The following is a 72,089-nucleotide window of genomic DNA, read 5'->3' on the forward strand; positions in this document are numbered from 1 at the left end:
AGAGTAAGGGTATATTAAATATCTACTGCTACATAACAATGAATCCAAAACCTAGCAGCTTAAAAGAACAAGCATTTCTTATTTCATGGACTTTGGGAGTGGCTTAGCTGGGCAGTTTTGGCTTAATGTGTCTCATGTAGTTGAAGTCAAGCTGTTGGCCAGGACTGTAGTCTCATCTGAAGTCTTGACTAAGGTAAAGTCTGCTTCTGATCTCATTCGCATGGTGCTGGCAGGCCTCAGTTCCTCACAGGCTGCTGCACAGAGAGTATCATTTTCTCTCTGGCTAGTGGCCAGAGGCCTCCTCAGTTCCCTGTCATATTAGCCTCTCTATGGGGCAACTCACAACATAGAAGCTGGCTTTCCCTAGAGTAAGTGACTCAAGAGAGAGAGGGCCCAAGGCAGAAGCCACAGGGTTTTATAACCTAACCTTGCAGATGACACACCACCACTTCTGCTATATCCTGTTGCTCATACATACCAACTCTGATAAGAAGTGGGAGGAGATGTTACAGTAAGCAGGAGACTGGAATCCTTGGGAGCCATTTTGGAGACTGGCTACCACTGAGAGGAAATGGTTCTCCTTACTTGCTGACAGAGAGAGTTGCTTACCTTGTCTGAGGATTCTGGGCCTATATCCCCTGCCTTAGATGATGATTTCTGTGAGACTAGCCTGTAAATTCAATAAGTCCTTACCTTAATGATTACTTGGTAAAAAGACAAAGCTTCTGGTCTAAGCAGACATTTGCTTATTTTTTTCCCATGGCTTCCTCCACAGCATTTAGCCTGTTTGGTCAGTTCTTCAGGGTTCTGAATCTCTCTCTATAAAGCAGATTGGAAGGAGGCCTCACTGAGGATATTTATATAAGGTGGTAGAATTCCTTTTATGCCATCTCACCCCTAGAGTCCATGTTTCCACAGTTATTCATCTGCATGCAAGACTGGATTGAAAACAGTTCTTTCACAGTTTAGGACTTCTTACCTCTCTTTTTGTGAACAAAAAAGGAATTGGTAAAACTGGGGTCCTTTCCAACAGACTGTTTAAGGAAGATCACAGTTGGGTTATCTCTGTGACCAGTTGACATGTATAATAAGATTTGAAGAGTCGATGAAAATAGTAAGTTTAACATGTCAATCGGTGGCTTATCAAAGTGATCATCCTTGACTAGTTGGAGGAATTTTGTTTCATTTAAATTGCATCTATTTTTCACTCAGAACAGATGAATGAAAGAGTATTTAGGCTTTACTCCTGATCCGACGGATTTTTTTTTTTTTAAATCCAGGCTCCAGTACTTACTGTATAATTGATTCTGGGCATCTGATGGATGGCAGGGAAGCCACACCCCCAAGGTCTCTTTCTAGAAACTGCCTTATTTTCTCTTTCCATATGTTTTTAGCCTGCATTTTGGAGTTGAACTTAAGTGCTTATGCAAATATATCAAGGGAGTGATGATTGCTATATGTATTGTCTTAAGCTGTGGATGGCTGGAGAAGAGTAGCAGGCAAGAGCGTAGCCTGACTCTGAAGAGTGGAGCCACTCTTTCAGCTTAATTAACCACATGGGGTGGATTTTATTATTGTTCCCAAACATATGCTCTGTCCCTAAGAGGTATACATCCATTCCTTTTGCCATGTGACTGTCAACGCCTTCCACTAGGCAAAATACACTTCCCATATCACTGTTAAGCTTGACCATGTGACTTTATTTGCACAAGAGCAGAAATAATTCTTCATCAGCCTGGATCCCAGAATAAGATATATAGAACAATGTTGAGCAGAGTTGTATTAACTCTTAGACCTTGAGTGAGAAATGGATGTTTATTGTTGCAAACTCCTTAGACTTTAGAATCATTTGTTTCCATAACCAAAGCTGATTAGTACACTATATAGACTGTGAAATGGTCATATACTGTGATGGACCCTGTGGACAATATTCCATGACTGCCAACCATAGCGCAGGCTGTCCCCTTGCACTCATTAAGAAAGGACTGATGGTATCCATTGTTTTACACATTTGAAAGTAATGAGGAACAGAACTTTCATCTGTGAAGAATATCCATAAGTATGTATGTTTTCTATCACTATATAATGGATGATCAATAGGCTAGATGGCAGTGAGCAGCTTAAGTTCAAAAAGAGAAATGTGGTACATATTAGTCTGTTATAAGTGTTTGACATTAGAAGTTTCTCAGGAAAGTGACTGTTTAGAAGAACTATGGTATCTTCATTCTTTATTCATCCATCAATTATTCCCATGAGGACTAGGAGGATATTATCAAGGAAGAGATAGATTCTTGGATTAGAACAAGAATGTATGAAGGGTGGTGGAAATCCTGAGGGAAGAGTATAGATTTCTCGTTTCAGGAGGTTGTGCGAAGTCACGTTTATGGAGGAAGTGACATTTGAATTGACCGGGAAGGAAGGATTTACCTTAACGAGGTTTGATGGAGGAAAAGACATTCCAGAAGGTCAGATTCATGAGCAAAATGTCAGAGATGGAAAAGCATGGATGGTTATGAGAAACAATAAGTATTTTAATTTTAATGGAACATGAGGCACATGGAGGAAAATAGGCTCAGGTGAGAGTGTGAAAAGACTTGAATATTAGACACTGGAGTTCAGGCTTTGATTTCTAGGAAATGGGGAAGCACCAGAGATTTTCAAGTGGGGGATTATATGACTATTGTTATTTCTCAGAAAGATATATATATATATATATATATATATATATGAGAAATAAGTAGTATATTTGATTCTTCCTATCTATTGTTCTTCTATCTTTTCCCTTTTCTAAAAAACATAATATGAAAATAAATAGTCACTTAAGAACCTTATCAAATTGAGTGCTTCTTAGAGAATTCTGATCTCTGGCAAATAAATCTTATCAAATTTTGCTTTCAGCACTCACCTATCTGTTTAGAAACTTTAAGTCTTTCCTTACTTCCTGTTCATCAATTCTAAATCTACTGCCTAGTTGCCAGCTTTTCTGTAATATGATCCCAAGATTTGTGGTAGGACTTCCAGTGTGAAGACATGGAAGCCTACAATGAATAGACGAATAGGAGATGACAGGAAGGACATAAGGGAGAATCTGAAATCCTAGCGGCCATAAAAGATAATCTTGCTCTCTTTTAAGGAGGCGGCCCAGCCATTTTATATCTGAAGCTACTTGCCTGTAGGTCATATACATAAGTGATAAAATTGATGTTTAACCTCAGGTATGATTTATTATAAAGTCATTTAAAACCTTTACTATTACTCAATGTTGGAGGGAACAAGAATTTACCAGACTTCGCAGAACATACCAACTATCACAGAAAGACCAAGATATTGATCTAACTTGTTCTAACATCTAGGGCACTCTTAGTTTTGTAGGCTGATTCCAAAGGCAAATATTCAGCATCTTGCTTACTTTGATCATTTAAGATAAACCTGAGAATGGATAGTATATTCGAGTACTCTGTGAAAAATTTGATAAATACTTAAATTTCTCCATTCTTGGTTATCATCACTACTTCTCGTGGTCTGTAGTTAACTCTAGTCAAAATGGGAAAAAAAAAAGTATCTCAGTCTATTTCAGACTTAGAGAAGGCAAAGTTGAGGAGTCTATATGCTGCTTTCCAGAACAATCTGGGGTCAAGAGTAGTGGTGGTGCTTATCAGGAGAATAAAGTCTAAGGGCAAATACCACGAATTCGTAAGGTAAGAGTAGGAGTTTTCTGGGAATTGAACTGAGAAGAGGGGATGAGATGATCACAGAGTTTGGAGAAAGGCTTCCAGGTTTGTTTACTTTCCCCCTTCAAGTTTTATTGAAGTATAGTTTACATATAATAAAATGCACTTACAGTACGATGAGTTTTAACAAATGTGTAACTCACATACACCACCAAAATCAAGACATAGAACACTTCATCACTCCTCCCAAAGTAACCGTATATCCCTTTCAGTTGATTCCTCTTATCCCTGGCTCCAGGCAACCAATGACTGAGTAAAGTAGCTTTAATGTATTCAATCTTTTGTGCTTATCTTTTGTTCCGCATAATATTTTTGAAATGCTTCTATGCTGTTTCTACATCCATAGCTCTTTACCACTGAACTACTAGGGAAGTCCCACATTATATTTATGTTTGAATGTTTGATCAACCTTACATTCTTGGATGAATTATCCTTTGTTATGGTTTATTTTAACATTACTGGATTTGATTTGCTCATTTTCTTCAGGATTTTTCCTGAAGAAATTTTAAATTAAAATTTAAAATTTAAAACTGTTCCTATAAATGTCAAAAGCATACTGAATTTTATTATTTTTTGAGTCAGCTTTGGTAATTTGTCTTTCAAATAATTTTCTCATTTATGTTGTCAAATTTATAGGGATATGGTTGTTCACAATATTCCCTTATAATTTTCTCTTAACATCAGTAACTTCTGCAGTGATATTTCTTCTTTAACTTACAAAATATTGGTAATTTAGATCCTTTCTCTATTTTATTTTTTAATTGGCCTAGCTAGACCTATTTAATTGATCTTTTCAAAGATCTGCATTTGCTTTCATTGATTTTCTCTATTGTTGGTCCATTTTCTATATTACTGATTTTGACTCAGCTTTATTTTTTCTCCTTTCTACCTCTTTGTGTTTAATTTTCTTTACTAGCTTCTTATCACAGGAGCTTGGATCATAGATATTAGATCTTTCTTATTTCCTTGTATAAGAATGTAAAGCTATAGATTTCCCTCAAAGTACTGCTTTAACTGCAACTAAGGTTTTGATAAGTTATGTTTTCATATTTGTTAGTTCAAAATATTTTCTAAATTCCCTGTGACCTCTCTGACCTGTGGCTATTTAGAAGTGTTTTGTTTAATTTCCCTATACTGGGGGATTCTCTGGATTTTTTTTGTTGTTGTTGTTATTGATGCCTTGTTTAAATCCTTTATAGTCAGGGAACATATTTTGATTTATTTTAATAATTTTAAAATTTGAATAATGTGGATGTACTTAATGACACTGAATTGTACACTAAAAATTGTTAAAGTGGTAACTTTTATGCTATGTGTATTTACCACAATAACAATTGTTAGCTATCATTTCTGAGTATAATAATTTTGAAACTGTCTATTAAGACAATTTTTGAGACTTGATTTATGTCTCAGGTCTATTTGGTCTGTGGTAACTTTTCCAGTGCCAGTGTTGTTGGCTAGAGTGTTTGATAACTATCAATTAGGTCAGTTCTTTGAGAATGTTGTTCAAGTCTTCTGTAGCCTCACTGATCTTCTGTCTGGTTGTTCTATGAATTAACAGAAAGGAATTTTGAAATTTCTAACTATAATTGCAGATTTTTCTTTTCAGTTATATTAATTTTTGTTTAGTGCATTCTTAGAGCTCTGTTCTTGAGTGCATGTCTACTTAGTGTTATGTCTTGTTCATGATTGACCAACTGTATCACGAGGAAAGGTCCATTTTTTTTCCCTAATGATATTCCTTGCTCTGAAGTCTACTTTGTATATAACTACCCAACTCTCCTGTATTTAGTAATTGCATAATACACATTTTTTCCCATCCTTTTATTTGAACCCTATCTGAAATTTTACATTTCAAGTGTGATTCTTACTGTCGTTTTCTTTTATTGTTGTTTTAGTCCAACATGCTCACTTAACTTTATTATAACTATCAATGTGATTGGGTTAAATCTATGACCTTACTCTACATTTTCTATTTGTTTCAGGGTTTTTTCTTTTTCTTTTCTTTTTTTTTTTCCTTTGGTTGTTGTTTTCTTCTTCTTTTCCTGTTATGTTTTTTGTTGAGTATTTTTGACTATCATTTTATCTCCACTCAAATTAATATCTATACCTCAATTCTCAATTTTTTTAGTGATTATTCTGTGTTGAAGGTTTACATATGCATACTTAAGTTATCACAGTTTACTTTCAAATAATATATCTCTTCTCTACTTTATGACAGTATACTGCCATTCCTCCCTCCTGTTTTTTGTGCTATTTGTATCATACATTTACAAACCCTACCATACATTTATAAATCCCAGCATATGGTTTTTATTTAAATAGTCTATTTTTTGTGTGTGTGTAGTACAGTGTACTATATTCTTTTTTTAAAGGTTTCTTTTTTTATTGAATGAAAGATTCTTTAAATTCTATAGTGTTTTACAATTTTCAAAAGTTTCACACATATAATTTCCCATAATAACCCTTTTTCCCCCTTACCCCTCTATTGCTCCTCCCCCCGTTCCTTCTTCCCACTGATAACCACTAGTTTGTTCTCTATGTCTGTGAGTCTACTTTTTGTTTATTCAATAGTTTGTTGTATTTTTTAGATTCCACATATAAGTGATATCATACATTATTTGTCTTTCTCTGTCTGATTTATTTCACTTAGCATAATGACCTCCAAGTCCATCTACATTGCTGCAAAGGCAAAATTTCATTCTTTTTTATGGCTGAGTAACATTCCATTTTTATATATATATATATTTTTTTTCTTTCTTTTTGGATGTTTCTGCATGTGAAACATATCATACACTTTTAGAGGTGGAAAACACCTTTCTATTTCATACCAAATTATAAGATTCTCTAGAAATAAGACAGTATGCTCAAATATCTAAAATGGAATTAAGAATAGAATATAATTTTCAGACAAGTGCAAACTACTCTGGTATGCAGGTCAAAATCATTAATGTAATGGCTATGACTACCTACTTCAGAGAAAACATGAAAAAGGAATGGGCATTTTCAAGAAGAAAAACATGAACAGAGGAAAGAACTGGAAAAAATTCCATCAAAGTCCCATAGGCTCTAACCATGTCTAATGCTCTTCCCTAAACCAATCTCTGTGGCCACAGAACGCAGTACCATGGTTGGCTTAGTCTGAGCCAGCATTGGAACCCCTTTCAAAAGAGACAAAAATTTGGGAGTCTTCAGCATGAAGACGACATGTAAAGCCACTGAAATGAATAAGATCACCCAGGAAGAAAATTTAGAGAAGAGCCCCAGGAGGGCTCAAGAGGAAATAACTTTCAAGAGGAAAAACATGAACTATATATATATATGTATGTGTATATATATATATATATATATATATATATATATATATATATCACATCTTCTTTATCCATTTATCTGTTGGTGGACATTTAGGTTGCTTTCATACCTTCACAAGTGTAAATAATGCTGCTATGAACATTGGGATGTATGTATCTTTTCAAATTAGTGTTTTGGGGTTTTTGTTTTTGGGGTTTTTTTTTTGGATATATACCAAGGAGTGGAATTGCTGGGTAATATGGTGGTTCTACTACTTTTAGTTTTTTGAGAAAATTCCATACTGTTTTTGACAGTGGCTGCACCAATTTACATTCCCACCAGCAGTGCATGAGGGTTCCCCTTTCTCCATATCCTTGTCAACATTTGTTATTTTTGTTCTTTTTGATGATAGTCATTCTGATGGGTGTGAAGTGGTAACTCACTGTGGCTTTGATTTTCATTTCCCTGTTGATTAGAGATGTGGAGCATCTTTTCATGTGCCTGTGGGCCAATTATCTTTTAAGTATATTAAAAATGAGGACAATTTTCTTTTCTTTTTTTTTTTTGACAATTTTCTTTTATATTTACTTATATTTACTGTTTCTGGTGTTCTTAATTCCTTTGCATAGATTCAAATCTCAATTTGATACACTTTTCCTGTGCCCCTCAAATTTCCTTTAACATTCCTTTCAGTGCAGATTTGCTGGTGGAAAATTTTTGCAGCACATGTTTATCTGGATTCTTTACTTCACTTTTTGAAGGGTATTTATGCTGTGCTCTCAGGGTTTTAACCAGCGGAAGGCGATGTGCCTCTGCACAGTTGGAGATGGGGAGGCACACCTACACCTCCAGGCTCTCAATGAAGCTGGAGTCCTTCCTGGTCGTGGCACTGAATTTGTAGATGAGGTTGTTTCAATTCAAGGCTTGACAAGAAAAGAGAATAGTTGCTCTCAACAGTCTGCTAGAACAATAAAAATATTACTAGGAAATGGTAATAGTTTACTTGTAATAGATCAATAGTAATTTGTAGTGTCATTCAAATATTGAATTTTTTTTTTTTTCCTAGCAAGAAGTTTACTAGTGTGAATTTTAGATTGATTTTCATTCCTGGAGAAGAATTGGTCTAGGTTTGCTTTCGATGTATGTCTGTTTGTTCTCTCCAAGGCAGTGCTTGTTTGTTTTTCCTCTTGAAAATGCCCATTCCTTTTTCATGTTGTCTCTGAAGTAGGTAATCATAGCCATTACATTAATGATTTTGACCTGAGTACCGGAGTAGTGTGCCTCTTGTCTGAAAATTCTATTCTATTCTTAATTCCATTTTAGATATTTGTACATAATGTTTCTAGAGGATCTTATAATTTGGTACAAAATAGAAAGGGGTTTTCCACCTCTAAAAACCCATGATTTGTTTCACATGCAGAAGTGTCCAAACTTTGTAAGGACAGATTGATGGCCAGAGCTTATATTATATAGCAATACAATTAGTGAGTTACCTCTTGCCAATATATTTTTTCATTATATATTGGAACTCATGAATTATGATGCCACTTTTCTTCATTCTGTGATAGAACTTTTGCCTATCATATTCTGAAGCTAATCACCATCAGAGTGGCAGTTGTATATATCTTGATAGACCCAGCTCTGTTATATACTGGTGTGTGACTTTTGGCAAGATATTGAACCTCTAATCCTCAGTTCCCATTTCTGACATTTGTTTAGCTCACAGGATTATTGTGAGTTTAACGAGATAATGCACGTAAACCACTCAGTTACAGTGTCTGCCATACTGATGAAATCAATGTCAAGCATTATTTTAATTAGCTTTTATGTTCAGTGAAATACATGAAATTAAATAAAATTGAATCCTCTCCATTATGGATACTTCAGGAAGCATGGAGAGGACACAAGAGAGATAAACAGTTGAATGGATAAATGTTAATGTTTTTATAATTTAATGGAATGTCTTAGTAACTATGATATAAAGAGAATGCAAATGGTTTCTTGAGAAGCTTTTTGTTGTAAAGCAGAACTAATGGTACAACACAATAGGAAGGTCACTGGGCTTTGTATCAGCAGACTTTGCTTTATCATGGCTCTATCACTTCCTATTACCTAATTTTTGCAAATATAGCTTTTATCCTTTCTGGCCTTACATAGGAGATAAACTGCTTCTGGAGCCCCTTGACAAAAGTGAGAAAGGTTCTGATGCTCTGTCTGGAAGGACCATTGGTAGCCATGAATAGATGAGCTATACTCCTGAAGTAAGTAACTGAATGCCACTTGTTATGGGCTAAATTGTGTCTCCCTCTCCCCCCCCCCACCCCGAATTTATGTGTTGAAGTCTTAGCTCCTAGTACCACAAAATAGGACTGTATTTGGAGATATGGCCTTTAAGAAAATAATTAAGGTTGAATGATGTCATTGGAGTGAACCCTAATCCAATATGACTGATGTCCTTATAAGAAGAGGAGATTAGGACACAGACATACACAGAGGGAAGACCCTGTGAAGACACAGGGAGAAGACAGCCACCTACAAGGCCTTCAGAAGAAACTAACCCTGCTGACACCTTGATCTTGGACTTCTAGCCTCTAGAGCCATGAGTAAATAAATTCCTGTTGTTTGAGCCACCTGGTCTATGGTACTTTGTTATAGCATCCCTAGCAACTAATACACCACCTGTCACCTTTGCCCAGAGTCTCCTTGTTAAACTGGCTTCTTCAAGGGCTTGGGGACTTCACTATGTGGGTAATATCATAAACTTATGAGGAGCCCTCTTCATGCTTCCCTTAAATAAAAAGAATTAAATTAAATGTGTGCAAAGTGAAAAATGACTGAACCCACATTTGAAAGACTCTGTTTTCCTTTAAATGCTGGGGTTTGACAATATGTCATAGATTAAAGCCCATCAAGATATGGCAATGTGGCTAGCTGTGGCTCTTCTCTGAACCCATGAACTAAGTTCGCTTTACACAGAAAGATTCCTCTGAAGGAGGAGAGCAAAGAAAAAAGGTAGGCACATCCTTCTAGTTTCCAGAGATTGATATATGAATATTAGATGCTGCTATCTAGCCTAAAAGGAAAGTGAGTGTGCCCTCAAGACAAATGTACTGAAGGAGTGACTGCCTTTAGGAAGCCAAAGGGATAGTTCAGATAATCTGACCATTACAAAAGCTCACTAGGGAAGACCTCATGTTCTGAACGTTAAATTTTCAAGTGGTTCTTTTGTCATCAAAAGTAGCAGGTTCATTGCAAAATGTGGGTGACTTGCAACAGCATTTTAAGTTAACAGCTAGTATTTGTTTGTTGTTGCTGCCATAACAAATTACCTCAAATTCGGCAGCTTAAAACAACACCCATTCCTTATCTTATCGTCTGTGAGGTCAGAATCTGGGCATAACATGGCTCAGCTAGGTTCTCTCAGCTCAGCACCTTCTAAAGGCTGAAATCAAGGTGCCAGACAGCCTGGGCTCTTACCTGGAGGCTCTGGGGAAGAGTCTGCTTCCAAGCTCACTGGTGGTTTTTAGAATCCAGTTGTAGGACTGAGGTCCCCATTTCCTTAACCCCCTTCTTTTTCAAGCCAACGGTAGCAGGTCAAATCCTTCTCCTGCTTTGACTGACTTTCTCTTCTGTGACCAGCTGGAGAAAGATCTCTGATTTTAAGGGCTCATGTGATTAGATTAGGTCTACCTGGATAATCTCCCTATTTTAAAGTCAGCTGATTAGTGATCTTAATTACACCTTCCAAGTTCCTTTTGCTATATAATCTAATATATTCCTGGGAGTAATGAACAAATATTACAGGAGCCAGAATTCTGCCAACCACACATCTTTAAGTGATATTCTCTTAGCTTACCTAAATGAATTTTTATTTCATTTTGGAATAGTTATGAACATGTAGGTAGCATTTAAGTAATGGCATTTTGACTTCCATGGATGCACATGTCTTTGCTTTCTTTCTTTTTTTTTTTTTCGCAGTAAGTGGGCCTCTCACTGTTGTGGCCTCTCCCGTTGTGGAGCACAGGCTCCAGACGCGCAGGCTCAGTGGCCATGGCTCACGGGCCCAGCCGCTCCGCGGCATGTGGGATCTTCCCGGACCGGGGCACGAAACCTTGTCCCCTGCATCGGCAGGCGGACTCTCAACCACTGCACCACCAGGGAAGCCGGATAATTTGCATTTTTAATGAGTTCTTAGTAATGATATTACTACTAGTCCAGCATCCACGCTTTGGAAACCACTGCTTTAGTTTGTTTTATTTTTATTTTTTTCTATTTATGAAAAAGCACACATTTGCTGCTTCATGTCTCTGGAGATACCTGTAATATACATGTTACTATAAATATTTTATACTTATCCCATCAAATAATGTGCATAGAGTAGAAACCTGAGAAAAAAAGTGGCATGGAAAGAAAGGAGCCTGGTCATCAATGATACTTAGGACATTTCCTTATATGTACCATGCAATGATGAGTTTGTTTTTAATCTCTTATTTATTTTCTTGCTTTATCTAAATATGACCCTATAAATATTAGACATAAGACAGTAAGAGGGTCTGGTGACAATGGAGAGCCAAAGAAGAAATGAATTGTTAACATTCAAATGTTTCCATTGGAAGTGAAATGTTCAGGGGAAATTTTTTTAATCCTGATTTAAATCTCATGCTTCATCTACTGAACCAAATACCCATGCTTCATCTACTGAATGAAATAGGAAATATCTGCTAAAACTTTATCCCAAAATGTAGTAAAGTACTTTTGTCAGTGGTATAATTGTCCACGCTGAATAAGGCTATGTCTATTCAAAAATGTTTGTTATCTCCTTTTCATGGGGAAGGAGAAATATATTTCATTGTGAAGGTGGGAAATCTTTCAGCAAAGTAGGATATTGTTTCTTACAGATGACAGTTATTTCTTTCACGTTATGTAATTCCTATTGATGGTAATTATCACTAATTCTAATGAAGATGATATTGATGAATTGGTTATCATAATAGTGGTTACTATTTATTAATACCGAGTATATAATACCAGATATTACTATATAAGCGAAAGGTCAAAACTCGAATCTGTAAATGGAGACATTGAAAAAAAACATTCTCTGTTCAATTTATTGAACGTGGCAAGGTTACATGTAAGATACAGTAGACATGGGCTTTGGAAGCATAGAAGCAAGTGGAAGTTTCAGAGGAGATGAAAAGAATTCTGATCAAAGAAGAGGGAAAAAGATGATAATGAAAAGCGTTACTTTCCCTTTTCTCCATGATGTCACAGTGGATTTCTAATTCTCTTTTCTGACTTGTTTTCTTCAATACAGCTCTAGCCAGTCTGCTAGTTTCTTAGAACCTCATTGGGAAAAGCAGGAAAATATATTCCTCAAAACCTCCAATATTCTACATGGAATCTTTTGAAGTCCAGGGAATCTGACTCTGAAATAAGTTCCCCCAAGCACCCCTGCTTAGAAGGAAAGAGCACCAAAGGCCATGGGAGAGAGCAAATGGGTTTTACACCTTGACATTGTTAAGAAATTTCTAATTTCTTAAATTTCTTGCAATTTTGATACTTAAATTTTTAATATTCGTGCTTTGAATTTTAATAAACTGAAAATGATTTATACTATGAGTTTGTGACAAGAATAGACTTAGGAGCAATGCCAAAAGTTAATATGTAGCCCAGCACTGGGCTGAGGCTCTAGTTGCCGGGGGCAGTTCATGACCAAATAGGCAGTTAGGTATGTATCCTGTGTAGGGTGGGCCATTTTTACATAATGGTGACAATGAATTGGAAGCAAATGAACAAAACTGCCAGTTGGTAAACCTTGGGTTTACCTCAGATCGTTGATGATTCATGAAATCTGGAATAACAACCCCAAGAATTCTCCCTTATATCAGCAAGTTTGTTGCTGTTCAAAGATGCTTCCCTGGGAGCTTAGAAGCTTGAAGCAACTACAAAAGTTCCAGAGGGTTTTGTCACATAAGAAGCCAGAGATAAATATCTGCTAGGTGCCACTGTATATTTTTCTTTCTTCAAGTTACAAATTGCCACTATGAATCCTAGAACCAGATAGCACTCACGTAACGTACTTTGAGATTAAGTGGTTGATCCATCAATGGGAGTGAATTTACATGTGTAGAAATGTCTTTCAAACCAAAATGTAGCGGCATGTGGGTCTAGAAGGGTCAATAATAGGTATTAAAATCCTGCCAGATAGGTTTGGGGTCCATGTGTCTGTTGTGTATATGATGTGGCAGAGGTCCTGCTTACAAGAGCGGCCTATTTCTGTTTGAAGGTTGTTATATTTGGGGAGAAGGGAGGGTTTTTCTTACTCTGACTTAGCTTCTAAGAGACATGGTAAGAGAAAGGGAAAAGTTAATGGAGAAAACAAAATACGCTGTGGCCTTGGGGAATATTCTGCAGAGAAGAAGTATAGCAATGTTCTTTTTCACCAGCTTCATGAAGTGTAATGACTGGTACTAAAGAGACAGAAATACTAGTTTAAAGTGCATGTGATGTGCCAGGCAGTAGGCTAGATGTTTACATTTGATTCCAATTATCAACCAATTTGGGGAAACTGAGGCTCAGAGTAGCAGAAGGAATATGGATGGATTGTAAGTCCGGGTGTATCTGGCTCCCAAGCCCACCCCACATCCTGAAGTGCTGACAAAATCTGACTGGAACAGCCACCGTGACCTGCATGACTTCTGCAAAAGTCACAGTGTTCTCATATGTAAAACAGTAGATCATCTTCTAAGGTTTAATCAAAAATCTAAAAACATGACTGCATTCCCAGGAAGTTAAAAGAATTTCACAAGGGCATTGGCAAAATCTCTTCTACCACAGGCTAAGGAATTTCCCCCAACTTTGTAAAAACACTCACACCCATTTAACTTCAGTTTATTCAAAGTCCTTTGGGTGTAAATAAATGAGATGTTTTAACAAGGTAATTACTTTTAGAAAATAGATAGCATAACAAATTACAGAACAACTGGCACCAGGAATAACTTTCTTGGTTTTACTCCTTCTAGATTGGCTAATTTATTTTCATTCCCCAAGAGGAGCAAGGAACGTTGAGCATGGCCCTAATTAAAGTCCTGTCACAAGTGTCATAGAAATTTAGGCTCGCACTAAAGCCTTGACTTCAGCTGCAAATCTCTAAGTGACCTGGTCCCTGCTCACCTCTCCAGCTCGTCTCCCACCTCTCACGCGAAGCCGCATTAGCCCTCTTGCTGTTCTTTGAACACTCCAGACTCTACTACCCCAGGCCTTTCTCTTCTCATTGCCTGGAATGCTCTTCCCATAGATACTTTCTTGGTTTATTCCCTTACTGCATTCAGATTTTGACACTGAGGGCTCCGCATCACAGTGGCGTTGTTGGACCACGCCGGCCTGAAGAGTGTGTTCCATCTACCCCCATGGGCCCTCTCTATACTTTTGCTCCGCTCTGTTTTTCTTCATAGCACTTGCTCTTATATTGCACGTTTATTCTTTTATTTATTCCCAAAACCCTTCAATAAAACCCCACTCTAAGCTCCAAGAGTGCAAGGAACGTGCTTATCTTGTTTTATCAGTCTACTCTAGCTCCTAAGGCAACCCTGGTCAAGCCAATGCCAATAAATGCCATATTTGCTGAATCAAGTGGTTGTAACTTTTGTTTAAAATGTTTAAAAGTATTTCATCTGAATAAAGCTTCTCATGGAAATTAAAACCAAGCAAAAGAGCTCATCAGATTAGTTTTTTTCCTCTGTCTTTGACTTCAAAAGCAGTCTGAAAATTCCTGGGATAGGGCAAGACACAGAAGCGGGCATCAGTTTAATTAAAGAGGAGCCATTTGAAATAGCAGAGTCACTTTGACCCCGTGTTAATGAGGGGAAACTGACGTTGCAGCTGGGGCTCCTCTCCTGGCTGTGCTGCTCCTGCCTTGCACATGTGGCTGGAGTACGGTCCCCTGCACCCAGGCTGCCACTGAGACGGCAGGTGGTGCCACTTGCCTGGGCAACCAGGGCATCTCCTGTGGGAAGGTCAGCCATGCAGTGTCATTCATGTGACGACATGGAGGAGCCCTTTCCTCTACAGCAGGTGTTTGGGAGCGAAATTTATGAGGATCCTGGAGTCAGGAACTGGGATAAAACCTGCTTCCTAGGATGCCAGTATATGGAATAATTACATCTGTGAGTGATAAAGAGATTGAGAGGAGAAAGGCAAGTGGAGTGGGGGCGGGGAGCGGGCAGGATAACTTGCTTATCTGTCCGTTCATGTTCACGTACTCCAGGAGAGAGGGGCTCCCAAGATGCTTCATTGAGCCTTAGATGCATTCCTCACATACAAGTTTACTCTCTCAATTTTGAGAGTATGCTGTGAAGAAAATGTTCATTTATATTAATGACATTTTATTTCAAAATGGAACCTTTTTTTCAAAAGTGGAACCTATAACCCATGTTTTTGAAAGCCTACTATGTGACAGTCTTTGCACTAGCAACTGAGGCCACAAAGTATAACAAAACATGATTCTTCTCGACAAGGTGGGGTATGGAAACAATGTTTTAGGCACCCTGTGAGAGGTATGAACAAGATGTTATGGGCTTCCCATGGAGAATGTATCAGTAACTGGGGGAAGCAGGGAAGGTTTCAGTTAGAAGATGATGGGTGAATTTGAAAGATAGTGGGAATTTTTCAGGCAGAAATGTCAGGGAAAATTTGCACCATGCAAAGAGAGCAACAGCTATCAAAACAATGAACTGGATTTTAGTAACGGCAAGAATTTCGGTTTGGCTGGAGCGTAGGGTGTGTTTTTGTGTGTGTGCGTGTGTCCACTTGGGTGGGTATATCAATGTTTGTTCAGGAAAATTTCAGACACTTTCTAAACTTCAAGGTTGAAATGTTTAATTCAGGGAATTAGAAGCTTATATTCATTGGAAGGCCTTGGGGAGATAAAGATAACTGTAGTGCGGAATATCTATGGAATGATTCTGAAGAGCCACTCAGAAGGTGCTTCAGATCTCATAACCACCCAAGCACCTGCTTGCAATATCTGAGGAATAATGCCCTCTTTTTCTCTCTACCTTCCAAGTCTTGTATGGTGCCTCTCAATGGTTGATTCTAACTCAAAACCTCATAGGAAGGATATTCCCAGCATCCTCTTTGTTGTTGGCTTCTTCCAACCTTAGGGAGACTAGAATGCTGCTGAACTGATGGGAGACAAGTGAGTTCAGTGAGATAGGTAAGGTTGGCTGGCATCCTGTTGTAAGGCTTTCATGACCCAGTACGTGCTTATATTTTATCTTAGAATCATTGGGGAAATTGTTAAATGTCTTAACACAGGGAATGAAATGCTTAACTGAGTTTCAGAAAGATTAATCTGTTACTTTTATTACCAGAAAACTAATTCTATACATTTACAGAGGAAAAAATTAGGGAAGAAACCTATGACATTCTGGTAATTATGCAAAGTTTGGATTAAAGGAATAAAGATAGAAGACAGAGAGGCCAGTTGCTTTCCAAGCTCTTTCCTTGCCTTAACAAACAAGTTTTGGTTCTGTAAACATTAAATTAAATTAGCACCTCTAGTTGTGCTTCCAGAAAGAGAAGTGCCCAGATAGTCTCCACTTTCATACTTCCCAGTCCTTATTCAACTGACTGGAAACAAAAGTCTGTCTCTGCAGAGGTCACCCATGACTTCTGTGGCAGAGATGCTAGCTGTCTATTGGAAATCTGCATTGCCCTCATACAGCTGGAAAGTGGCTGCTTGACTATCGTTCCCAAGCCCTTTGTATCTACATGGGACCATATGACTGAATTCTGTTCCTTGGAATATGGGTAAAAGTGAAATACACCACATCTAGAACTGGTGCGTAAAAGCCTTCCGCACCATCTAATGAGCTCCCTTCCCAGCTGCAGGCCAGATGAAGCCCTGCTGGATGACCTTGGAAGCCACAAAATAAAAGAGTCTCTAGAAACTTAGGTCGGGGGACCTAAGCTTTACCCCTGCACTACACTGCCACCACCAACACCAACTGAACCTTATATAAGCAAGAAAAATACTTCTATTTCACTAAATCACTGGCATTTTGGAGCTTTTCTGTTCCATAGCTGGTAATACTTTTCTTTATGCTACTCTGTAGCAGTAAGTACCATCTCTTTAGCATGTGATGCTGGTGGGCATTTAAGAGCGAATGTCTTTTGGCTACCTGAAAATGTAGATAAGGTATTTAGGAGGGTCTGAATATATAGGATTTTGGAGTCATTGGCACATAGGTAGAAGTTGAAACCATAGGTAGGATGATTCAGGAAAAATGGATAGAATGAGAAAAGAGGGCCAAAGTAGGAATCTTGGGGACTCCAGCAGTAAAGGTGCAGGCAGAGGAACAGGTGGCAGCAAAAAGAGAATAAACTACATTCTGTCCTAGAATTCATGAGAATTCAAAGGAAGTAGGACTAAGTCAAAGGCTGAGGATAAATAATGTTTCACTAGAGTAAGAGACCAAAAGTAAAATTGCTGTGCAGTGAGGAGTGAATAAAGGTAGCGCAAGGAGAGACAGAAACTGCAGCTGATTGTAGATTGCAGCAGTATGGGAAGGAGACACATACCTTCGGGATCAGCAAAGTGAGAAGATGCATGTTTAGTGTGAAGATGAGTTACATAGGCTTGTAAGCTGAAAGAGAAGAGTCACCAAGAGAGGATATATTGAAGATGAAAAAGGAGGTGAACGTTAACAAGGGCTTGGAGGACACAGTAGAATGGAAAATCCATGAGGAGAGGGCCTTCATCTGTTTTGGTTAACACTGTATCCCCAGCTTTGAATATTCTGACACTAGAAGGCACTCGATAAGCAGTTATTGAAAGAACCCATGAAGAGAGGAAAAGGGAAGGGAGGGGAAGATGAAATCGAGAATACAGATAGAGGTGTTATCTTTGGAAGGATGGGGAACATGCAGATAATGTAGGGGGTGGAGTTTGTGACTGATGGTTGCTATTTTCTCTGTGAGGTAGGAGGCTAGGCCATCTGTTAAAAATGAGTGGGCAAGTCCAGCTAAGTGATTTCAGGAAGAATGATAAAGGTTTATAACATTACTGGCATAAATAAATATAGTTATTTACTTAAGATGAAATTACTGGACAATTCTAACAATGCACAAATTGTGAGAATAAATTCATTCATTTGAGATTGTTTAAAGAAAGATTTACAGAACACAGACTACTGGACCACAGGATATATTTAATCTTTGGTAAGATTAAGGTTTAAGCTTAAACCCTGAATATAAATTTGTTTTCAGATTATTTAGAGCAAAGTTGGCTGCATGTTTTATATATTATACAATTTCAGACACTACAGCAGTCTTTCTCCATGAACTGTTTTTTTTCTTCCAGTTTTATTGAGATATAATCGACATACAGCACTGTATATGTTTAAAGTGTACTTTGTCATTTGGAAAATGAAATAGTCGTTAATTTTCTGGATTCAGCTAACAAGTTTTAAATAGTGCCTTTTATGAAGAAAACATAAGTGAATAAATTCTATGTGAACACTTAAATAAATATTACAGTGAGAGACTGGCTCTGAATTGTAGATTTCATAATGTTGACCATAACGAAGACTCTTATGGCGATAAAGAGCTGTTTGCTTGGTATTTTAATATAGTGTCAGGCATGTACTTTTGCTTAATTACCCTTTTCCAGACTAGATCCATATAACCTTGGGCATGGCTTCACTCATTCCTTCAAGGAATTTTTACTGAACACTTTCAGAGTGTTGGGGACATAGTGAAGACCAGAATAACATGCTTTTCCTGACCTCATAGAGATGAATAAATGAATATTTTCATTAGCCTCACAATGAGCTCTTCCCAAATTTTCTACATGAACCACAGACTCCTCCCTCTTCACAATTTTATTAAGACTCCATGCTGAATTGGGCTAACCAGTTAATTGCCCATATCTCATTTTGCCATGATCATATGGGAAAAGCAGGGATGTGAGCAAGTCATCATTTCATTTGCTTGGAAGAGTATACTAATACCATGATTAAAGGTTTTATGTTGTGTGAAAGGCTGTGTGAGAGAAGTGGACAGTGGAACCCATGTTTGGTGTGTAAGTAGCAACATTTTAAAATATGGACAAAACACATTTGACTTTTTAAGTACAATGATCTGCAGTATACATATGCTTTGGGGTTACTCTCCATTAGGCTGGGGCATTTCAGAGGTAATGCAATAAATGTCATTATCTGTGGAAGTCCCTTTGGTTATCATTGTATTATGATTTATATTGGTAGTGGGTTCTCTGAGGACAGAAGCTCCTCCAGGGAGATAAAATTTGAATCTTAGCTTTAACCACATATTTTTCCCCCTAATATGGAGTGGCTCTGGAGTTTCATGCTTCAGATAGGAGTTGAACGTTTTAATTTATAATTTTATATTATTATTAGAGAGCAGTGAGTTGAGATTAGGAAATCTTTGTTTTTCAGTCACTGTATGAAGGTAAATATTTCCTACTGTAAGAAGCCGTATTTGCCAAGATAATTTAATTTTACAATGATTATTTATTTTTATTTATTTATTTTTTTTGCGGTATGTGGGCCTCTTACTGTTGTGGCCTCTCCCGTTGCGGAGCACAGGCTCCGGACGCGCAGGCTCAGCGGCCATGACTCACGGACCCAGCCACTCCGCGGCACGTGGGATCTTCCTGGACCAGGGCACGAACCCGTGTCCCCTGAATTGACAGGCGGACTCTCAACCACTGTGCCACCAGGGAAGCCCCTGCAATGATTACTTTTTAAATCATTAAACTGTGTATATAAATAAAAATAAGCTATAGATTAAAAGGTCCTTTCATATTTATAAATAAAGTAAGGAAATTCTTTTTTGGTGAATGTTACAAATTATTTTTTTATTGTGGAAAAAGACACATAGCTTGAGATGTATTCTTTTTACAGAACTTTAAGTGTACAAAACAGCATTGTTAACTATAAGGACAATGTTGTATAGCTGATCTCAAGAACTTTTCCATCTTGCATGACTGAAACTCTAAATCTGTTGAACAGCAATTCTCCATTTTCCCCTTCCACCAGCCCATGGCAACCACTATTCTTCTTTCTGTTTCTGTGAGTCTGACTATTTTAGATAGTCATATAAGTGACTCCACTACATAAAAGTGGAATCATGTATTATTTGCCCTTCTTTCACTGGTTTATTTCACTTCGCATAATGTCCTCAAGATTTATCCACGTTATTGCATAGGATAGTATTTCCTTTTATTCTTATAGCTGAATATCAATATTCCACTGTGATATATATATATGTGTGTGTGTATATATATATATATATGTGTGTGTGTGTATATATATATATATATATATGTACATTTTCTTTATCCATTCATCTGTTAATGTATATTTAGGTTATTTCCACCTCTTGGCTATTGTCAATAATGCTGCAATAAACAGGGAGTGCAAGTATCTCTTCGAGATTCTGATTTCAGTTTTTTGGATAAATATCCAGAAGTGGGATTACTGAATCATATAGTAGTTCTATTTTTAACTTTTTGAGGAAACTCCATACTGATTTCCATTGCAACTCACCATCTTACATTCTGACTAATAAGGGTCCAAATTTCTCCACATCCTCACCAACATTGGTTAGAGTGTGTTTGTGTTTGTGTGTGTGTGTGTGTGTGTTTATGTGTGTCTGTGTGTTTATAATGGCCATCCTAACAGGTGTGAGGTGATATTTCATTGTGGCTTTGATTTGCATTTCTGTGATTAGTGAGGATGAACATCTTTTCATACCTGTTGACCATTTATATATCTTCTTTGGAGAAATGATTATTCAAGTCCCTTGCTGATTCTTATTTATTTATTTATTTATTCATTTTTGGCTGTGTTGGGACTTTGTTTCTGTGCGTGGACTTTCTCTAGTTGCGGTGAGCGGGGGCCACTCTTCATAGCGGTGCGCGGGCCTCTCACTGTCGCAGCCTCTCTTGTTGTGGAGCACAAGCTCCAGACGTGCAGGCTCAGTAGTTGTGGCTCACGGGCCTAGTTGCTCCGCGGCATGTGGGATCTTCCCAGACCAGGGCTCGAACCCATGTCCCCTGCATTGGCAGGCAGATTCAACCACTGTGCCACCAGGAAAGCCCCCTTGCTGATTCTTAAAATCAGATTTATTTACTTATTTTGGCTGTTGAGCTGTCAGAATTTCTTATGTATTTTGGATATCAACCCCTTATCCAATATATGGTTTGCAAATATATTCTCCCATTCAATAGATTGTATTTTTACTTTATTGATTCTTTCCTTTGCTGTGCATCAGCTTTTTAGCTTGATGTAGTCCCATTTTATTGTTGTTGCCTGTGCTTTTGGTGTCATATCCATGAAATCATTGCCAAGACCAATGTCATAAAAAGTTTCCCCTATGTTTTCTTCTAGGAGTTTTATAGTTTCAGGTCTTACATTTAAATCTTTAATCTATTTTGGGTGGATTTTTGTGTATTGTGTAAGATAAAAGTTTCATTGGTATCTGTGTCCATTTTTTGGCCAGTACCATACTGTTTTGATCACAATAGCTTTGTAATATAGTTTGAAATCCAGATGTGTAATGCCTTCAGCTTTCTTCTTTCTCAGGATTGCTTTAGCTATTCAAGGTCTTTTGTGGTTCCATACAAATTTTAATATTTTTCTATTTCTGTGAAAAATGCCACTGAAATGTTGATAGAAATTGAATTGAAACTATAGATGGTTTTGGATAGTATGGATATTTTAACAATATTAATTCTTTCCATCTGTGAACATGGGATATCTTTCCATTAATTTGTGGTTTTTTTTTTTCATTTCTTTCATCAAAGTCCTATAGTTTTCATTGCACAGATCCTTTACTTCCTTGGTTAAATTAAATTTATTCCTAAGTATTTTATTGTTTTTGATGTTATTATTATAAATGGGATAGTTTTCTAAATTACTTTTTGTTGTTATTAGTGTATAGAAATGTTGTTAGTGTATAGAAATGCCACTGATTTCTGTATGTTAAGTTTATATCTGCAGCTTTACTGAATTTGTTAATTCTAACAGTTTTTTTTTCATTGAGTCATCAGGATTTTCTATATATACGATACATCATCTGCAAATAATGACAGTTTTACTTCATTTCCAACTTGGATATTTTTAATTTATTAATCTTGTCTAATTGCTCTAGCTAGGACTTTCAGTACTATGTTGAATAAAAATGGTGAGAGTGGGCACCCTTGTCTTATCTTTGATCTTGAAGGAAAAGTTTCCAATCTTTCCCCATTGTGTATGATGTTCGCTCTGAGTTTGTTGTACCTGGCCTTTATTATGTTGAGGTACAATCCTACTCTACACAATTTGTTGGGTTTGTTTATTTATTTATTAATTTTTATTAAAAAAGATTTATTGGAGCATAGTTGATTTACAGGGTATATTTATTTTTTATAGTTTGTGTTTTAACCTGTATACCAGAATTAAAAGTGATTTACACACACCATTGAGTATTACAGCACTCTCTATTTGTCTAAATATCTACCTTTGCCAGCAATATTTATACTTTTGTATTGCTGTTAAATGCCCTTTTGTTTCCATTTGAAAGACTCCCTTTAGCATTTATTTTAAGCCAGGTCTAGTGGTGATGAATTTTCTTAGATTTTGTTTGTCTCAGAATGTCTTTATCTTTCCTTCATTTCTAAAGGACAGCTTTGCCAGGAATGATATTCTTGATTGGCAGGTTTTTCTTTGAGCTTTTTGTACATATCATACCACTCCCTCCTGGCTTGCTTGTAATGTTCCTGCTGAGAAATTCACTTATAATCTTTTGGTTCTGGTAGCAATTCCAAAGCTATGGGTGTGTGTGTGTTGTTGGGGGAGAGGGGTTGTTTCCCACATAGCACCAAGTAATTCTTCAACACCAGTAGCATGTCTGAGAATTCAACTCAATTCTGACACTATCTACCTGGAGATAGCATCAGATCCCACAGATTAAGGATTCAGTTCTACAAGATCATCTCCCTCAACTTTAGAGGCCAGTCTAAGACCAGGTTATTACCTGTACTTCTGATTGACTGGCTATAAATCAGAGGTTCCCATGATCTCCTCAGGTTTGATTAATTTGCTAGAGCAGCTCATAGAACTCAGAGAACTATTTTACTTACTAGATCACTGGTTTATTATAAAAGGATATAGCTCAGGAAGAACCAGATGGAAGAAGCATAGAGCAAGATATGGGGAAAGGCTGTGGAACTTCTGTGCCCTTTCTGGGTGTGTCACTCTCCCTGAATCTACACATGTTCACCAACTAAGAATCTTCAAACCCCATCCTTTTGGGGTTTTATGGAGGCTTTATTACATAGGAGTGATTGATTAGCTCATTGGCCATTGGTGATTGATTCAACCTCCAGTCCCTCTCCTCTCCTTGGATGTTGAAGGGTGGGACTAAAAATTCTAAACTTCTAATCACATGGCTGGCTCCACTGGAAACCCCCATTCTTAGGGGTCCAAAAGTCACCTCATTAACATAAAAAAGACACCTTTACGACTTTCATCACTCAGGAAATTCCAAGGGTTTTGAGTGCAACATGCCAGAAACAGGGATGAAGACCAAATATATATTTCTTATAAGCCACAATATCACAAGTCTTATGGAGGTTCTCTTGTGTATGATGAGTTTCTTTTCTCTTGCTCCTTTCAAAATTATTTCTTACTTAGTGTTTGACTTTTGAGAATTTGATTAAAAATATGTCTCTGGTTGGACTTCTTTGGATTCATTCTAGTTGGAATTTGTTAGTCTTCTTGAATCTGGTTGTCCATTCCTTTCCCAGATTTAGGATGTTTTCAGCCACTGTTTGTTAAAATAACTTTCTACCCCTTTCTCTTGCCTTCTCTTACTGAGATTCCCACAATGAATATACTGATCTACTTAACAGTGTCCCATAAATCCCTTGGATTTTCTTTTTCATTCTTCCCCTTCTCCTCCTCCTCCTTCTTCTTCTTCTTCATTGTTGTTTTTCCTTTGGTTGCATAATTTTAAACGACCTATCTTCAAGTTCACTTACACTTTCTCTGATTGATAAAATCTGCTGTGGAACCCCTATAGTGACATTTTCAGTGCAGGTTTATATTCTTCAGCTCCAAAATTTGTTTGGTTCTTTTAAAATATTTTCTATCGCTTTGTTGATATTCTCATGTTGTTTATGCATTGTTTTCTGGAGCCCATTAAACATCTTTATGACAGTTATTTTAAATTCTTTTTCAGGTAAGTCATATACCTCTGTTTCTTTATGTTTGTTTTCTGTAGATTTCTTTTGTTCCTTTGATTGGGCCATGTTTCCTTCTTTCTGCATATATTTTATATATTTTTGTTGGGATTTTTAAAATTTTATTTAAGTTCTTTAAATAAATTTTATTTACTTAGTTAGTTAGTTTTGACTGTGTTGGGTCTTTGCTGCTGCACATGGGCTTTCTCTAGTTGCGGTGAGCAGAGGCTACTCTTCGTTGCGGTGCATAGGCTTCTCATTGTGGTGGCTTCTCTTGTTGCAAGCACGGGTTCTAAGCACTTGGACTTCAGTAGTTGTAGCGTGTGGGCTCAGTAGTTGCAGAGCATGGGCTCTAGAGCACAGGCTCAGTAGTTGTGGTGTGTGGGCTTAGTTGATCCATGGCATTTGGGATCTTCCCAGACCAGGGATTGAACCCATGTCCGCTGCATTGGCAGGCATATTCTTAACCACTGTGCCACCAGGGAAGTCTGGGATTTTTGCACTTGAAAAAGCAGCCACCTCTCCCAGTCTTTACAGACTGGCTTCATGGAGGCTAAGACCCTCGCCAATTAGCCAACTGGAGATTCCAAGGACCTCTGAAACCTTTTTTCTGGGCAATATGACTTCTCTGGGCCTGTATGGACAATTTCTCAATTGTTGATTTCTTTTTCAGGAGTCTGTAATATTTTGACTGTCTGTGGCTCTGCAAGTTCTCTAGTTTTACAGAAGCAAGCCACCCAGTCCTCTTTATTGTCATTGCCTCAAGGCCTCAGGAGTATAGCAGCTCTCTTTCAGTGCTCTGAGTCAGATACCAGTCACTTGGGCAGTCCTCTGAAAGCCAAAACCCTGAAAACACACTCCACTCTTCTCCCTCCCTCCTGAGGAAGAAACCTCAAGTTATTCACCTTCTCTTGATCATGCTGTGCTGTGCCAGCTGTGGCAAGCCACCCGTCTCTCTCCTGTGTTCTGAATGGTCCCCAGACATCCAAACTATGTTGGTTCCATCAGTGTTCCAAGTGAGGTGAGACAGAAACCAGTCTCTTGAGCAGTCCTCTAAAGAGCTGGAAAGCTGAACACATGCTCCACTCTTCTCCCTCCCTCCTGAGGTAGAATCCTAAGGTTGGGCTGCTTTTCCCAATTGCACTTAGCTGTGCTGGCTACAACAATCTACCCAAAGGTTTTCTTTGTTTTCAGACGTTTCTAGACATATAAAATATACTGGTTTTGTCAGTCCTCCACCTGAGGTGAGACAGAAACCAGTTCCTCATGCAGCTCTCCAGAAAGCCAAAACATTGGAGGCATGTTCCATTATTCACTTTCCCTCTGAGGGAGTAGTCATGGGATGGAGCATTCTATCTTGGTATTGAGCTGTGCTGGCTTGAGGGAGAGGCTGATGCAAGTAAAGTGAAATTACTCTTCTTACTTATTTCAGTGTGGCTGTTCTCGGTTTTGTTCTTACCTGCTGCACTGCAACTTTTTAACTGGATTCTGGAATTCTCATAAAGGTATCCTGATTGATACATCATTGGTAAATCAGTGTTTCTATGGGTAAACAAGGGCTGGGTCATCTTGCTGATGTCACAAACTATTTTGAAATGTTTCAATATGTTAATAATTCACCTTATTCAGATTGCTTGCATCATCAAGAAACTCTGCATCAACAAGACTCTCACTTGAAAACATGTGGGTAACCACTGGCATCAAATAGTCAAGAATCTACTCCTTCTGGAAAAAAATACTTTATTATGGATTATTAGTGTGTGCAATCTCTCACTTGTTACTGAAAAAGTCTTGTTGACATTGAACTACAGTTTATAAATAAGATATTAAGAGGCAAAAAGTGGGCTACACTATGAGTTCTTCACATGGAAGCTTTAATCTCAGAAATTTGGAGTGAGTACTCATTGTTCTGAAGCATACCTTCCCCAGAAGAAGATGGTTGGGGATTGAAGAAAGGGGGAAGACATGTCCTGGAGAGGGGTTTTTTTACATAGGGATGGTGGAGATCAGATTTTAGCAACATATTTCTAACCTTTCTTTAATGTGCAACATGGGATTTTGGTCATCATTTTAGTGTAAAAATTTCAATTTTATACCCAGAGAGACAGTATAGAAGGACATTTTAAAATTTTGTTTGTTTATCTTCTTTCTCCTTTGCTCTCTGTCCCCTGATATTCTCTATATTTATTTTCCTTCATACTTATCAATCTATTTGTTGCCATTTTATCCTGTTGAATGTGTCATGCATTTTATATTGCCCTTTATAAATTGGCATGCATGCACTACTCACTAATTCTAGTTTATCTTTCTTCTCCAATGACCAGTGTGTTTTCTTTTTCTCCTTTACCTGACCCTCCTTTTCTCCTCTTTGGAAAAACTGCTTACTGCTTACAAGGAGTGCCTTGAATGCTAAGTCTATAATTCAAGCACTGATTTTTAGACAGAATCCAAGGGTTGTATTTGACGTTGGCCTGACTGTGTTTCTGCCATATGCCACTGAAATAATCCATTGTTTATCACTATTTCATTGTGTTTTTATACAGTTTCATACTGCTTGGGTGTGATATGGCACTGTTAGCTTATCCACTTCAAAATTAACCAAGCCAGCTGGAGAAATGTAATTTAGAGGGGTAGCACATGGGTATGCTGACATCTTGAAGGTGCTCTGGGGGTGTCTCTTATGTTTCTTTATACCCTATATTCACCCAAATAAAGCATGAAAATTAAAACGTATATCCACACCCACTCCCTCACATATGCATAAAATATTTGCATTGTTTAGGTTTCACTGAAATTTCAAGAAAATGAAAACAATAGTATATGGAGTTCTTTTAAATCATAGCAAGTGTGTGGTATTTAAATGTATTCAAGCATGTTATGATATCTAAATAATATCTTGATGGTTATTTCCAATATTCCTTTGCATATTTTTGTCTCATTTTATTATCAAATATTGTATTTATTTAGTTCTCTCTTTCTGCCTCCCTCCTTTCCTTTTTCCATTCCTTTCCTTTTTTCCTTCCTTCTTTTCTTTCTTCTACAAATACTTACTGAGCATCAGTTATGACCCAGAGATTTCAGTGATGAATAAGATAGGCAAGGAAATGTTGTATAGGTGAGACACACCCCATATAAAACACTAAATAGTGAAAGCATGATTTTCAACAGTGGTAAGTTTTATAAAGTAAAGTCATTGTTATATGATAAGAGATAGATGGATGGTGGTGGGCTAACTATTTTCCTGTAGAAAATCAAGGAAGATATCTTTGAGGTGGTAGTATTTGAGTTGACATCTAAATGATGAAAACCAACCAACCAAAGGAGGACCTGGGGCTCAGTGTTCTAGACAGACAAATAGCACATATGAGCTTTGTATGGTTTAAGGAACATAAAGCAAGCCAGGAATGGTAAATGTGGGGAAAAGTGAAAGACATCTGTTCAGAGAGGTAGGCAGGGCTCTGTTCATGTAGGGTGATGAAGGTCATGGGGAATGGGTTTAATTTTATTCAATTGTAACAAGAAAATATTGGAGAGTTTTAAGCAGGGAAGTGATATGGTTTGATTTATGTCTTGAAAAAGATCATTATGGCTACTGCATAGCAAATGAGGAGGGCAAGGAACGGAAGCAAGAACTGGGAAACGTAAACACAAATGCACTAAAATGTTTTGTCCTAGACTACAAAGTAAGTCATAGAACTAGAACATTTTCCTTCTGACTCAAAGTCCAGTTCTCCTTATCATTTTATTAAATTGAAAATATACCTTTCGATTTAATCATTTTGTAGTTATTTTTCTATTGTTTTGCCCTCCAGACAAGATCTTCTCAGATTATTCTAGCAGTTACTAAATTATTCCTTAATTTATTCTTCTCATAGATTGACTTTGCTAGGTTATAGAAGCATGTTATACTGTCTTTATTAAGGTATGCCCTTTAGTGAGGGTATGCTTTGTGCATGTGTTGTGTCTTTAATTAAATGTAAAAATATGGTTCTAGGATAAAACTGAACAGATTAATACCTTTCCTGCTGAGAGAGGACATTAAGAAATAGGGCAGTAGTAGAGAAAAAACTAATTTTTAGTGTTTTTTATCAATGGCTTCCACTGATTCCATTTAATTTTCCAGGGTAAAAATGATCACTTTTATAAAATAACACATCTAGGGAAGTGTGGGATAATTCATGCACAGTTTAAAAGTGAAAATTTTAGATGAAAAATAGATATTATCTAACCATCCTAATTTAAAGTAGAACAGAATAAAACTGTTGCCAATATCCACAGTAAAAAAAAATCTTATTTTTTCCTCTTAATTTGCTTATTCATTCAACAAGTCTTTATGGAGTAATTTGTGCGTGCCTGAGATGGATGCTCTCACAAATCTTTGACTTCCGAAGTGCTAATCTCTCTTGGTTTGTCCATTTCTTATTTCTTTGGATAATTTACTTTCCTGACATGTATTCTGGCAATTTAGTTATGATGTTCTTGCATATTTCTGCCAGATTGAACACTTTCATCGTGTTTCTCTCCTTTCAATCCCTTTCTCTGCTTCCCGGGCTCCTTATCCCGCACTCTTCTCCCTTTGTTAGAGTCACTTGATCTTGCTTGCGTATTCTAGCCCCATACATTCTTTGTAACCTGATCTGCCTTTAATCTGGGTATACTTAAGGGATCTTTTCTGAGTAACTTGCAGGAGACAACAATAAAAGTCAATCTTACTACTAGTTCTGCTTGTGGTTCCTTTGTTTTCAAGTTCGAATGATAATGCTTTTTTCAGTCACTAGTTCTCCACTTGAAATCCTTTTTTTCTCTCAGATAAGGACACATTGTGTTAGGCTAGGAATCCTAGCCTTGAACCATAATTCTACCTCTGGGTCAGACTTCTCTGCACATTGCTTACTTTGGACACTTCTGTCTCTGTGTTTGCTTCATCCCATAGTATACTATCACCCCAGGTGATGGGACATTACCTCCTGCCTGTGTAAGCCAAAAGAGATTCTAACGTCTTTCCAGACATCCGTCTCCTATTCAAAGGAACTCACTACAATCTGCTTGTTTTCCCACTACCTCACAATACATACACTGACATCTCTAAGGTCACAAATAATGTTCTATGTAGCATATCCAATGAGCATGTATCAGAGGTAACAGTCTGTTTTGATTTTTTGCACACTTGTCTTCTCTAACCCAGTGTTTTGCTGGTTCTCCTCTCTTCCCTGCTTCTTCCATGGGCTTACTGCACATGACTTATCCTTTAAAGTCAGTGTTTCTCGGGATTCTATCCCTGACTCATTTATCATTTTAAATACTCAGGGGGTGATCTTATCCGTTCTCTTATTTCAACCCATATACCCCAGCCTTAATCCTCATGCTCTAGATTCATATATCCGACTTTCTGTCAACCACTCATCATCACCTTGATCCTAATAACACGTCAGCTTCTCTCAAAATTCCTCGTCTTTCTAAACTACCTGTTTAATCATCTTCATCTCCCACAGTTCCGTATCTACACAGTCATAAGTTGATAATTTTAATGCTTAAGTACTTCTTAACATTTTCAGCTTCTTTCCCTTTTATCTACGCTACCTCAATTCTGGCTGGACCATCAAAACAGTCTTCCTGCTTCTAATTTTGTCACCTTCAAGCCCATCCTCTGAAGAACTGACAAAAAGCTGCTATTTAAGATGTCAGTAACACTACATCAGGCTGTTCCTCATTATCTACAGACTAAATTTCAAACTGCTTTGACAATACGTACAAGTCATCCATGATCCAGCTTCATCCCCCTGGAACTCTGGTTCAGCGACACTGAATTACTTGCAGTTTTCTATAACTTTTTCCTCATGTTTGTGTCCTTGGTCCTGTGGTCTGTTTACCTGGAGATATCCCTTCCCCTACCTGGCTGATCTCCCCCTTTTACCTGCCTCCATGGCCAGCCATCTACTATTCATCTTTAGTTTAATGTCATTTTCTCCATTTCTTTTAGCATAACCACTATAACACTGGCATTCCTGTTCAACCTCCCTCTGCCGCGCTGAGTTAGATGTCCTTCAGCTATACTCCAGGTACTGTGTGCATATCTGTATTGTCTTTTTTTTTTTTTTTTTTTTTTTTTTGCCGTACGCGGGTCTCTCACTGTTGTGGCCTCTCCCGTTGCGGAACACAGGCTCCGGATGCGCAGGCTCAGCAGCCGTGGCTCACGGGCCTAGCCGCTCCGCGGCATGTGGGATCCTCCCGGACCGGGTCACGAACCCGCGTCCCCTGCATCGGCAGGTGGACTCTCAACCACTGTGCCACCAGGGAAGCCTGACTCTTAAATTAAGTAAAAGCAAAAAAAAGAAAAAATCAAGGGATGAAAGAGGAATCATGAGATCATTCAACCATTTCATAGCTCAGGTATATAAATGGGTTTTCTCCTTAAATTAATTGAATAGGGAGAACACAAGAAAAGCATAATGGGTCAAATCTACTCATGATAAACTAAGTTAACTGCATGGTTTTGAGCTTTTTGGAAATGTCAAAATAACTACATTGTTGTGTATCACATTATCAGTTGGAAAAATCTAGCGTTAAGGAGTAGCCTCTTGGAAGTGAATTTTCAAATAAAAACTAGTATTTTAATGCGAAAGGATAAGAGAGGGGTATTAGGAGATGGATATGGTCAACCTATTTCAAGTCTGTTTCTTCATTTTTTTTTCATTTAGTCATTCAGTGTATTTATTTGAGTGTCTCTTAGTTATTAATGACCTTTTTTCTATATTTTGTTTAGCTATGTTGTTTTTAACTGGTTTTACTTCATGACTTTAAATATTTGAGGAAAGGGGATTTAAGTATGTTAACTGGATAAAGCACTTGTTAACTTAACAAATATAGCCCACCTGGTATACAGTGAAAACAGTAAACAATAAAATATTTCAACCAATGAAAGTGACTTAGATCAGCGGAAGTTGGAGAAAAAGCACACATGGAATTATTGTTTATAAAAAAATTCTATAATTAGATGAAATAAACATTTTTTCCCCTGTGGAATATCTGTTAAGACATAGGTATAGTTTTATCATGTAGATTTATTCTTTTCAATGGGAATTTTGAGGAAATTTTAGCTAGAGCACAAGCAGGAAGGTAGCAGAAGCTTCTAGGAACTTGAGCTAACAAGAGTACCTTTTGTTTATAAAATGTGTACTCTACAAAATGAGTTCACACTTATGGTCTCAACAACACGCTGAGGTAGGCAATAAGAAAGCTAAGCCAGCGATTTTAATTAGGGGGAGCAGCAGGGGGTAATTCAGCGGTTTTAAAATTGTATTCTAGATCAGTGCTTCTCATGTTTACCTTGCACACATACCACCTGGGGAACGTGTCACGTGTTAGATTCTATTTAGTGAGCTTGGGGTGGGGCCTGAGATCCTACACTTCTACTCTGCTCCCCAGTGATGCTGATGGACACTTTGAGAAGGGGTTTTGGAAGTTCTAGGACTGAGTTTGTACTGCCTCAGGGCTAAGATAGAAGGTGTGGAGAGGTCCAGTGGAATCCTTGAGGTCTGGCATCACTGTGATCTGATCATATGTTGAAGTTGAATGTTGGATTTTATTTGAAGAACATCTTTTGGTGCTAATTTTGTTTTCTTAACCATTGGTTTCAAAGTATTGAAAAAAAAACCCACTAGGCTTCCATTATATCTCTAGAAGTGTGTATCATTAATCGCTCAGGATGTGTTGCTCTTCTCTAAAGTAAGTGAAATCAAACACAAAAATCTCCAATGTAACTGCAATTCTTTAACTGATATTATTTTTTATAGTGAAACTGCTAGCAAGTGGTAAAATCAGAGGTTGGATCCAGATCTTCTGGGTCCAGGGATCTTGTTGCTATACCATATGTTTATTCAAATATTTCTGGAGACTGGGAAACAAATATGGCCCTTTTGTTCATGGTGAGTAATGGAGGAATCATTGGCTTTGTTAGAGGATTTCATATAAAAAGTTAGAAAGCAATAGTGCATGTTGGAAATGACCATGTGATGAGGTGGGAGAAAGACCTGCCCCTTCCTATTTATAGGTTATTCTTGAGTATCTTGGGAAATAGTGGATTAATTGGTCAGAGAATTTACAACTGGAAGGGATATGGAAGATTTTCTAATTTGAACATATTGTTGCAGTCACAGAAGTTAAGTAACTAGTCCCAACGTCACTCAGTGGCAAAATTTGAACTATGCCTTGGATCTCCTGATTCTTATATGAATATTTCTGCACTTCTTTTTTTAAATCTTATAACAAGCCTCCTACCAGTACTGATAAAGTGAAGCCATTGTGGTGGATTGAAGATTTCATACATTCGGTTTCTACCTTCACGCCCCGCCTCCAACTCCCCTGCTAGACATTATTTGATGAAGATGATATAAATAGGAGCAAAGCAGTAGATAGTGGGACGAACAGAGACCAAAGAATATACCCTGGGGAGCTGAGCGCCAACCAAATTTCATAAATACTGTTTATTATTCACTGTAGAAATGGCCTTTATTATGCATGCTTCAGATTCTTTGGTGTTAGTGCATTCTGGTGCAAGAACCCCTTGCTGGGATACTGGGTGAAAGGTAGAATTTCATGACAGGGTAATATGAAGCCATGGTTAAAATAGGTGATGACACTGAAGGAGATTTCATGAGTACAACAAAATATTTTGGATATCCAAAACCAAAAATATTTATTAATATACTTATTATTTTAGCAGAGTCGTCAGTATTTATTGAGAACTTATATGGTAGACTGTTCTAAGTGCTTTATACATCGTATACATTTAATTCTCAAGTGCATGCAGTTTCAGGTTTGTGTGTTGCCAGAGTGATAAATAAATGAGATGGAAAAGATAGCCCACAAATAAGCTTCTGCTGCTACGAGATTGAATTTTCATTGAATTTATAGTTGTTTGACGTAATGCACCAAATCTTCTGATTTCTTGGGCATCCTGTGGACACACATCTTGGCCAAGTCACTTTAGAGCTCTCCCCTTTTGTTTCATCTTGTGATGTAGAGCCTTCAAATGACTCTGAGGCCTGCTCTTTTCTCTTTAAGTTACCTAGAACTATTTAAAACATATCAATATTTTCTGTTTCTGTTCTCTCTCCATTCCACCTTGGGAACAACAATTATAAACAGTACACCTGAAACTAGTATAATATTTAAAGTCAACTGTACTTCAATAAAATTTTTTTAAAAATTAAAAAATAAGTGTAAACTATAAAGAAACTCTTATTTTAGGTTCAGTAATTCTCAGTTCAGTACTTTTGGCACTAATAGTTGAAGTGGTCTAGATTTTGCTGTGTCTTTTTTTGTCATTCCAGATGTTTAATTTTTTGTTTCTTATAGGAACATCAGGTTCATTTTAAGGGATCAGAATACTTGCTTTCTTAGATATACCCTTAAGTTTCCCTTCTAATCCATTGTTGATATATCAGCTATAAATGTTAAACCTGAACTATCTACTGTATGTAGATAGTTCTGGAGGAAAGAGTTCTATGAGGTTAATAACCACTGCATAAAGTCCATGACTAACTGGTCAATATGTGTGTGTGTGCGCGTGCGTGCGTGTGTGTTCTTTATGGCTAGAGTCCTGGATGTTAGGGAATGCCAGTCTTCCTTCCATCAAAGCCATTCTACATGGAGATGACATAGGATATGCCTGGGACTGGGGATCCTCTGAATACAGCAGATGATCCTATGCTCATGGGGATGGCATTCTAGTGGGAAGATATATCAATACATTATGGCTATAGGGATATGGATCTCATTCTTCTTAGTCCTCTCGCTGCTTCAGTCTTCCTCTTTGATAATAAGATCTTCTATCTTCTTTGTGAAAATTTTCCTGAACACTCCAGAAATAATATTGGTAAGACTCATTCAAATATATACATTTGTAATTTTGGATTGTCATCTGCTTTTTTATGTGCAAACGTGTTTTCTCCATAGTTAGACGTGATAACATTTTTACTCACAAAACTTCTGACATGAAATGTGTGGGTTTTTTCTTTCATCCAGCAACCAATTCTCCGATTCTCTGGACGCAACCGAGTGTCCTACAATTCAAATTTCTGATACTAACTACAAAGAGTTAGCACAGGTCCCATAGCTTAAGGGCTTAGTCCCATAGGACTGTCACAGTAAGTCTCAGGCTTCCATCTATACTTCTGACTCACTAGCTATAAGTTCAGGGAGTTCTCACAACCCCCTCCTCAGGTTCAATAATTTGCTAGACAAGCTCACAGAATTCAGGAAAATAGTTACTTACTATTAACAGTTTATTATAAAAGATACAACCCAGGAACAACCGAATGGGAGAAATGTATAGGGCAAGATATAAGGGAAGAGGCACAGAACTTCCATGCCCACTCTGGGTAAGCCCTTCTCCTAGCACCTCAATGTGGTCACCAACCTGGAGGATCTTCAAACCCCATCATTTAAGGGTTTTATGGAGGTTCCATTATGTAGGCATGATTGACTAAATCGCTGGCTGTAGGTGATCGAACCCAATCCTTCCTTCCCAGGTGACCTTGGGTGGGACTGAAAGTTCCAATCCTCTAATCACATGGTTGGTCTGTTTGGCAACCAGCCCCCACCTGAAGCTACTCAGGGACCTACCAAGAGTCACCTTATTAGTATAAACTCACATATGCTTGGAAGAAGCTTTGTGAATAACAAAACATGCTCTTATCATCTTTATCACTCAGGAAATTCCAAGGGTTTTAGAAAATCTGTGTCAAGAACTGGGGACAAAGATCAAATATATATTTCTCATTATCACACTAGATTTTTAAGGGCAAGGATTACTACACACATATTACTGCACACATATTCAGTTGCAATATATCTTTCATAGTGACATGTTAAAATGCCAAAACTAGCAAATTTCCTCTACATTTTAGAGTAGTCAAATTCCAAGCTGAGCTCACAAACAGGAAGGGTGAGAGGTGGAGTAGAGGTGAAGTTTTCAGAGTCACCGTAGTAAATTAAAGGTTCAAATAGAATCTGATAGGAACTTAATGATAGTGCTTAACTTAGAGTGAAACGTGGCTGCCGAATGCCCTTTGTGAGCCCACAAACACTGTTAATGTGCCGTTTCTCTGCATTACCTTTTGGACAGGACTTAACTCATACATTACTGTATAAATGAATCACAACTTTTATGGCTTGTTGTCTGTAAGGAAAACTTCCAGAATTGCTTTAAGTGTAGTCATCAGCTTACGGCTGTTATTGCTCAGCGCTCCAGAAGACAGAATTCCTATGGCTGCAGATTGGCAAGTTACCACCAGTCCACTGTGCTGTAGATGCGTGGACATTTAGCTTTCCTGGCATGGCTTGATTTAATCTACTGGCCAATCCACGCAATTAGCTTAGGTCTCTTAGAGTCTCTCAACACTGAGAGAAATATAAAAGTCCCAAGAAAAAAATGCTTTATCAATGACTAGTTTCCCCCTCTCCCTATATTTCCACATTGTGCTGCAAATCAAGTAGACAAATGTAGAAATTCAAAGGCCCTTGTGATTTTTTGCTGTTTGGAATTTATCTCAGCAAATGAGGAGTTGATGTCATATCACAGGGGAAGTGTGATGATAAGTGCGAGGACAAGTCATCCCTTAACAAGGGAAGATTAATGTGGTGTTCTAAAATGGAACTATTACATGTGCTGTTTACCCAAAAGAAGTATGAAAGTGAACAAATGGAGCTGTCAGACAAAGTGCTGATGACATACAAAATATTGAAATAAATAGCTGATGATGCACGAAGCATCGAAAGACACGTTGATACCCATGTAGGCTCCATTGCTCATTTATTTCCACATGGTTGTCCTCTTCTGAATGTGATAGAGCTTTTGCTCTGTTAATAGTCTTCCAGATGGGGTCTTCAGAGTGACAAGGGATCAGGGAGTTGGGCAATTTTCCATTGACTATAAAATAATAGAGATAAAAAATTAAAAGAATTCAGAAAAGATAAATCAATTACCATAGTTCGTAAGGAATTGTTTTTAGCTGAAAATTAATTAAATTAGTCATAATGATTGTGGAAGTGACTGGTGCTACTCAGAAGCCTGTTCCTTTTTCTATGCACAAAATACAAACACATTTCTCTGCATTCTTTGCCATTGAGTTAGGGCCACGTACCTAGTTCAGACAAAGACAATGAGAATGAAAGTGTTGAAAGTCATCTCCAGGTTTAGTGCCTAAAATCTCCCATGAGATTCTTCATTTGCTTACCCTGTATGTCTGGAAATGAAAGACTCCAAATGACAGAACCACACAATGGAAGGAACTCAGATGCCTGGGTCTCACTTGAAGGAGACAGGAAAGTTGCCCAATGCACAAGAATTTTCTTTGAGCAAGAAATAAAACTTTATTAACACTGAGATATGAGTGTTTGTTAGAGCAGCTAGCATTTCTATCATAATATAGTAATCAACTAAGTTTCATTCAAACTCACATTTTTATCTTAGATTATTTGTATGATCTACCATTTTAGATTCCTTCAGTTAATATAACTTTAATTATTCTTCCTACAGCTAAATTGAAACAAATCATAAGTATAATGCATTTCAAGAGGACTAGACAATGAATTTCATTTACAGAAATGGGACCTTAACACTCACTTGAGAGTTTTGATTTCTGTTTCTCAGAAATATCATACTTTCTTATCATTCAGATTACTCCTGTGTAAATACTTCTTTTGGAGTTTCTAGATCGTTTTGGCCTTTAAAATATAACAAAGTTAGAAATGAATGATCATTTTAAAACTACCTTTTATGGATATAGAAGGAAGTCATGAAAGACTTTACAATGGGTTAAGAAGATTGTTTATAAGCATATACTATGGGTTATCTTATTCTAAGATTCCACAGATTCTCTGTCCTTTCACTGTCTTTGAGCTATTTACAGTTCTTTTCATTGTAGATAACTAATAGCAATGTAAATGATTCTTGTCCACAGACATACAAATGAATTTTGCCCAGTGGAAATACAATTGCTATCCTTCTACTAAGCAATCCAGATGATAGCAGAGATTCTGTATTTTATCAGAATAATTTTCTGTGCTTTTTGTTGACTTGATTTCCTTATTATGCAAAACAAAAAAAAAGAAAGAACAAAAGTTCCTCACTTATGAAAGAGCGAAGTTTTCTACAGTCATGGTTATTTTAAAATATTTTATTGTCACTTTACTTAAATAGGTAACAAAGTATTATTTCTCAGGCATTCATGATCTTATTTTAATCATGTTCCAGATCTCCTCTTAAAATGTTTTGATTTTAGCCTTCCCAAATTCAGGTCTTAAGTACAGAAAAAGTAAAATAAAATTTTCAGCATTTCTTTTACTCTTAAGCTATATATGGAATTTCCCAGAAGTCCCCTGAAAAATCACAAAGATTTGTTCTTTGAGACACTAGAACTAATTAGTTTTGTTTGATATTCTACTTTATAAGAATTGCTTGGGGGAAGTTTTCAGGTTAGAAGAGATACTAGGTTAAGTTTGTAAAGGTAAATGTTATTAATATAAATATTTCAGAAATTGTATGCTTTGTATTAAGTCCCTGAAGATTTGTCAATGCCTTACTTTATATAATACATTTTTACCTCTGGTGAGACACTGATCAAAATCCTTATGCAATAATCTGTCTTATGTATTTATCAGGGCTCTAGAGTACTTTATGTGATGATGTTAAGCCACAACAATATAGCATCATCTGTCACAAATTTAATTATTGCCACAGCCTTACTTTTTTCATTTGAATCTGTTGAAAGAGACATGGGTTGCTTGTGCTCTTGGGTGTCTTGCTGGGAATGCAAAGATTTCAAGGCCCTGACTGCTCTTTCACCTGTACCTGTTCTTGGGGCTGTGCTCTCATGAGTAATGTGGAGGAACAAGGTTCTGTTTCCCTCTGAGACAAAGATTAGCCTTGCTTACTGCTTGCGATAGAAGCAATGGATTTGCCCAAACTCAGTGTTCCTCAGGCTGTGACATAAACCCTCTGCATGTACAGCATCCATCTGGGCTCTTTCTGTCACCCCTGTGGGACTTGGGGACAAGGGAAACTAATGCAACTTTTTATGCCCGTGCTGTTTTCTGTGATGTGATCAATAATGTCCTTTATCACTGACCAAGGAGTCTCATGTCTTCTGCCAGCATCCACAAAACCATAACAGGATATCTCAGGAGCTTGTAAGTAGAGTAAAATCAAATCCCATACCTCTCAAAAGTTAGCATCTTCTGGCCAGTGGTTCTTTTTTTTTTTTTAAATTTTTGACTGTGTTGGGTCTTCATTGTTGCACGTGGGCTTTCTCTGGTTGTGGTGAGTGGAGGCTTCTCATTGAGGTGGCTTCTCTCCTTGCAGAGCATGGGTTCTAGACACGTGGGCTTTAGTAGTTGCAGCACGTGGGCCTCAGTAGTTGTGGCTCGTGGGCTCTACAGCACAGGCTCAGTAGTTGTTGCACATGGGCTTTGTTGCTCCACAGCATGTGGGATCCTCCCGGACCAGGGATTGAACCCGTGTCCCCTGCATTGGGAGGTGGATTCTTAACCACTGTGCCACCAGGGAAGTCCTAGGCCAGTGGTTCTTAATTGGAGATGAACATAAAACTTAGCCAAGGAGTTTTATACATTTTGAATCCCTATTCCAGCCTTGTTGAAACTCCTTACTTGATATCCTTGCTATATTCTTTGTATCTCATGTATATTACCTCTCAGAATTATTTTATGCTATATCTTAAGATTTCTTCTCTTAAAAGTGCTCTTCCATTTAATAAAGTAGATATAACATTCAAAGACATCTTTGAAAATAGACTTAATCATTACTCAGGAATTATTTTTTGGAACGGCTTTATTTTTCATGTCACAGAAACAATCATCTGCTGCTTTTCAATTGTATTATTCATATCAGAAACCTCATCAAATTTTCACATTTGAAAATTATCAGTAATAAATTAACCACAGCCATTAATTCTCTGTCATCTTCAGATAGTGTTTGTTTTATTCTGATGCTTTCATGGGGGCTCCACTATAAGCTACAGGGAAGAGGTTGTGTCTTCAACAAAGAAGGAGAGTTTCAGAGTCTCAAGGAAAAAGCCTGTACTTCAAAGTGTTCACATATCAGGGCTGATCTTACATTTTTTATAGCAAGAGTCAGTGATCTATGGCCTGCTGGCCAAAAATATCCACTGCATGTTTTTGTAAATAAAATTTTATTGAAACATACTCATGCCCAGTTATTTATGTATTGTCTCTGGCTGACTTTTTGCTACAATTGTGGAGTTGAACAGTTGTAACAGAGAACATCTGGCTTGCAAATCTTAAAATATTTACCACCTGAGTTCTCACAGAAAAAGTTTGCTCTCAGAATCTAACAGTGGATGGCTCTGGATTTTCACAGCTGCTTTTAGCTAAAAATAGATGGCTTCATGAAACTGGTAGCCCAAGATCCAGCAGATCAAGAATTAATTTAATAGATCTAAGTGAACTGATGAGGAATTTTTATTGTAGTAATTATTTTACAATATTGTTGTCTTATTTTTCTATTTTCTGGGTAGATGAAGAAGTCCTATCTTCTTTAAAGCTATAATGTACAACAATTTAGTAAATGCTGCTTGTGTAAACTAAAATGAAATGTCTTAAAATAATAGCTGATTCTCACTGATTTCCTAGAATTCCAAAGCTCTGAGTAAGTGTCTTTACTTTTGATGGTAATATAGTTATGTGTGTAGGTTCAATAGGAATCTGTTCTCTGTTCAACCAGATTATAATTGGACAAGTCAATTATGCAACCAATGCCTCACCTGAAATGTCACTTTTGAAAATAAAGTACATTTGATCAAATATGACAAGTCGCCTTTAAGAAGTTGATTTTACATATGGAACAAATGGCTACAAAGCCCCCCCAGGAATATTGGCTCACAAGGTTCTGGTCTTATAGGTGGTAAGATGGTCTCTTTCTTACAAGGCAGGAGACAAAAATTAGGGGGCGCTCAGAATAGAGGAATCCATGCAAATTTATAAGGTACTGAAGGTGAAATATGGAGTAGATGTTTTCTTGGGCTTGTTTTTCTAGTCTTATGAGAACAAATGAAATGTTTATTAAGGTTCAATCAGAGATTCCTATGGAAACTTTCAGACAGAAATTAAGTTTAAGACCTCAGCGGTTGTTTGATACTATACAGCTGTAGATTTGCAAGGCAATCTCAAAGAGGTTCATTAGCATTCTTGCTGCACCTGTGTAAATAATCAGGCCAAAAAGAGTGGGAGCAGTCTTTTATGTGATCAAGAATAATCCTTCTTTGAGATAATTATGATCTTAAAGTGGAGGGTGATTGGAGACTGTATTAATGTCCTATTGCTTCTGTAAAAATATTATCACAAACTTAGTGGCTTAAAATAACACAAATTAATTATCCTATAGTTCTGAGGTCAAAAGTCAGAAATGGGTCTCACCAACCTAACAGCAAGACGTCAGCAGGCCTGCCTTTCTACTGAAGGTCCTGGGGAGAATATGTTTCCTTGCCTTTTCTGGTTTCTAGAGGCCACCTGCATTCCTTAGCTCATGGTGTTCTCCCACCATTTTCAGAGCCAGCAGTTGCATCAGTTGGACCTCTGCTTCCATCATCACATCTCCTTCTCTGATTCTGATTCTCCTGCCTCTCTCTTTTATTACAAGGATCCTTGTGATTGCAATGAGCCTACCTGGATAATCCATGACTATCTCCCAACCTCAAGATCCTCAATGTAATCACGATTGCATAATCTCTTTTACCAAACAAGGTAACATATTCATTGGCTCTGGGGTTAGGACACGGACATCTAGGGATGTCTACCACAGAGACAACAGGAAAAAGTGTGAAAAACTTTGAAATGGGCTGAAAACTAAGTGTTGCCTAAACACATTCTTTCAGGTCACCTGATTCTACAGCATTTCTGCAACTTTCATTGCTTTTAAGATTTTTAACAACCCTTTAAATTGCAGATAACTGCTACCAAACAGATGATTGTGGAATATAGATATAAATGTGTTTGTCCTGTGGAAATACAATTGATTTCATACCACCACCACCACCACCACATTCTCAATGGAATAAGCCAGTTTTATAAATACGCTTCAGGATTACTTACTACTTATAAAAGTTTAGTTCTTTGAAATCTCCTTTTAACTATGGGCCTTCTAACTATAGGACTTACCTAATAGATACTGAAATTAATTATAACATGGCATATATTACCATAGGAAAGTACTGGCATGAGAGTAGACAGATAAATAGAAAAGGTTATGTGGGCAAAAACAGATCCTTAAATATATTAAAATTCAACATTTGATGAAGATGATGTCATAAATTAAGTTGGGAAGAGAGAGATATTTCAAAAAAGAGGTAGTAGAAATTGGCAAAATTTGGTGGGGGGGAAATACATTGCAGAGCCTTTTCATATACTATATGTCAAAATAAATTCAGATGGTTTAAATAATTAAATGTAAAATAAAACCCAGAAAAGCTGGTGAAGGCATGACAAACTGTCCACAGATTTAATTTTAAAGGGTAAAATACAAATTACAATGAGATATCACCTCACACCTGTTAGAATGTCTATTATCAAAAAGACAAGAAATAACACATTTTGGTAAGGACATGGAAAAAAGACAAGTCTTGTGCACTGTTGGTGGGAATTTAAATTGGTGCAACCATTATGGAAAGGAGTGTGGAGGTTCCTCAAAGAATTAAAATAAAGAACTACCTTATGATCCAGCAATTCTACTTCTGGGTATTTATCTGAACAGAATGAAAACATTAACTCAAAAAGATACGTGCACCCCCATGTACCCGGCAGCACTATTTATAACAGCCAAGATATGGAAATATCCTAAGTGTCCACTGATGGATGAATGGATAAAGAAGATGTGAGATAGATATATACTATACATATATAGCTGGCCAAAGCATTAGTTTGGGTTTTTCTGTACCAACTTATGGAAAAATCTGAACAAACGTTTTTGCCAACCCAATATATACCATAAACTATTATTCAGCCATAAAAAAGGATGAAATCATGGACCTTGAGGGCATTAAGCTTAGTGAAAGCAGTCAAATAGAGAGAAGACCTTCAAGATGGTGGAGGAGTAAGATGTGGAGATCACCTTCCTCCCCACAATACATCAAAAATACATCTGCATGTGGAACAACTCTTACAGAACACCTACTAAGTGCTGGCAGAAGACCTCAGACTTCCCAAAGCCATGTGGCTGACACGGTCTTGTTGCTCAGGCCAGGTGTCAGGCCTGAGCCTCTGAGGTGGGAGAGCCGAGTTCAGGACATTGGACCACAAGAGACCTCCCTGTCCCATGTAATATCCATCAGTGAGAGCTCTCCCAGAGATCTCTGTCTCAATGCTAAGACCCAGCTCCACTGAACAACCAGCAAGCTCCAGTGCTGGAAAACCATGAAAAACAACTAGCAAGACAGAAACACAACCCCACCCATTAGCAGAGAGGCTGCTGAAAATCATACTAAGTTCACAGACACCCCAAAACACACCACTGGACATGGTTCTGCCCAGCAGAAAGACAAGATCCAGCCTCATCCACCAGGACACAGTCACCAGTCCCCTCCACCAGGAAACCTACACAACCCACTGAATCAACCTTACCCACTGGGGGCAGACACTAAAAACAACGGGAACTACGAACCTGCAGCCTGCAAAAAGGAGACACCAAACACAGTAAATTAAGCAAAATGAGAAGACAGAGAAACACACAGCAGATGAAGGAGCAAGGTAAAAACCCACCAGACCAAACAAATGAAGAGGAAATAGGCAGTCTACTTGAAAAGGAATTCAGAGTAATGATAGTAAACATGATCCAAAATCTTGGAAGTAGAATGGGGATAATACAAGAAACATTTCACAAGGACCTAGAAGAACTAAAGAGCAAATAAACAACAATGAACAATGCAATAAATGAGATTAGAAATTCTCTAGAAGGAATCAATAGCAGTATAACTGAGGCAGAAGAATGGATAAGTGATCTGGAAGACAAAATAGTGGAAATAACTACCACAGAGCAGAATCAAGAAAAAAGAATGAAAAGACTTGAGGATGGTCTCAGAGACCTCTGGGACAACTTTAACACACCAACATTCAAATTATAGGAGTCACAGAAGAACAAGAGAAAAAGAAAGGGACTGAGAAAATATTTGAAGAGTTTATAGTTGAAAACTTCCCTAATATGGGAAAGGAAATAATCAAGTCCAGGAAGTGCAGAGTCCATAAAGGATAAATCCAAGGAGAACCACGACAAGACACATATATATATAAATTTTTCTTGTTTTTTGTGGTATGCGGGCCTCTCACCACTGTGGCCTCTCGTGTTGCGGAGCACAGGCTCTGGATGTGCAGGCCCAGCGGCCATGGCCCACGGGCTCAGCTGCTCCGCGGCACGTGGGATCCTCCTGGACTGGAGCATGAACCCGCTTCCCCCGCATCGGCAGGTGGACTCTCAACCACTGCGCCACCAGGGAAAGCCCAAGACACATATTAATCAAACTATCAACAATTAAATACAAAGAAAAAATATTAAAAGCAGTAAGAGAAAAGCAACAAATAACATACAAGGGAATCCCCATAAGGTTAACGCTGATCTTTCAGCAGAAACTCTGCAATCTAGAAGGGAGTGACAGGACATATTTAAAGTGATGAAAGGGAAAAACCTACAACAAAAATTACTCTACCCAGCAAGGATCTCATTCAGATTTGATGGAGAAATTAAAACCTTTACAGAAAAGGAAAAGTTAAGAGAATTCAGCACCACCAAACCAGCTTTATAACAAATGCTAAAGGAACTTCTTCAGGCAGGAAACATAAGAGAAGGAAAAGACCTACAATGACAAACCCAAAACAATTAAGAAAATGGTAATAGGAACATGCATATCGATAACTACCTTAAATGTAAATGGATTAAATGCTCCAACCAAAAGGCATAGACTGGCTGAATGGATACAAAAACAAGACCTGTATATATGCTGTCTACAAGAGGCCCACTTCAGACCTAGGGACACATGCAGACTGAAAGTGAGGTGATGGAAAAAGATATTCAATGCAAATGGAAATAAAAACAAAGCAGGAGCAGCAATTCTCATGTGACAAAAAATAGACTTTAAAATAAAGCCTATTACAAGAGACAAAGAAGGACACTACAGAATGATCAAGGGATCAATCCAAGAAGAAGATTTAATAATTGTAAATATTTATGCCCTCAACATAGGAGCACCTCAATACATAAGGCAAATGCTAACAGCCATAAAAGGGGAAACCGACAGTAACACAATCATAGTAGGGGACTTTAATACCCCACTTTCACTAGTGGATGGATCATCCAAAATGAAAATAAATAAGTAAACACAAGCTTTAAATGATACATTAAAATAAAATGGACTTAACTGATATTTATAGGACATTTGATCCAAGACAACAGAATAGAGTTTCTTCTCAAGTGCTCATGGAACATTCTCCAGGATAGAACATACCTTGGGTCACAAATCAAGCCTTGGTAAATTTAAGATATTTGAAAATGTACCAAGTATCTTTTCCGACCAAAATGCTATGGGACTAGATATCAATTACAAGAAAAAAAAACTGTAAAAACTGCAAACACATTGAGGCTAAACAATACACTACTAAATAACCAAGAGATCACTGAAGAAATCAAAGAGGAAATCAAAAAATAACTAGAAACAAAGGACAATGAAAACACGATGACCCAAAACCTATGGGATGCTGCAAAAGCAGTTCCAAGAGGGAAGTTTATAGCAATACAATCCTACCTCAAGAAACAAGAAAAATCTCAAACAAACGACATAACCTTACATCTAAAGCAATTAGAGAAGAAGAACAAAAACACCCAAAGATAGCAGAAGGAAAGAAATTATAAAGATCAGATCAGAAATAAATGAAAAAGAAATGAAGGAAAGAATACCAAAGATCAATAAAATAAAAGCTGGTTCTTTGAGAAGATAAACAAAATTGATAAACCATTAACCAGACTCATCAAGAAAAAAAGGGAGAAGACTCAAATCAACAGAATTAGAAATGAAGAAGGAGAAGTAACAACTGACTCTACAGAAATACAAAGGATCATGAGAGATTACTACAAGCAACTATATGCCAATCAAATGGACAGCCTGGAAGAAATAGACAAATTCTTAGAAAAGCACAACCTTCCAAGATTGAACCAGGAAAAATAGAAAATATAAACAGACAAACCACAAGCACTGAAACTGAAACTGTGATTTAAAATCTTACAACAAACAAAAGCCCAGGACCAGATGGCTTCACAGGCAAATTCAATCAAACATTTAGAGAAGAGCTAGCATCTTTACTTTTCAAAGTTTTCCAAAATATACCAGAGGGAGGAACACCCCCAAACTCATTCTACGAGGCCACCATCACCCTGATATCAAAACCAGAAAAAGATGTCACAAAACAAGAAAACTACAGGCCAATATCACTGATACAGAAATCCTCAACAAAATACTAGCAAACGGAATCCAACAGCACATTAAAAGGATCATACACCATGATTAAGTGGGGTTTATCCCAGGAATACAAGGATTCTTCAATATATGCAAATCAATCAATGTGACACACCATAGTAATAAATTGAAGGATAAAAACCATATGATCACCTCAATAGGTGTAGAAAAGCTTCTGACAAAATTCAGCACCCATTTATGATAAAATCTCTCCACAAAGTAAGCATAGAAGGAACTATCCTCAACATAATAAAGGCCACATATGACAAACCCACAGCCAACATCATCCTCAATGGTGAAAAACTGAAACCATTTCCTCAAAGTTCAGGAACAAGACAAGGTTGCCCACTCTCACCACTATTATTCAACATAGTTTTGGAAGTTTTTGTCACAGTAATCAGAGAAGAAAAAGAAATAAAAGGAATCCAAATCGGTATAGAGGAAGTAAAGCTGTCACTGTTTGCAGATGACATGATAGTATACATAGAGAATCTTAAAGTTGTTACCAGAAAATTAGTAGAGCTAATCAGTGAATTTGGTAAAGTGGCAGGATACAAAATTAGTGCACAGAAATCTTCCATTCCTATACACTAATGATGAAAAACCTGAAAGAGAAATTAAGGAAACACTCCCATTTACCACTGTAACAAGAAGAATAAAATACCTAGGAATAAACCTATCTGAGACAAAAGACCTGTATGCAGAAAACTATAAGACACTGATGAAATTAAATAGAGATGATACAAACAGATGGAGAGATATACCATGTTCTTGAACTGGAACAATCAACATTGTAAAAATGACTGTACAACCCAAAGCAATCTACAGATTCAATGCAATCCCTATCAAACTACCAAAGGCATTTTTCACAGAACTAGGACAAAAAATTTCCCAGTTTGTATGGAAACACAAAAGACCCCGAATAGCCAAAGCAATCTTAAGAAAGAAAAACGGAGCTGGAGGAATCAGGGTCCCAGACTTCAGACTACACTACAAAGCTACAGTAATCAAGACAGTATGGGACTGGCACAAAAACAGAAATATAGAGCATTGGAACAGAATAGAAAGCCCAGAGATAAACCCACACACATACGGTCACCTTATATTTGATAAAGGTGTCAAGAGTATACAGTGGAGAAAAGACAGCCTCTTCAACAAGTGGTGCTGGGAAAACTGGACCGCTACATGTAAAAGAATTAGAACACTCCTAACACCATACACAAAATAAACTCAAAATGCATTAAAGACCTAAATGTAAGACCAGACACTATAAAACTCTTACAGGAAAACATAGGCACAATACTCTATGACATAAATCACAGCAAGATCCTTTTTGACCCACCTCCTATAGAAATGGAAATAAAAACAAAAATAAACAAATGTGACCTAATGAAACTTAAAAGCTTTTGCACAGCAAAGGAAACCATAAATAGGACACAAAGACAACCCTCAGAATGGGAGAAAATATTTACAAACAAAGCAAATGACAAAGGATTGATCTCCAAAATATACAAGCAGCTCATGGAGCTCAGTATCAAAAAAGGAAACAACCCAATCCAAAAATGAGCAGAAGACCAAAATAGACATTTCTCCAAAGAAGATATACAGTTTGCCAACAAACACATGAAAAGATGCTCAACATCACTAATCATTAGGGAAATGCAAATCAGAACTGCAATGAGGTATCACCTCACAGCAGTGAGAATGGCCATCACCAAAAAATCTACAAATAAATGCTGGAGAGGGTGTGGAGAAAAGGGAACCCTCTTGCACTGTTGGTGGGAATATAAACTGATACAGCCACTATGGAGAACAGTATGGAGGTTCCTTAAAAAACTAAAAATCGAGCTACCATATGACCCAGCAATCCCATTACTGGGCACATACCCTGAAAAAAAATAATTCAAAAAAAGTCATGTACCACAATGTTCATTGCAGCTCTATTTACAATAGCCAGGACATGCAAGCAACCTAAGTGTCCATAGACAGATGAATGGATAAAGAAGATGTGGCACATATATACAGTTGAATATTACTCAGCATAAAAAGAAACGAAATTGAGTTATTTGTAGTGAAGTAGATGGACCTAGAGTCTGTCATACAGAGTGAAGTAAGTCAGAAAGAGAAAAGTATATATCATATGCTAACAGATATATATGGAATTAAAAAAAAAACTTGGTTCTGAGGAACCTAGGGGCAGAACAGGAATAAAGACGCAGCCATAGAGAATGGACTTGAGGACATAGGGAGGGGGAAGGGTAAACTGGGACGAAGTGAGAGAGTGGCATTGACATATATACACTACCAAATGTAAATAGATAGCTAGTGGGAAGTAGCCGCATAGCACAGGGAGATCAGCTCGGTGCTTTGTGACCACCTAGAGGGGTGGGATAGGGAGTATGGAGGGAGACGCAAGAGGGAGAGGATATGGGGATGTGTACATATGGCTGATTCACTTTGTTATACAGCAGAAACTAACACAACATTGTAAGGCAATTATACTCCAATAAAGATGTTAAAAAAAAAAAAGTCAAATAGAGAAAGACAAATGGCAAATACCATATGCTCTCTCTTATCTGTGGAATCAAAAAAAAAAGGAAAGGGAAAGAAACCAAGCTCATGGGTACAAAAAACAGATTGGTGGTTGCGAGAGGCGAGGGCTGGAAGGTGGGAAAAATGAAATGGGTGAAGGGGGTCAAAAGGTAAAAAAATAAATAATAAATTAAAAAACTTCTTTAAGAATTCAAAAAAGATATAATACTTCAGGATATTAAACAACTTTATAATCACATATTTGCAGCATATTAACAAAGGGTTAGAGACTTAACTTTTAAAGTACTTATAAAAATTAATTAGAAAATCTCATGAAGAATACAATAGACGAATGGCAAAATTCATGAGCAGACATTTTTCAAAGAAAGAAATACTTATTGTTAACTAGTATACTTAAATGTTTATCCAGTTAGAAACTATAAATTCAGAAGAAAAAGCTGTCAAATTAAGAAAGCTGTACTAAAAATTATAATGCCCTATGTTGGCAGTTGTACGGCGAAGCATTCATTCCTCACTGTTTGTGGGTACATAAACTGGTATAATCTTTCTGAACATAATTTGGCAATATTTATCAAGAGCCTTAGAAATGTTCACACACATCCTTTGAAATTTCACCTCTGGGAATCTAAAGTTTAATGAAGAAGAGCAAAAAAAAAGGAAAAAAAAAAGTATATGTCCAGATTGGGGAATAATTACATAAAATATTATTATGTTACCATAGAATATTGCGTCCTTCCAGCTTACAAGAATTGTGTGCATCTCTTCCCAGCTCTGCATTCAGTGACATCATACTGATAGCTTGAAATCAGCTAAAATGGGAGTAGTCACTTCATATAAATTAGAAAATGCTAATATAAGGACTTTTCCCCCTTTAGAAATCCAGTTGTTAACTACTCATCAGCATACTACTAATTACGACTGGCATGAGCCTTGAGAATAGTAGTCTAATTTTCTTATTTTACTAATCAGTATACAATAGGCTGTTCAAGTTCTCACAGTGAATTAGTGGCAGAATTAGTGCTGTAATCTTGTCCTCTGAATTCCTAGGCCAAGAGCTTTTAACTTTAACACTTTGCCAGGGAAATTATCTGGTGCTGTTTTAAATCCCCAAACTCTTGACCTAAATACCAAGTTCTGGATGAAGCTGCAGTTAAAATGATGCTTATCTGATCAATTCTGTCAGTATTTACTGTCAAATAAAGCAGGAATTAATCATGATTGTCTATTTATACCTGGAAAACTTGCTTTAGATTGGTCCTGGCACGAAGCGTCCATATTACTCGATCTGTCTCCTATAGGTATCTAGGAAAATACCATATGAGACATTGCAGCATGTCATACTTGCAAGCAATCTAACAGAAATTCACAATTTAACTTGCAGAATATCTTTGTGATTGAAACACATAAAGTCCCATTTTCCTGGAATCTATGCAGCTGTATGAGTTCCCAATACACTGACACACTAAAAAGCAGACCCAGAATTTCCAGCCTTCCTTCCCACAAAAATTTGTTGAGGACCTATATTGTACCTGCCCAGGGCTTGTGTGATCCCTGCCAGAACTCCAGAGTTTATTCCCTTTTCTCACTACTTTCCCCTAATGATTTCTCACAGGCTGTTGACTCCATCTTGTGTTTTAGGGAACTGCAGTTCTTCCTGAGTATGGCTGCATCTTAGTTGGGAAGGAATCTCTTTTCCTTCCTATCACCATTGTGTTGCCCTCCAATCTCTTTAGATGCTACCAGGGATATATATAGATATTTTTTTTCTTTCCAATTTTTCTATTATTCTCAATCACAATCTTGTCAGCAGGGGAATTGAATTTCTGGGCTCCACTTCAAGGTGTCATGATTTGGAGATTTACTTTCTATCACGGTTCACCAATTTAAAAACCGAAGTGTGCACAAAAGTTACTTTCGTTATTTATTTATTTTTGCGGTACGCGGGCCTCATCACTGCTGTGGCCTTTCCCGCTGCGGAGCACAGGCTCCGGACGCGCAGGCTCAGCGGCCGTGGCTCACGGGCCCAGCCACTCCGCGGCATGTGGGATCTTCCCGGGCCGAGGCACGAACCCGTGTCCCCTGCATTGGCAGGCGGACTCTCAACCACTGCGCCACCAGGGAAGCCCACTTTCGTTATTTTTTTGTTGTGAAAACTCAGTTTTCCGTGCCTTCCTCCCAGTGCTGATCTGACAGACCTGACATGGGACAAGCATTATGCATCTCACAAAGCTAACTAAGCTCTCCAGGTGATTCTGATGAAGGTGATCAGAGATTTACTCCTCTGGAAACTCTGCTTTGTAGGGAATCTGCAGTAGATGGCTCCAGGGTGCACCAGCAGAGAGCTCACATAGACGGAGAAGCCTGAGTCACCATCAGGTGAACCAGATAGTCATAACTTCTGTCTTACCTGACTTTATACCAAGTCTCCGTGTAGAAAGGATGAAGTGCATACAAAAATGGAAGTTTGGTAGTTCGATCTGTAATGTAGAATTTGAGATTTGCATGGTTTCCCAATTCCTAGTATATTTAAACTAGAAGTCAAAAAAGAATGACTCGAGAAAAAGAAGTCTTTGAAATATTCAAAAATAACTTTTTAGACTTTCTTGTCTTTCATGTCAGAATACTTTTCCACTTTGACTCTAATAAATACTGGAAGTCTTTGAGCCCTAAGATGACAGTAGTGATAATAGTAATATCAATAAAAGGATTGGGCTTCCTTGGTGGTGCAGTGGTTGAGAGTACGCCTGCCGATGCAGGGGACATGGGTTCGTGCCCCGGTCCGGGAAGATCCCACATGCCGTGCAGCGGCTGGGCCCGTGAGCCATGGCCGCTGAGCCTGCGCGTCCAGAGCCTGTGCTCCGCAATGAGAGAGGTCATAGCAGTGAGAGGCCCGCATACCGCAAAAAAAAAAAAAAAAAGGTAATTTTATATGAAACACCTGACCTATTTGGTATATATCATAAGAATAAGCTATGAATACTCAGCTATTCAAAAAAGTGTCAAACTCCTGATAAAATTAAATATTCTTATTATTTATTTGAAAAATGAAAATATCTGTCTGTTAATGAAGAACCAATAAATCTAAAATATCAGAACATATGAACCCACAAAGTGACGTCAACTGGCAGATTAGCTCCCCTCTTATTTATACACCCCTTTTACCTATTCAGCTTTTATTCATCCTTCAAAATTTAGTTTAGATATTACTTCTCCCCTGCATTCTCTGTTTACCCCTCTCAGAACACTTCTTATCTTCAGTTGCAACTGCCTCTTTCCCATCAGTGCTGCTTTGGGTGGAAATATACCTTGTTTACTACTGTATCTCCGGGCCTCCTACAGGCTGTGGTAATAACTGTTGCAGTATAGGTAGTCACTGGACAACAGTTAGCCAGGACCTTTCAGCGTTTCTGACAGAAAGCTTCTTGAGGATAGGTATTCTATTCCTAGTACTAAGCACCTCATAAATATTTTGGAAACAATGAAAAAATGTAAGGGGAAGCCAACTATGGTATCCCCCAGGCCCCCAGGGGGTGCTAAAGCGCCAAGTCTTGTTTACTTATGACTTCAGCCAGAGTAAAATTGCTCTGTACTGTTTCAGTTTAAGGAAACAAACATTTATTGAGTGTTTCGGGTTTCCTTAGAATTGCAAAGATAACCAAAACTCAGTTCTTGCTCTTGAGGTATTTAGAAGCTGGTGCATAACTAATGTGCAGAAAATTACATCAAGATTATCCACTAAAGGCAGAACACCTGGCCTTTTAGATGCAGTAATTTAAGGGATGCTGCAGTGCCCAAGACATTTACAATACTTCAAGGCTATTCCAACTGCCACCACAGACCATCCTGGATCATTTGCAACCGTACCCTGGGATTGTCTTCTCCTTAGGAATTCTACTGAAGCTTGGGATAATTCCCAAGCCAAGAAATCTAGAGTTGATGAAAAATTCAAAAGTTCTCCACAGGCAACTTTCTATTCCTCCCTAGATGCAGGTTCAGGATTGGTCAGACCTAACTGATATAAAAGCCCTGCCCCTCTTGTTCCTTTAAGACAAGTTACATATCATTTGATGGTCAATAGATGCATTTGAATTACTGGTCACATGTATTTGGCCATATGCTCAGAAATTTAGGCACTGCCAGAGGTGCCTCTGTGGATAATGACTCTTTCCTGGCCACAGCTTCTAATTGCAAATGTCTGTAATAATATAATCTGAACATAGGTCAAAGGACTGCTGGGTGAAGTTTTCCATAGGGCAATTGTTTTTTTGTTGTTGTTGTTTTACCTGGCAATGATCAAAGCCTTCTAATTTACCTAATTAGAGAGTATGATTTTTGAGTGACCAAGGCTTAAGTTTATTACTAACAAAACACATGTCACCTGTGCCCTAAACGGAATTGGAACCTATAATTCTTCTGGCAAGAAACTAGTTTGCAAACTTATTTTAACTGCTAGGAACTTTTTACAGCAGAGTTTTTTAATGTTAAATTTGGAATTAGATGGGTAGAGTAGTAATTCTTAGTAGGAATTGCTTGGCTAACTCTGTGTCTCACTGAAAATTTATATCCTAATATTAGCTTTTGGCTAATGTATATTCTATGAGTGAGATATAAGCTCTGCTTTAGTAAGGACCCCTACTGAAGGGTAGAAATGGCAATGGGAGGGTCCAATTCTTATTGACCCCTTAGGTACTATATGCAAGCTGAAATATAACCTGAAGAGATCAAGTGATAAAATATTAGGAAACAAGGAGAGGTTAATGTATAATGTTACCTTCTGCAAGAAACAGGATGTTTTTCCTTTTTTTTTAATCATGCAAAGAACCAACACAGGTGTTTCTAAATAATGACTAGTTCAACAAAGAATGTGTTCCTTTAATAGCGAAAGCCATATTTTTGTGTTATGCTGGCTTGTCACACATTTAAAATTGACATACATTGGAGCACTTCAAATTTATATCTCCATTTCAACCATTCATTTAGTAGGTCAAATCATCATTATATTTCACCAGTATGGTGGATTTTAATTCATTTAACATTTTAATCTTCCATCAGTTTTTCATTTAAGAGGATTTCACAGCATATACGGGATTTGTATAAATTTCTGTGCAGTAAATTTATTCTTTTAACAGTTTTAGTCTTTCATCAGAAATTCATTTAAATGGATTCCACTATATGTCACTTCCACTTCCAGTGCAGCTTTAGGTCAGGCTGTAATTGATGCAAAAGAAATGAGGTATTAAAAGAGATGGGAAATATCTGAAATTGGAAAGAGTTCAAGAAGTGGGCCATTGTAAGGGCATTATGTGCCTCAGATAAGGTGGGGAGGGGAAAATGATATAGCATTTTGATCTGAAGCCTTGCATGCTTTATAATTTCAATTCTCAACAAAGTCAAAAAGATCTATGTTATCTAAGCTTGTGTCTTTAAAACAAAATTAACTGCTTCAGTGCCCTAAAACAGCCCCCATATGGCCATGTGAATGTGCATGTGTGTCTTTAACGGCCATTTGAATTAATGGCACAGCTTCTTTCAGCGAACATTCTAACTCCTCCCTCCCCTCTGCCGACATTCATTAAATGACATCAAAGTGATAAATATTAATATAATAAATACACTAGCTATGGAAATAACCCAGGGAAGAGGAGCATTCTATCATGTTTTCATATAGAAGTAGATGAAAATCACCAGTAGTGCATTATAGTTGGTGACAGAAAACTGCAGTATGAGAGATGCCTTTACCGAAGAGCGGAGGTGTTGGTGCTTGCTTTGTGTACATCAGAAAAGCAAACGGTGACCTTGAGAAAATCCTCCTTGCTCTCTAGGTCTCTGCAAAGGGAGTGACTGCTTTTATGATGCCTAATATAAGAGGGCATTGATGTCGATTGGTGAGTGAAAGTGCTAGAGAATATTGGTGGAAGTCAGTATTTATTTGAATTTGCTAATGTCTCTTTGGGAAGACAATGCCTCAGTAAGAAATGTTCTCACCACACACACACACACACACACACACACACACACTAATGGTAATTTTGTGAGTTGATGGATGTGTTAACCAACCCTATTGGGGTAATCCGTTCATTATATATACAAGTACCAAATCATCACATTGTGTACCTTAAACTTACACAATGTTACATGTCAATTATATCTCAGTAAAGCTGGGGGAAAAAAGAAAAGAAAAGGAAAGAAGGAAGGAAAGGAAGGGCAAAAGAAAACAAGGAAGGAAAGAGGGAGAGATATTTTTTGTGATGTTGTCGTTGTATTCAATATACTCCTTTATGAAACTGACAGCTACTTCTTTCTCTGGTTTATTGACTCTGGATTGCTTGTTATGTCAAATGCCCAATAAATGTTTGTTGAATTGAATTGAATTGTACTGAATTGAAAGAAGGAAATTTTACATGCTGGGAAAGATGATCCAAACCCATCATCCTCTAACCCCCATCTCCCCACAAGGTCACAACATAATCTGGAGTTAGAAATATGAAATCAATTTAACTTATCACTCTGTTCGTAGAGCATGTCCCTTTACCGCATCTGACTAGGGAGAGAATATGACTGAGAGGAAAAAGACTGCACTCAGACTAAACATCTAAATTAGTATTTCTAGTGAAAATGATGATTGGTCATGAAAGATTACAGGAGGGTTGTAGGAAGATCATACCTTACTTCCACTTTAATGTCATGCTGAGCTCTCTTGTGCCTCCTCTTATGAAATTATGGAAGGCCTAGTTCTGGTCGATTTATATATATATGGCAGATTTTATATGGGAGTTTACAAGTGAGTTGGGGGCAATCACTGGATTTCTCTGCAGGTTCAGTGTAGCTCTCATGGGTTCTAGATCCCATAAGACATCCTAGAACTGATTGAAATATAGAAAGTCTAGAATATTTCCACCTATGTTTAGAAAAACGTCATTTTCTACAATGGTCTAGGGGAGACAGGGAGAAGGGAAGGGACACATTTTTTTCTCTCTGAGGTTTCTAGCCCTTTGGTGGACTGTATTCTGTCAAGTCTGGTCAACAGTTTTTCAGGTCAGTTGGGTAAGGCTCCTGGCCCACCAAAGGTAACCATATGTACCGGGAAGTTTATTATGTGAAAGCATCTTATGGAAGGCTAATTTTATTTGGACATAACTTAACCTAGCTGTCAAACTACAAGTAGGAAGGTGAAATTCATTGTGTGGATGATTTTATAACCTTTCAAATGATAATTTCCTCAATTTTTATGCAGGTATACACTGATGGAGACTGACAGATGTTGAAAAGAGCAGAGCCACAAGCCAAACCATAGAACTGATGATAAAAATCATCCTTCCACTAGTCCCTCCTCTCTTGCTATTTTTGTAATGCATCAAAGCTCTCCTTCAAATGCAAAATATGAAGCTGGGCTCTTATTTACCTACCTGATCTTGCATACATGTTTCCTTTAGCTACGGCTGCTCTTCTGACCAGCCAATCTCCTGCCAGCAATTTCATATCAGTGTGTTCATCTAGATGGTTTTCTCGTTATTACTCTTCTGTCTAATATTAGTAAGACCTGGACTTAATACTTGAGTAATTTGGTTCAGGAAGAGCTAAGAAAGTCTGCAAAACTGTAGTCATCAATCAATTACACAAAGGCTGAGCCCCACAATGTATTAGATTATCTGAGCATAGTTGAGTGTGTTAACAAAGACATAGAGAACTCTGAATTTTATTTTTAATTCTTGTTTACATGGCATATCTTTTTCCATCCTTTTACTTTCAACCTACCTAGATTGTTTTTGAAGTGAATTTCTTAGAGATAGCATATAGTTGGGCCATTTTTTAAAATCTGCTCTGCCAACTCTGTCTTCTAATTGCTATATTGAGATCACTTATAATATAGGTAATTTTTGATATGATAGGGCTTAAGTCTTCCATATTGTTTGTTTGCTGTTTATTCTCTGTTTCTTGTATATCTCTTTATTCTTGCCTTTCTGTGAGTTGCTTGACCAATTTTTAAGACATCACTTTGATTTTTAATGATTTTGAGTGTATTTCTTTATATAGTTTTCTTAGTGGTTGTTCTAGATGTTATAAATATAAAAGGTATCAACAGTGTACTAGTCTTAATGTTTTACTACTTCCAGTGAAGTATAGAAATATTATTTTCATTTTGGTCTCTTTATACTCCAACTGTGAAAATACAATTATCTTGAATATTTTCTCTCTTTATATTGAATATAGGGCCTTATAATTTTTCTTCAATGATCAAATGTGATTTTTTAAAAATCATGCAGAAAAGAATTGTCTTACCATTATTTTCGCCCATTACATTTTTTGTCTTTCTTTTCTGGAATTCCTAATCTCATTCTGTTGTCATTTTCTTCCTATTTAGACATCTCTTTAGCCATTCCTTAAGGGTAAGTCTGATGATAACAAATTCTCTTAAATTTCCTCTGTCTGAAAAATGTCTTTATTTTCTCTTCATACCCAAAGTACATAGTTGGGGTCAATAGCTCTTTTCTTTTTTTTTTTTTTTTTTTTTTTAATAGCTCTTTTCTTTAAGTGCTTGGAAAATGTCTTATAACTTCTCCCTGGCCTCTATGGTTTCAGATGAGAAAAATGTCGTGGGTTGACCCCCTATAAATAATACGTTGTTTGGCTGCTTTCTCTGTGTCTGCTGTCAAACTTTTGTCAAAAGTAAATAAACCTTTTATTTTAATGTGTCTTGGTGTGGATTTCTTTGAGTTTATTCTATTTGAGATTTTCTCAGCTTCTTAAATCTATAGGTTCATATCTTTCATAAAATTTAGGAAAATTTTAGCCATTATTTCTTCAAATATTTCTTCAGCTCCATTCCCTTTCTCCTCTTCTTCTGGGACTCTGAAGACAAAACATTTGATTTTTTATTATCATCCCACAGATTTCTGAGGTTCTGTGTGTGTGTGTGTGTGTGTGTGTGTGTGTATGTAGTCTGTTTTGTCTGTTGTTCAGAATGAGTAATTGGTTATTCTATCTTCAACTTTACTGAATTTTTCTTTTGTCATACTCATTCTGCTATTGAGCCCCTCTATTGAATTTTTAATTTGTTATTATATTTTTCTATTTCCATAACTTCCATTTGGTCTTTTAAATTTTTGATGAAATTTTAATTTTTTTCATTTGTTTCAAGGGCATTTGTAATTGCTTGTGGAAGCATTTTTATGATGGCTATGGTAAAACCCTTGTCAGATAATTCCAGTATCCTATTTATCTTAGTATTGCTATCTATTGTCTTTTCTCATTCAAGTTGGGATTTTTCTGTTTCTTGTTATGGCAAGTGATTTTCAATTGTATCCTGGAAATTTTGATTATTATTTTGGGATACTGTGGGTCCTATTTAAGTTTTCTGCTTTATCAGTCATATTCTTCATGTTTTCTATGTCTTCTATGGTTTCCTATATCTTGTGTCTTATTTTTGTGTTGAACATACAGTGCCTACATTTTGTGGGCTACAGTTGCACTGACGATTTAGTTTTCTGAGCCTCTGTAGTATATTTTTGTCTCTTTGGTTTGCTTGTTGAAACTTGGTCTCCTCGTGATTCTTTTTGGTGGCAGTTACCAGACCAGGCCACCTAGAGTTTTAAGGGGGAAGAAAGGAGACTCCTGCTCATGGGGTTGAGAAAGTTCCATGGGTCTCCTATTGTTCGCAGGGTTCCCACTCAATCCTTGTTTGAGATGACTTCCTGTGTTTCTGAGCATGGGGGTAGGGGAGAGTCTTGGCCATAGGGACAGAAAATAACTATCCAGGATGATTGTTGTTGGTAGTACACTTCTTCAATCTGGGGAAGGGATCAACTTACCAGAACCATATTCTGCCATTAGGTTGGGGAATCAGAAAAAGTTGGGCCTAGTTCTCCTTCTGCTAGTGCAATTAGGGGCAGGGGGATGTGAGAAGATCCTAGGCCACAGTGTTGTTTATACATGCCTGGTGTCTCTAGCTAGCCTATCTTCTTTTTATGTTTTTGGGTTCCCTGTTGTGTTATTTTCAGAGTTTTTACCTGTACTTGGTAAGGGAGGAACAGAGAAAAATAAGTCTGTACCATCCTGTTTCCCTTCTGCATTTATATGTGAATATATATTTTGATAAGAGAGAAGTAATCTTTTACACTGTTATCATAAATCTGTGTGCTTTAATGTACTTAGTAACTCTATTAAAATATAAAGAATGAACTTATTAGAAAAAATAATGAGAAGAAAACATCAAAAATCTTTCATGATTTTCTTTTGGTTGATAGGATTATGGGTCATTCTTATTTTCTGCTCTATTATATTTTTTAACATCTTTATTGGAGTATAACTGCTTTACAATGTTGTGTTAGTTTCTGCTGTATCACAAAGTGAATCAACTATATGCATATGTATAACACCATATCCCCTCACTCTTGCGTCTCCCTCCCACGCTCTTTATCCCACCCCTCTAGATGGCTGCAAAGAACCAAGCTGATCTCCTTGTGCTATGCAGCTGCTTCCCACTAGCTATCTATTTTACACTTTGTAGTGTATATGTGTCAGTGTTACTCTCTCACTTTGTTCCAGCTTACTCTTCCCCCTTGCCATGTCCTCAAGTCCATACTCTACTTATATGTCTTTATTCCACTCCTTCTCCTAGGTTCATCAGAATCTTTTCTTTTTTTTTAGATTCCATATATATATGTTAGCATACAGTATTTGTTTTTCTCTTTCTGACTTACTTCTCTCTGTATGACAGACTCTAGGTCCATCTACCTCACTACAAATAACTCAATTTTGTTTTTTTTTATGACTGAGTAATATTCCATTGTATATATGTGCCACTTCTTCTTTATCCATTCATTTGTCGATGGACACTTAGGTTGCTTGCATGTCCTGGCTATTGTAAATAGTGCTGCAATGAACATTGTGGTACATGACTTTTTTTTTTTTTTTTTTCGGTATGTGGGCCTCTCACTGTTGTGACCTCTCCCATTGCGGAGCACAGGCTCCGGACGCGCAGGTTCAGTGACCATGGCTCATGCGCCCAGCCACTCCACAGCATGTGGGATCTTCCCGGACCGGGGCATGAACCCGCATCCCCTGCCAGAGCAGGCGGACTCTCAACCACTGCGCCACCAGGGAAACCCATGACTCTTTTTGAATTATATTTTTTTCAGGGTATATGCCCAGTAATGGGATTTCTGGGTGATACGGTAGCTCTATTATTAGTTTTTTAAGGAAGGTCCCTACTGTTCTCCATAGTGGCTGTATCAATTTACATTCCAACAAACAGTGCAAGAGGGTTCCCTTTTCTCCACACCCTCTCCAGCATTTATTGTTAGTAGATTTTTTGATGATGGCCATTCTGACTAGTGTGAGGTGATACCTCATTGTACTTTTGATTTGCATTTCTCTAATGATTAGTGACGTTGAGCATCCTTTCATGTGTTTTTTGTCAATCTGTATACCTTCTTTGGAGAAATGTATATTTAGGTCTTCTGCTCATTTTTGGATTGGGTTGTTTCCTTTTTTGATACTGAGCTCCATGAGCTGCTTGTATATTTTGGAGATCAATCCTTTGTCAGTTACTTTGCTTGCACATATTTTCTCCCATTCTGAGGGTTGTCTTTTCGTCCTGTTTATGGTTTCCTTTGCTGTGCAAAAGCTTTTAAGTTTCATTAGGTCGTATGTGTTTATTTTTGTTTTTATTTCCATTTCTCTAGGAGGTGGGTCAAAAAGGATCTTGCTGTGATTTATGTCAAAGAGTGTTCTGCCTATGTTTTCCTCTAAGATTTCTATAGTGTCTGGCCTTATATTTAGGTTTTTAATTCATTTTGAGTTTATTTTGTGTATGGTGTTAGGGAGTGTTCTAATATCGTTCTTTTACATGTAGCGGTCCAGTTTTCCCAGCACCACTTATTGAAGAGGCTGTCTTTTCTTCATTGTATACTCTTGCCACCGTTTTCAGAGATAAGGGGACCATATGTGTGGGTTTATCTCTGGGCTTTCTATCCTGTTCCATTGATCTATATTTCTGTTTTTGTGCCACTACCATACTGTCTTGATTCCTGTAGCTTTGTAGTATAGTCCAAAGTCCAGAAACCTGATTCCTCCAGCTCCATTTTTCTTTCTCAAGATTGTTTTGGCTATTCGAGATCTTTTCTGTTTCCATACAAGTTGGGAAATTATTTGTCCTAGTTCTGTGAAAAATGCCATTGGTAGCTTGATAGGGATTGCATTGAATCTGTAGATTGCTTTGGGTAGTATAGTCATTTTCACAATGTTGATTCTTCCGATCCAAGAACATGGTATATCTCTTCATCTGTTTGTATCATCTCTGATTTCTTTCATCAGTGTCTTATAGTTTTCTGCATACAGGTCTTTTGTTTCCTTAGATAGGTTTATTCCTAGATATTTTATTTTTTTTTGTCACAGTGGTAAATGGGAGTGTTTCCTTAATTTCTCTATCAGATTTTTCATCATTAGTGTATAGGAATGCAAGAGATTTCTGTGCATTCATTTTATATCCTGCTACTTTACCAAATTCATTGATTAACTCTGGTAGTTTTCTGGTAGCATCTTCAGGATTCTCTATGTATCGTATCATGTCATCTGCAAACAGTGACAGCTTATTTCTTCTTTTCTGATTTGGATTCCTTTTATTTCTTTTCCTTCTCTGATTGCTGTGGCTAAAACATCCAGGACTATGTTGAATAATAGTGGTGAGAGTGGGCAACCTTGTCATGTTCCTGATCTTAGAGGAAAGGGTTTCAGTTTTTCACCATCGAGAACAATGTTGGCTGTGGGTTTGTCATATATGGCCTTTAATATGTTGAGGAAAGTTCCCTCTATGCCTACTTTGTGAAGAGTTTTTATCATAAATGTGTGTTGAATTTTGTCGACATCTTCTTCTGCATCTACTGAGATATTCATATGGTTTTTATCCTTCAATTCATTACTATGCTGTATCACATTGATTGATCTTCATATATTGAAGAATCCTTGTATCCCTGGGATGAACCCCACTTGATCATGGTGTATGATCCTTTTAATGTGCTGCTGGATTCTGTTTGCTAGTATTTTGTTGAGGATTTTTGCATCTATGTTCATCAGAGATACTGGCCTGTAGTTTTCTTTTTTTGTGGCATCTTTTTCTGGTTTTGGTATCAGGGTGATGGTGGCCTCATAGGATGAATTTGGGAGTGTTCATCTCTCTGCTATATTTTGGAAGAGGTTGAGAAGGAAAGGTGTTAGCTCTTCTTTAAATGTTTGAAAGAATTCGCTGGTGAAGTCATCTGGTCCTGGGCTTTTGTTTGTTGGAAGATTTTGAATCACAGTTTCAATTTCAGTGCTTGTGATTGGTCTGTTTATATTTTCTATTTCTTCCTGGTTCAATCTTGGAAAGTTGTGCTTTTTAAAGAATTTGTCCATTTCTTCCAGGTTGTCCATTTGATTGGCATATAGTTGCTTGTAGTAATCTCTCATGATCCTTTGTATTTCTGCAGGGTCAGTTGTTACTTCTCCTTCTTCATTTCTAATTCTGTTGATTTGAGTCTTCTCCCTTTTTTTCTTGATGAGTCAGGCTAATGGTTTATCAATTATATTTTTCTTCTCAAAGGACCAGCTTTTTGTTTTTTTGATCTTTGTTATTGTTTCCTTCATTTATTTTTCACTTGTTTCTGATCTGATTTTTATGATTTATTTCCTTCTGCTAACTTTGGGTTATTTCTGTTTTTCTTTCTCTAATTGCTTTAGGTGTAAGGTTAGGTTGTTTATTTGAGATGTTTCCTGTTTCTTGAGGTAGGATTGTATTGCTATAAACTTCCCTCTTAGAACTGCTTTTGCAGCATCCCATAGGTTTTGGGTCATTGTGTTTTCATTGTCCTTTGTTTCTAGTTATTTTTTGATTTCCTCTTTGATTTCTTCAGTGATCTCTTGGTTATTTAGTAGCATATTGTTTAGCCTCCATGGGTTTGTATTTTTTACAGTTATTTTTCTGTAATTGATATCTAGTCTCATAACATTGTGGTCAAAAAGATACTTGATTCGATTTCAATTTTCTTAAATTTACCAAGGCTTGATTTGTGACCTAAGATATGGTCTATCCTGCAGAATGTTCCATGAGCACTTGAGAAGAAACTGTATTCTGTTGTTTTTGCATGGAATGTGCTAAAATATCAGTTAAGTCCATCTTGTTTAATGTGTCATTTAAAGCTTGTGTTTCCTTATTTATTTTCATTTTGGATGACCTGTCCATTGGTGCAAGTGGGGTGTTAAAGTCCCCTACTATGATTGTGTTACTGTAGGTTTCCCTTTTATGGCTGTTAGCATTTGCCTTATGTATTGAGGTGCTCTTATGTTGCGGGCATAAATATTTACAGTTGTTATATCTACTTCTTGGATTGATCCCTTGATCGTTATGTAGTGTCCTTCTTTGTCTCTTGTAATAGGCTTTATTTTAAAGTCTATTTTGTGTCATATTAGAATTGCTACTCCAGCTTTGTTTTGATTTTCTTTTGCATGGAATATCTTTTTCCATCACCTCACTTTCAGTCTGTATGTATCCCTAGGTCTGAAGTGGGTCTCTTGTAGGCAGCATATATATGGGTCTTGTTTATGTATCCATTCAGCCAGTCTATGCCTTTTGGTTGGAGCATTTAATCCATTTACATTTAAGGTAGTTATCGATATGCATGTTCCTATTACCATTTTCTTAATTGTTTTGGGTTCGTCATTTTAGGTCTTTTCCTCTCTTATGTTTCCTGCCTAGGGAAGTTCCTTTAGCATTTGTGGTAGAGCTCATTTTGTGGTGCTGAATTCTCTTAGCTTTTGCTTGTCTGTAAAAATTTTAATTTCTCCATTGAATCTGAGTTAGATCTTTGCTTTGTAGAGTAATATTTGTTGGAGGTTTTTCCCTTCATCACTTTAAATATGTCCTGCCACTCCCTTCTGGCTTGCAGAGTTTCTGCTGAAACATCAGCTGTTAACCTTATGGGGATTCCCTTGTATGCTATTTGTTGTTTTTCCCTTCCTGCTTTTAATATTTTTTCTTTGTATTTAATTTTTGATAGTTTGATGAATATGTGTCTTGGTGTGTTTCTCTTTGAGTTTATCCTGTATGGTACTCTCTGAGCTTCCTGGACTTGATTGACTATTTCCTTTCCCTTGTTAAGGAAGTTTTCGACTATAATCTCTTCAAATATTTTCTCAGACACTTTGTTTTCCTCTTCTTCTTCTGGGACCCCTATAATCTGAATGTTGGTGTGTTTAATCTTGTCCCAGAGGTCTCTGAGACTGTCCTTCATTCTTTTCATTCTTTTTTCTTTATTCCGTTCCCTGGCAGTTATTTCTATCATTTTATCTTCCAGGTCACTTATCCATTCTTCTGCCTCAGTTTTTCTGCTATTGATTCTTTCTACAGTATTTTTAATTTCAGTAATTGTGTTCTTCATCATTGTTTATTTGCTTTTAATTCTTCTAGACCCTTTTTAAATGTTTCTTGTATTTTCTTCATTCTGTTTCCGAGATTTTGGATCATTTTTACTATTGTTACTCTGAATTCTTTTTCTTGTAGGGTGCCTATTTCGTCTTCATTTATTTGGTCTTGTAGGTTTTTACCTTACTCTTTCATCTGTAACATACTTTTTTGTCATTTTTTTTTTTTTGATGGGTGGTGTTATATTCCTGTCTTACTGGTTTTTTGGCCTGAGAGGTTCAGCACTGGAGTTTGCAGGAAGTTGGATAGAGTCAGGTCTTGGTGCTGAGATGAGGACCACCAAATGGCTTCACTCCAATTAATATTCACTGGAGTCTGAGTTTCTCTGTTAGTCCAGCAGTTTGGACTCAGAGCTCCCACCATAGAAGCTCTGGCCCAACCTCTGGCCTGCGAACCAAGATCCCACAAGCTTCATAGCATGGTGAAAAAAGAAAGAAAAAAGAAAGAAAGAAAGAAAGGAAGAAAGAAAGAAAGAAAGAAAGAAAAAAAAAAACAAAAGAGGATTACAGTATCAAAGAATAAAAAACAAAATAAAATTAGAAAGATAAAAAATATATTAGGAAAAATAAAACATTATAGTTTTATGCAGCAAGGTAAAATAAGACCACAACAGAAAAAAGAAAAAAGAAAGGGTGTGTGTGGGGGGGGTAACAAGCCAAAAGGAGAGAACAATAACAAAGTATAAAGAATAAAATAAAATTAGAAAAATAAAAGATTTATTAGGAAAAATAAAAATATAAAAGAATCAACAACAATGAATCAACAAGGTAAAACAGAACCCCAGTCTAAAAGAGGAAAAAGGAAAAAACAAAAAGCCTTGGTTATGGAGTGGAGTTTAGGTGGGAGTGGAATTTAGACAGGGGTGGGGTTTAGCCTGAGGTGGGACTTAGGGTGGGGGGATGACCTTTGAGGGTGGCATGGGGCCTATGTTCAGGACCCACTTAGTGGGAAAAGGCCTTGGGGGTGGGGCCTAGGCAGGGCGATGTTCAAGTGTGGGGCGGGGCCTCTGCTTAGGACCTCCATGGAAGGGGAGAGGCAGCATGTGGAAAGGAGGGCCTCTGGAGTGTGGAGTTCCAGAGTTTGGAGGTAGAGCTCTGAGTGAGGGTGTGTGGGTGGGATTTAGGCCCAGCACATTGGAGAGGGTCTCCGAGTGTAGAGGTAAGGCCCTGAGTGGGGGTGTAGTGGCGGGGCTTGGGTTCTGGGCAGAAAGAGGGAGGCTCTGAGAGCAGAGGATTAGACCTGGGAGCCCAAGAGGCTCCCCAGTGCCTAAGTGGACAGGGAAAGCGCTGGCCACATTCCCTTCCATTCCTTCACCCCCTCCCACCATCTCCCCCAAGGTCTCCCCCATTGCTGCTGGACCCATAACCATGAGTGGGTCCTGTTGCATGTAGGAACCCCTCCCTTCCCCCAGCCACCCATCAGGGGTGTTGGTCCCATAGGTCCAGCCTTTACTTTTGCTCCCCCTTCCCTCCTTCCCACTCCCTCAGGACCCGCGTGGCTAGACGGGGCCTTGGTGGGCAGAGGATCAGGTCCGGGATCTCAGCAGCTTCCTGGGACCCCAAGTGGGCAGGGGAAACCTGACCACACTCCATTTTGATCCTGTGTCCTCACAGTGGTTCCCCAACTTCCCCCTTCAGACATGGGATCCCTTCCCCTCCCCCAGCCACCCCTCAGGGGCACCAGTCCTGTCCCACCTCCACTTCTCCTCCCCCTTCACTCCCCCCAACCCCCACGTCCTACCCAGTCACTGAGGGTTCCTCCTGTCCACTTAGGTGTCCATGGACCCCCACCAGTTGTGAGGAGTTCCCCTAGTTGTGAGGAGATGTGAACTCCACGTCTTCTTAGTAAGCCATCTTGACTCTGCCCTCCCAACTCCATTTGCTCTATTATTTTTTGTATGTTCTAATTTTTTTTAATCAATGAACTATATTATTTATTTAGATAACTATTATTTATCAAAGAGGAAAAAAAGAGGCATGAGAAAGAGATATGTATTAAGCATGGCTAGCTCATAAATCACTGAGGAATAGTAAAAATAATAGCATCAATGTTTTTTATTTCTAGGAAGTGGGCTCATGGCTTTCTGTGCATCAATACTTAACTGGATAACATCTTCAGAACTCTTGTTAGCCATCTAAAAAAGATAAAGGCCTCTAAAATCACAACAAATGTAGCCCTAGAGGGCAGTGGGAAAGGGTGGTTATTTTAATAAATGGTGCTGGGTCAATTGAATGTCCATCCATAGGGGAAAAATACAATATCTCAATCCATATCTCTCGCTGCACACAAAAGTCAACTCTAGATGAACTTCAGATCTGCAGGTAAAAGGTAAAACAATAAATCTTTTAGAAGAAGCATTGAAAAATCTCTTCAAGATCCTAAAATAGGGAAGTATTTCTTAAATATGGCCTCAGAATCAATAACCGTAAAAGAAAAATTATTAAATTAAACTCTTAAGAATGTCCATCAGACACCAGTTAGAGAATGAAAATCAATCCACAGATTGGGAGAAAATATTTGCAAATCAATAAGAGAAAGACAGAAAACCCAAACTGAAAAATGAGCAAGAATCCAGAAAAGAGGATGTCAAAATGACCAATAAACATATGATAAGATATTCAACATTTTTAGTCTTTAGATAAATGCAAATTCAAATCACAATTGATATAACTGCATGCTCATCAGAATAGCTAAACTGAAAAACAGACAATATCAAACATTGGTGAGGATATAAAGTCAATAAACTCTCATAAATTGCTGGAGGCAGTGTACATTAGTACAACTACTTTGGAAATTCTTCAAATTTGTGTTTGTACAAGTACAACTATTTGGGGATTCTTATTAAAGTTGAACACAGGTATATCCTATCTCAACAGTTTAAATCTTATTTGTACATTCAAGAGAAATATTTACATATAGTCACTGCAAGATATATTCAGTATAACAAATATTCATTGCAGCTCCACTCAAATAACCTCAAACTGAAAACTACCCAAATACCCATCAATCGTAGAACTAATAAATACATTATAGTATAATCAGACAGTGGAATCCAATACTACAGTATGAATGAGCAAACTACAACTATTACCACAATATGGATGTACTGTATAAATATGGCACTAAGTGTAAGAAGTCAGATGCAAAAAGTACACACTATCTGATTACATTCTATAATGTTTGGAAACAGGTAAAACTTATCTATAGTGTCAGAAGTCTGGATAGTGATTATCCTTTGAAGGAGGAAGCACCTAGAAGAGGGGACAAAAGTGGTTGTTCTGAGATGTTATTAATGCTCCATTTATTGATTTGGATTCTGGTTATATGAGTGTGCTTACATTTGTGAAAATTAATTGAGTTTATTTTTTATATTCTTTTTTGTATGTTATTTAGTAAAAATATGACTATATTTTCACATATAATAGAATTTTAATAAAGATAAAATCAAATAAAACAACTATATTTTAGATAGGATTTGTATTCAGTTTTAGTTTTTTATGCAATTCCTGCTTCCCCAGGCCACAGAAAGGGAGGGGACAATAATCAAAGGGTAGAAACTGGTGACAGATGCTCTTCACTCTCTTAGCCACTATCCTGGAGTGAGGCTTAGGAAACACATCTCATGCTTCTTCTCCTTTAATCTTTTTTTTTTTTTACATCTTTATTGGAGTATAATTGCTTTACAATGGTGTGTTAGTTTCTGCTTTATAACAAAGTGAATCAGTTATACATATACATATGTTCCCATATCTCTTCCCTCTTGCATCTCCCTCCCTCCCACCCTCCCTATCCCACCCCTCTAGGTGGTCACAAAGCACCAAGCTGATCTCCCTGTGCTATGTGGCTGCTTCCCACTAGCTATTTTACGTGTGGTAGTGTATAAATGTCCATGCCACTCTTTCACTTTGTCACAGCTTATCCTTTCCCCTCCCCATATCCTCAAGTCCATTCTCTAGTAGGTCTGTGTCTTTATTCCTGTCTTACCCCTAGGTTCTTCTTGACATTATTTTTTCTTAAATTCCATATATATGTGTTAGCATATGGTATTTGTCTTTCTCTTTCTCACTTACTTCACTCTGTATGACAGACTCTAGGTCCACCCACCTCATTACAAATAGCTCAATTTCATTTCTTTTTATGGCTGAGTAATATTCCATTGTATATATGTGCCACATCTTCTTTATCCATTCATCTGTCTATGGACACTTAGGTTGCTTCCATATCCTGGCTATTGTAAATAGAGCTGCAATGAACATTGTGGTACATGAATCTTTTTGAATTATGGTTTTCTCAGGGTATATGCCCAGTAGTGGGATTGCTGGGTCATATGATAGTTCTATTTTTAGTTTTTTAAGGAACCTCCATACTGTTCTCCATAGTGGCTGTACCAATTCACATTCCCACCAGCAGTGCAAGAGTGTGGTCTCAAAATAAAGTCTGTTTTGTCTGATATCAGTACAGCTACTCTGACTTTCTTTTGCTTACTCTTTGCATAGTACATCTTTTTCCATCCTTTCATTTTCAACCTATTTGTGTCTTTGAAAAAGTGTGTCTCCTGTAGACAGCTGTGTTGTGCATTGTAACAAGCTACTAAATATTAGAGCCATGAGAACAAAGAAGACCAAAATTTATAATGGCATTTGTGGGAATTTTTCTAAGAACACTTAGTAATTTTAATCCAGTTTTATTTCTTTATGGTTCTTAACAAAAAGGGGAATATGTACAGAGGGCTTCAATCCAGAGCCTTCCTACCTTTTTTCTTTTTTTAATGAGCTTCTAACATGAGCTTTTTTTCTTTATTTCTTCACACGGATTCACGTTACTGTCTAGTATCCTTTATTTCAGTCTGAAGGACTCCCTTTAGTAGTTCTTGTGGCAGTAGTGAATTATCTCAGTTTTTACTTATCTGGGAAATGTCTTATTTTTAAAGGGTAGTTGGATATAGAATTCTTAGTTAATAGTACTTTTCTTTTGCCCTTTGAATATGTCATCCCACTGACTTCTGGCCTCAATGGTTTCTGACAAGAAGTCAGCTGCTAATTTTAATGAATATCTCCTATACATGATGAGTTATTTCTTTCTTGTTGCTTCAGAAATCTCTTTGTCTTTCAACAATTTGATTATGATATATCTAGGTGTGGATGTCTAACATTGCCAATGATACTTGTGTTGACTTTACTGATTTTACTATGGAAGTAAAGTCTGTTACCAATAAAGTCCCAGTTCTTTTCATAAGTTCCTCAAAGAGTAGCCTTGTGTTACATTAGACCTAAGCACATATGTACATCTGTATCTTTCTTCAATGACATCCAACCACAATGAGCTGACCACACCTGTTACCCCAGGTGAAAGTCAATCCCTTTGATTTTTCACCTATCATCTGAGTTACTTTCTTCATAGGGTTGGGGCTAATTTTATCTCCTCTTTTTTGAGTTTCAACAAGATGTTCTCCAAATGTTCTCTGCTAGTCTTCTAAGGAAAAATCAATTGTCCTTAAGTGAATAAAACTCTTGTTGTCATACACAGAATTATGGAGGTAGGCTTGACGACTTGACACTCCTTCCTCTCAATGACCACTTTTCTTCAAGTTCTTTCTTACTAGGAGAAGATGGTAACTTCAAAAACTAAAGGAGCTGTTGAAGTGAATTGAGAATATTGTGTCTCAATAGGATGTAATTACATTGTGGAAGAAATGAAAATGTATCACAGTAGTAAAGAGACATAAATTAGGAAGAAGGACAGGGCCATCTGCTTTCATTCTTCACTGACTTCATTCCTTTCTTCTCTTCTTATCAATGGCAAAGTTCAGTGAGTCCATATTTTGGTGAACTATCTTTCAAAATAGTTGTGCTAAGTGATACATTTAACTTTAACTCTCCCATTTGGAAAGAGATTGAGTGTAGTAAGATAGTGGCATGGAATTTGGAGCATTACGGATTCTCAAAATGGAAAAATAAACAGATTTTAATGACTTTCACACTAAACCCTGATCCGAGGCATTGGTTTACAGAGCATATAATTCTTTTTCACTTTCCTTAGGGAGACTGGGTATGTTCAGATGACTAATATTCCCCTTCTATCAAGTCTATCAAAAAATTGCTAGTACAAGGGAGAGCAAACAACAACCAGACGACTAAATGAGGAAGTGTGTCATGGTATCTCTCTCTTGCACTTGACTCTTTTGTGTTTTGTTTAGTTTTGTTTTTAACTGCAATAATGGCTATTTCCAGGAACACTAATTTGCCAAATTATTGACGAACTTAATAAAAATGGGGTAGTAAGACATATTAAGCAGAGATTACAACATCAACACTAAAGTATAATTTACAGTGATCTTGTGTTCTTTATTCGATTCAGGATTCTTTCACAGATAGATGTGATTGCTGAGGGAGGAACTCAATATGTCTGGGCACCAAGAGTTGTTATCAGTCTGGAAGACTTGTATATATGTTTTTATACCACAGTGGGTCATCTAATATGACTGCTTGGATCTCCTTACCTTACCGTGGTTAGAGAAATGCTTTGTTGCCAAAACTATTACCTTTAAACAGTGCCTGTTTAATAAGCTTGGTACACAAACCAGAGAAATTTTAGGTACTATCATAACTGTCTGGAAGGGCTACCCATGATTGCAATTGGTCATTGCAAAAACTACAAATCTGCAATTTATAACATTGGCGTTTGTCCTGAGATTAAGGTAACATTTAAAAATATAGGCAAAAGTGAGCACCTCTTACAGTATATTCTAGTCCTTCATCAGATTAACATTATGGATCATCCCAGTGATAAAGATGTGGATAAACTGAAGAGGACATTGAAAAGAGCCCTGAAGGTGATTAAAGAAGTGAAAACAGATCTTACGTGTAAATATTAAAGGAATAGGGCATATTTAGCTTAGAGATGAGAAACCCAAGGGAAGTCTTGAGCACTAATTTAAAATTTATTAAAGATGTTATGAGGAGCACACCTAACAGTTATTCTTTCTGTTCATGGAGGACAGAATGAGAAAACAGATTTAACTCCTTATTTTCTTCTTATTATTATTTTACTTGCTGATTAACTACTTAACTAGATATTAATAGAATTTATTTCCCATTACCTAAATCACTCCCTGGCAGTAATTTGGACCCTAAGGGTTGTACATTAATTTTTTTCACAGCTCAGGGACACCATTTAGTACTCTTGAGCAGTAGCATTAGGTACTAAATAGTATAGGGTGACCTGAAGCTGGCTCACTGATCATTTAGTTATAGATCAAAAACTGACTTTAAGAGATCATCCGGTCCAGGATCCTGAGAGGAATAATGCATCATACAAAGCATAGGTTTTATTCTCTTCTTGAAGCTCTCCAGGGATGGACACGCCACATCCTTTCTCACTAATGAGAAAGGAACACACACATACACTAACTGATACATAAATTCATTACATACATTTACGGCTCACAAGAAAGCAGCATGTTAAAGGCTAATGATGAGAGAGTGGAGAGTGGAGGGAGATGAATAAAACAAAAATCCATCGCTTCTTTTATAAAATGAACAGCTTAATAAATAGTGAATGCAGAGGACATGTTTTATGAAGCTCATAAGTCAAATTTTTCGTTCTTTTCACACGATCCAAATTTATGTAAATGCTGTAAGAAACTTTAATTCATAATTAGTTAAAAATCACATTTACACGCTATGCCTACATATCACTTCAGACTGGCCAAAAGTGCAGCTTAAAGTTTAAATAGCAAAAATAACTAGTGTTATCGTGTCTAGAAGTAGAGCTTTAAGGAAACTGGCAGATTCTCCTTCCGAAGGGAATTGAACCACTATATTTCATTTTATTAAATCATTAATATTTCTGTTTTTTTCCAATAAGAGATATGTGAAATTAATTTATGCTGCAAGAGGGAAATGAATCCTGTGAAGTTTGATATCTTCAGTCATACATCAAATTTTTAAAATTAAAATACTATTTAGAATCTTTTGCACCACGATTTGAAAATCACTGTTCTGTGCCAGCATTATTTCTTCTATTTATGAATGAATGTAGGTGGTATCTATAATTCCAACTTTCTGTTTTGGGAGTTCCACCTCCAGGCTGTTCTGCCATCTCAGTATGTCAGAGAACTAGTTCCTAGCTTGCTGCACTCCATTTCTTTCTGACAGCCAAGAACTTTGATTTTTATAACGAGGTGTAAATCATAGAAAAGGGTTGTCTATAAAAGACTTCAGCAGAGATAAGAGCAGGAGTATGAGTTTATGCCAGTCATGCTGTAGGTTGAA

At 37.4% G+C, this 72,089-nt stretch overlaps 1 long non-coding RNA gene across 1 annotated transcript; it reads left to right on the plus strand.

The window, feature by feature from the left end:
• The first annotated feature begins 9,263 nt into the window (after positions 1–9,263).
• On the plus strand, positions 9,264–30,590 carry LOC132424010 (uncharacterized). The gene is made up of 3 exons (XR_009519155.1): positions 9,264–9,286; positions 30,254–30,332; positions 30,434–30,590. It is a non-coding gene; the product is annotated as an uncharacterized lncRNA (long non-coding RNA).
• The last annotated feature ends 41,499 nt before the right edge of the window (positions 30,591–72,089 follow it).

This window comes from Delphinus delphis, chromosome 4 (assembly GCF_949987515.2).
Source record: "Delphinus delphis chromosome 4, mDelDel1.2, whole genome shotgun sequence".
Taxonomy (NCBI): Eukaryota; Metazoa; Chordata; class Mammalia; order Artiodactyla; family Delphinidae; genus Delphinus; species Delphinus delphis.